This window comes from Saccopteryx leptura, chromosome 1 (assembly GCF_036850995.1).
Source record: "Saccopteryx leptura isolate mSacLep1 chromosome 1, mSacLep1_pri_phased_curated, whole genome shotgun sequence".
NCBI classification, from domain to species: domain Eukaryota; kingdom Metazoa; phylum Chordata; class Mammalia; order Chiroptera; family Emballonuridae; genus Saccopteryx; species Saccopteryx leptura.
Genome location: NC_089503.1, coordinates 313,765,117 through 313,826,211, shown reverse-complemented (window position 1 = coordinate 313,826,211; position 61,095 = coordinate 313,765,117). Strand labels below are relative to the sequence as shown.

The 61,095-nt window shown below is 45.8% G+C and overlaps 2 protein-coding genes across 5 annotated transcripts; both read right to left on the bottom strand.

Annotated features, from left to right (window-relative positions):
- Nucleotides 1–12,288: 12,288 nt before the first annotated feature.
- WBP2NL (WBP2 N-terminal like) lies at nucleotides 12,289–35,283 on the bottom strand. Its single transcript, XM_066360276.1, has 8 exons — nucleotides 35,222–35,283; nucleotides 27,577–27,685; nucleotides 27,169–27,310; nucleotides 26,864–26,956; nucleotides 23,014–23,124; nucleotides 15,649–15,704; nucleotides 15,390–15,542; nucleotides 12,289–12,294 (listed from the first exon to the last, which is right to left on the bottom strand). The coding sequence occupies exons 1-8, from the start codon at nucleotides 35,281–35,283 to the stop codon at nucleotides 12,289–12,291; spliced, it is 732 nt and encodes a 243-aa protein (XP_066216373.1).
- Nucleotides 35,284–37,506: 2,223 nt separating this feature from the next.
- SEPTIN3 (septin 3) lies at nucleotides 37,507–57,108 on the bottom strand. 4 transcript variants are annotated; one of them, XM_066358557.1, is made up of 11 exons: nucleotides 57,040–57,108; nucleotides 52,264–52,455; nucleotides 49,239–49,367; nucleotides 48,721–48,802; nucleotides 47,579–47,716; nucleotides 46,180–46,297; nucleotides 45,243–45,338; nucleotides 43,587–43,683; nucleotides 41,397–41,448; nucleotides 41,013–41,106; nucleotides 37,507–38,860 (listed from the first exon to the last, which is right to left on the bottom strand). In XM_066358557.1, exons 1-11 carry the CDS (start codon nucleotides 57,077–57,079, stop codon nucleotides 38,798–38,800), a joined length of 1,101 nt encoding a protein of 366 aa, XP_066214654.1. In that variant the 5' UTR covers nucleotides 57,080–57,108; the 3' UTR covers nucleotides 37,507–38,797. The 4 variants fall into 4 exon arrangements, with proteins under 4 accessions (XP_066214654.1, XP_066214653.1, XP_066214656.1 ...); XM_066358556.1 differs by having other exon boundaries at nucleotides 37,509–38,860; nucleotides 43,587–43,686; XM_066358559.1 differs by lacking the exon at nucleotides 57,040–57,108 and adding an exon at nucleotides 56,634–56,814 and having other exon boundaries at nucleotides 37,509–38,860.
- Nucleotides 57,109–61,095: the final 3,987 nt, after the last annotated feature.

The following is a 61,095-nucleotide window of genomic DNA, read 5'->3' as shown; positions in this document are numbered from 1 at the left end:
TACATTAGTATCCCTTTTTCACTAACCAAAAGCAATCCTAACAGGATTTTCACTTTTATGAAAAAGCTATTACCATAATAATATAGTTGTTTCATAAAAGCAAAGTGGCATAATGCAAACTTTCAGAAAGCAGGGGATACTCTTTGCTTTATGCAATTTTGGCTTACAAAAGGTTTCATGAGAATGCTCTACTTTCATATAGTGGGGAAAACCTGTGTAGCTAACACTACTGAAGTACACACTTAAAAATGGTTACACCCTGGCCAGATAGCTTGGTTGGTTAGAGCAGTGGTCCCCAACATTTTTTGGGCCACGGACCGGTTTAATGTCAGAAAATATTTTCACGGACCGGCCTTTAGGGTGGGATGGATAAATGCACAAAATAAAATTATGCGACCAGCGTAAAAACTGTGGTATTTTTAAATATAATTGTCGAACTTACGAGACAAGTGTCAAGAGTGAGTCTTAGATGGATGTAACAGAGGGAATCTGGTCATTTTTTTTAAATAAAACATCATTCAGACTTAAATATAAATAAAACAGAAATAATGTAAGTTATTTATTCTTTCTCTGCGGACCAGTACCAAATGGCCCACGGACCACTAACGGTCCGTGGCCCGGGGGTTGGGGACCACTGGGTTAGAGCACTATCCCAAAGTGTAGAGGTGCTGGTTTGATCCCCAGTCAGGGAACATACAGGAATAGCTTGATGTTCCTGTCTATCTCCCTCCCCCTCTCTCTCTTCCTTTCTCGCCAAAATCAATAAATTAAAAAAAATTTAATAGTTAAGAAATAAAGCCTGACCAGGTGATGGCGCAGTGGATAGAGCATCGGACTGGGATGTGGAAGGACCCAGGTTCGAGACCCCGAGGTCGCCGGCTTGAGCGCGGGCTCATCTGGCATGAGCAAAGAGCTCACCAGCTTGGACCCAAGGTCGCTGGCTCCAGCAGGGGGTTACTTGGTCTGCTGAAGGCCCACGGTCAAGGCATATGTGAGAAAGCAATCAATGAACAACTAAGAAGTCGCAACGTGCAAAGAGAAACTGTTGGTTGATGCTTCTCATCTCTCTCCGTTCCTGTCTGTCTGTCCCTGTCTATCTCTGCCTCTGTAAAAAAAAAAAAAAAAAAAAAAAAAAATTGTTAAGAAATAAAATTTATGTTGTGATTTTTACTACAATTAAAAATATATATATTTATTTATATATGTAATATATATATTTATCATATATAATAATATAATATAATATAAATACACACACACACACACACACATACCTAAGAGTGAACCAGAAGATGCCCAGCATTTTAGGTATAGTGGCCGTGGACAAACCCAGGTCAATCAAGTCCAACATGGCTAGAAAAGAGGACATGGGTTCACAGAGAATATGTTCAGGATCACAAAAAAGGACAACAGCATTCCTCAGGAATGCAGCAATATACACACAGAAAAAGGGAATCCAATCCAGAAGTGTGCATCTTCCAGCCCCTGAGATGCCCAAGAGGAGGAATGAAGAAGGATGGATCAGTGTCAACAGGAATGGATATGCTCCTGTCACTGTTGGTGACTATGCATATCAGAGTAGATGCTGAATTCCTGTTAAGGACTCTTGTTCTACTTCCTTCTTTTTCCAGTCTCCTAGTAAAATGCAAAATAACGTTATAATATTACAACAATTACAGATAGAGCAGGTGTTGAATTCTCCAACTCTAATATTGGATGTGTCTATTTCTCCTTGTAGTTCTCTGTTTCTGTCTCACATATTTTGGTTCTCTGTTGTTAGGTTCATAAGCATTAAGAATTGCTATGTCGGCCCTGGCCGGTTGGCTCAGTGGTAGAGCGTCGGCCTGGCATGCAGGAGTCGCGGGTTCGAGTCCCAGCCAGGGCACACAAGAGAAGCGCCCATCTGCTTCTCCACCCCTCCCTCTCTCCTTCCTCTCTGTTTCTCTCTTCCCCTCCTGCAGCCAAGGCTCCATTGGAGCAAAGTTGGCCCGGGCGCTGAAGATGGCTCTGTGGCCTCTGCCTCAGGTGCTAGAATGGCTCTGGTTGCAACAGATGGGCAGAGCATCACCCCCTGGTGGGCATGCCGGGTGGATCCCAGTCGGGCACATGCGGGAGTCTGTCTGACTGCCTCCCTGTTTCCAGCTTCAGAAAAATACAAAAAAAAAAAGAATTGCTATGTCTTCTTTGAGAATTAGCCCTTTAATCATTATATAATGCCCCCATATCGCCCTGGTAATTTTCTTTACTCTGAAGTCAGCTTTGTTTAAAATTAATACAGTTACTAGGCTTTCATTTGTGTTAGCAAAATATCTTTCTCCATCCCTTTACTCTTTTCCTTTTAAAAAACAAAACAAAACAGGTACAGCCTGACCAGGCAGTGGCACAGTGGATAGAGCATCAGAGTGGGATGCGAAGGGCCCAGGTTCGAGACCAGCTAGGGCACGGGTTCATCTGGTTTGAGCAAAGCTCACCAGCTTGAACCCAAGGTTGCTGGCTTGAGCAAGGGGTTACTTGGTCTGCTGTAGACCCACAGTCAAGGCACATATGAGAAAGCAATCAATGAACAACTAAAGTGCCACAACGGAAAAAAAATTTTTAAATAAAAAAAACTGGTACACATAAAATTTACCATCTTAACCATTTTTAAGTGTACAGTTCAGCAAAGTTCAGTATATTCACTGTTGTGCAGCCAAGCCCCCCCAGAACTTTTTCTATCACTTTCCTTTTAAATCATATGTGCTTTATGTTTAGAGTAGGTTTCATACAGACAATATATAGTTGGGTCTTATTTTTTTAGTCCACTCTGATAGTCCCTCTTTCAATTTTTGTATTTAGACCACTGGTATTTAAATTGATTATTGATATAGTTTGATTAATAGCTACCATATATTTTACTGTTTTCTATTCATTATTAGCATTCTTTTTCTTTTTTCTTTTTGCACTCTACTCTTTTTCTGCCTTCTCTGATTTTAATTAAGCATTTTATAGTATTCCATTTTCTCTCCTCTCTTACAATATTACTATTTTTCTTAACATTCTTTAGGGTTGCCATAATGTTTGCAATATACATTTACAGCTAATCCAAAGTCCACTTTCAAATAGCATTATACTGCTTCACAAATAGAGCAAGTACCTCGTAACATTACTTACAATTCCTTCATTCTCTTAAAAAGAATCGCTGTTATTTATTTCACTTATCCATAAGCTATATCATTGAATACACTATTGCTATTATTTTGAACAAACTATTATCTGTTAGATTTAAAGATTTTATTTTACCTTTATTCCTCCTCTAACACTCTCCTTTTTCTTCTTTTTATTTTTTAAAAGATTTTATTCATTGACTTTAGAGAGAGGACAGAGAGAGAGAGAAAGGGGGGAGGAGTGAGAAGCATCAACTAATACTAGTTGCTTCTTATATGTATGTGCCTTGACCAGGCAAGTCCAGGGTTTCAAACCAGCAATCTGAGCATGCCAGGCCCATGCTTTATCCACTGTGTCACCACAGGTCAGGCATACTACTCTCCTTTCTTTATGAAGATCAAGTTTCTGACGTATATAATTTTCTTTCTTTCTGAAGAACATCTATTGGTGACAAATTCTCTCAACTTTTGTTTGTCTGATAAAGTACTTCATTTTTGAAGGAAAATTTCATTGGATATAGAATACTACATTTCAAAAATAATTTAAATATTTAACTCCACTCTTTTCTTACCGGCATGTTTTCTAAAAAGAAGTCTGGTATAATTTTTATCCTTGTTCTTCTATAGATAAGATTTTTACCCTCTGGCTTCTTTCAAAGTTTTCTCTTTGTCTCTGACGCTTCTGCAGATTCAACATGATATGCCCAGTTGTAGATGTTTTAGTATTTATTCTGACATTCCTAAATCTGTGGTTTGGTATCTGTCATTAATTTAGGAAAATTTTCAGTCATTAATACTTAAAATATTTATTCTGTTATTTTCTTTTTTCTTCTCTGGTCATCCCATTATGTACACATATGCTCTGTGTATGTAAGCTACACATTTTTCCATTGTCCCACAGTTTTCTTTGTTTTTGTTCTTAGAGAAAGGAGAGAGAGAAGGGGGCTGGGGAAAGAAGCAGGAAGCATCAACTCGTAGTTGCTTCTCATATGTGCCTTGGCCAGGCAAGCCCAGGGTTTCGAACTGGCAACCTTAGCATTCCAGTTCCATGCTTTATCTACCAAGCCACCACTGGTCACCCCACAGTTCTTAGGAGGTTACTGTTGACATGTTCAAACTCATTGATTCTTTTGTTGACCATGTCCAATCTATTGATACTGCACCAAATGCATTCTTCACTCCTGTTAGTGTTGATTTCTAGTGTTTCCTTTTGATTGTTTCTTAGAGGTTCCATCTCTCTGCTTGCATTACCCATCTATTCTTGCATGCTTGCATGTTGTCTACTTTTTCCATTAGAGCCCTTATAGGCTGATACCCTAGTGGTGTCAGCCTGAATCAGTTGTTTTAAATTCCCAGTCTGATAATTCCAACATCTTTGCCATGTCCAAATCTTGTTCTGATGTTTGCTCCACTCAAGCTGTGCTGTCTTTCAGTATGCCTTGTCACTTCATGCTGAATGCCAGACACGACATACAGTGGTACCTTGAGATACGAGCAGACCAAAATACAATTTTTTTTTTTTAAGATACGAGTTGCGACTCTGTATTTTTGTTCCAGATCCGAGCAAAATTCCAAGATACTAGTCGTGATTTGGGAAGCTGCCGCTAGTTGGCGCATTGGCACACGGGTCCAGAATCGGCAGCACAACACCAGCATCTCGTTCTTTCTCACATGTTACCTGAAGAATCAAGTCGAATCTTGTGTGCTGTATTCGTTCATGCATCATTTTTGCATTTTTTACTAACTTTTTTTTGTGTGCTATCATGGGGCCGAAGAAAGTGAGTGTAAAGGACAGTGGTGAGAAGAAGAGAATGATGTCGATAGAAGTAAAGCAAGACATAATAGAAAAACATGAGTATGGTATACGAGTGATTGAACTGGCAAGGCTGTATGACCGTAATACATCTACAATTTGTACCATCCTTAAACAAAAGGATGCTATCAAAAGCGCAAATCCAGCAAAAGGAACTACAATTCTGTCCCAATTAAGGAAAAATATCCATGAAGAAATGGAGAAGCTTCTGCTGGTGTGGGTGAAAGAGAAAGAGCTGGCAGGAGATACAGTGACGGAGATTATAATATGCGAAAAGGCATGTATTATTTACGGCGACTTGAAGAAGAAAGAACCATCAATCTCAAAAGAGGCAGCAGAAGATACGTTTAAGGCAAGTCACAACTGGTCTGAAAATTTCAAGAAGAGATCTGGCATCCACTCGGTGGTGAGGCATGGTGAAGCTGCGAGTGCTGACTTTAAGGCAGCTGAGGAGTATATCGTAAGTTTTGCTGTGCTTATCGCAAGGGAAGGCTACATCCCCCAACAAGTGTTCAACTGTGATTGAAACAGGATTGTTTTGGAAAAAAATGCCCTGGAGGACTTTCATCACCGCAGAGGAGAAGAAGCTGCCAGGCCATAAACCCATGAATGACCATCTGACCCTTGCATTGTGTGCAAATGCTAGCGGTGACTAAAGTAATGCCACTGCTAGTGTATCATTCCGAAAATCCTCCAGCCTTTAAGACTCACAGATTCTTAAAAAAAACTGCAGGTTATGTGGTGCACCAATGCTAAGGCATGGGTTACGAGGCAGTTTTTTATTGAGTGGGAAAATCTTGTCTTTGGTCCTGCAGTGAAGAAATATCCTCAAGAAAATAAACTCCCAATGAAAGTATTACTAATCCTTGCCCTGGCCAGTTGGCTCAGTGGTAGAGTGTCGGCCTAGCGTGCGGAGGACCCGGGTTCGATTCCCGGCCAGGGCACACAGGAGAAGCGCCCATTTGCTTCTCCACCCCTCCGCCGCGCTTTCCTCTCTGTCTCTCTCTTCCCCTCCCGCAGCCAAGGCTCCATTGGAGCAAAGATGGCCCGGGCGCTGGGGATGGCTCTGTGGCCTTTGCCTCAGGCGCTAGAGTTGCTCTGGTCGCAACATGGCGACATCCAGGATGGGCAGAGCATCGCCCCCTGGTGGGCAGAGCGTTGCCCCATGGTGGGCGTGCCGGGTGGATCCCGGTCGGGCGCATGCGGGAGTCTGTCTGACTGTCTCTCCCTATTTCCAGCTTCAGAAAAATGAAAAAAAAAAAAAAAAAAAAAAGAAAGTATTACTAATCCTTAAAAATGCTCCAACCCACCCACCTGGTCTTGAAGATGACATTCTCAATGAGTTCAAATTCGTAAAAGTCCTCTACCTCCCACCCAACCCAACACGACTTCAATCTTGCAACCTATGGATCAGCAGGTAATTTCCAACTTTAAAAAGCTTTACACAAAGCACTTATTCCGCCACTGCTTTGAGGTGACTGAGAATACAAATCTAACCCTTTGAGAGTTTTGGAAAGATCACTACAACATCGTGGTATGTTTATGCTTTTTTTTTTTTTTTTACAGAGACAGAGAGTCAGAGAGAGGGATAGATAGGGACAGACAGACAGGAATGAAGAGAGATGAGAAGCATCAATCATTAGTTTTTCATTGTGATACCTTAGTTGGTCATTGATTGCTTTCTCATATGTGCCTTGACCGTGATCCTTCAGCAGACGGAGTAACCCCTTGCTCAAGCCAGCGACCTTGGGTCCAAGCTGGTGAGCTTTGCTTTGCTCAAACCAGATGAGCTCACGCTCAAGCTGGCAACCTCGGGGTTCGAACCTGGGTCCTCCACATCTCAGTCCAAGGCTCTATCCACTGCGCCACCGCCTAGTCAGGCTGTTTACACATTATTGACTTGGCATGGCAAGAGGTTACAAGAAGAACCTTGAACTCGGCATGGAAAAAGTTATGGCCTGATGTTGTTGCAGACAGGGACTTCGAAGGGTTTGAACCAGAGACCTAGACCAAGGTAGAAGCGTTGAAGTAGATTGTGTCCCTAGGAAAGTCAATGGCTCTGGAGGTAGATGAGGGTGATGTAAATGAGCTCGTCAAGGAACATGAGGAGGAACTCTCAACTGTGGAGTTGAAGGAGCTACAGATGATGCAACATAGGGAGCTTCTGCAAGAGATTAGTAGTGAGGAGGAGGTATATATATATAGTCAGAGGAAGTGATTTCTACAAGTAAAATTAAAGACATGCTGGCAATGTGGGAGAAGCTTTCAAGTTTCATTGAAAAGAAACACCCAGAAACAGTTTCAATGGTCGTGCTTCGGCACTTTTTAATGACACTTGTTTGTCACATTTCCGTAACATTTTAAAAGGCAGGCAAAAGCAAACCTCTTTGGATAGATTTTTATTCAAAAATCCTGCAAGTGAAAGTGCTGAAAGTGCAGCCAAAAAGGCAAAAACAGATGATGATTAAATGAAAAATGCGTAATATTAAGCTTAGGTTGAGTTTAAAGTTAAGAAAGTGCTTTTTTTTTTTTACAATTAAGTTTTTGTGGTTTCAATTTAAGTAAAGTAAGTGCAGTTTTAGTTTTGTTTAAAGTAAAGAAAATGCAGTTTTAGTTTACATTTAGTGTTAAGAAAGTGCAGTCTTAGTTTACGTGTGTCTACAGTGCCTGCATCCCTTTTTCCCTCCCTCCTCCTCCACCATTCACCTCGGTTAGCTGCACTCGTCTGTCTCCAAGGTAAGAATACAGTACTAAATAACACTTTTTTCTTTTATTTCATATATTTTGTTATGCATTGGTAAAGAATACATGTGTGTTTCTTAATTAAAAATGTCTTTTTTTCATAATTTAGGATGGTTTGGGGATGTTTCACAGGGCTGGAATGGATTAAATCTATTTCATTTATTTTAAATGGGAGAAATTTGATATACGAGTTGACTGACTTACGAGCTCAGTTACAGAAGAATTAAACTCGTATCTCAAGGCACCACTGTACTACTATATGTAAAAGGAACTGAGGTAAAGAGGCCATTAGTGTGAGGCTTTATGTTTATCTTGCCTGGAGTTAGGCTGTGTTTACTGACTGCTGTAGCTGTAGTGTTAGATGCTAAAATTTCTCCTGTGTTCTTGTTTTTGCTTCTTCTGCTGTCTTTGTATTTCCCTAAAGGCTTCTCAAATAAGGTCTGAGGTGTGCAGTTCTTTCCTTTGCAATCCCATTATAAGACAGGGTCCTGACTAACATGGCAGGAAGGGGTTAGAGAAGTGTTCAATAGTCTTATGATTAAGTATCAATTTTTTAGTGAGCCTCTGCTTCTCGGCTTTGACTTTCACTAGTGTTTCCCAGTTGTTGAGTCCCCCGCCACCACATACTCCTTAGTTGAGGCAGAAAGGCTGAATGAAGGGCTCTGGGCTTGAGTATTTCCCTTTGCCCACATGAAAGCTACAGTAGGCTGGAGTTGAGTATTTCCCTTCCTCAGGTCAGTTAGGCTCTGGTTGAACAGTTTCTCTTGGCCTGACCTCTGGTGGTGCAGTGGATAAAGTGTAGACCTGGAATGCCAAGGTTTGCCGGTTCAAGACCTGAGGCTTACCTGGTCAAGGCACATATGGGAGTTGATGCTTCCTGCTCCTTCCCCCTTCTCTCTCTCTCTCTCTCTCTCTCTCTCTCTCTCTCTTTCTCTCTCCTGTCTAAAAATGAATAAATAAAATCTGTAAAAAAAATAAATAGTTTCTCTTGAGGGTGGGCCATATTATAAGAGAACAGGATGCTTTGGGTCTATTTTTCAAAAGAGCTTCTAGTCCTTCCATTGCCCCTGCTAGAAGCACATGGGGATTTTTCTTTACTCTTTACTGTGGGGACCCAGTAAGGCAATTGGAAGTAAAAAAATTCCACACAAATGGTCTGACCTGTGGTGGCACAGTGGATGAAGTATAGACCTGGAATGCCGAGGTTACCACCTGTTCAAGGCCCTGGACTTGCCTGGTCAAGGCATGTATACAAAGCAACTACAAGTTGATGCTTCCCTCTCCTCCTCCTGCCCCTGCCTTTCTCTCTCTTTCTTCTTTCTAAAATCAATAAATAAAATCTTTTTTAAAAATCCACTAAAATGTTGGGCTCCTCCCTAAGACTGGGTCCCCCTGAAAATTTTAATTCTCAAGCCTGTCTACACAGAGCCTCCTCCCAATTTATCAATTACAGTTTAAGTTTTCCTACCCTCATACTGGCTCCATTGACGGGGCCCTTTCCTGAGCTTTTGCTTTTGGTGAGTTGTGATTCTCTATATATGCCTGCTCTCTCCAATTTTGCACGCAGCAGTTTATCTTATAATTTATTTTCTTTTTTTTTTACAGAGACAGAAAGAGTCAGAGAAAGGGATAGATAGGGATAGACAGACAGGAACAGAGAGAGATGAGAAGCACTAATCATCAGTTTTTCGTTGCGACACCTTAGTTGTTCATTGATTACTTTCTTATATGTGCCTTGACCGTGGGGCTTCAGCAGGCCGAGAAACCCCTTGCTTGAGCCAGTGACCTTGGGTCCAAGCTGGTGAGCTTTGCTCAAACCAGATGAGCCCGCGCTCAAGCTGGCAACCTTGGGGTCTCGAACCTGGGTCTTCTGCATCCCAGTCCGACGCTCCATCCACTGCGCCACTGCCTGGTCAGGCTATCCTATAATTTCTAATGGATCTAAAAAGAGTAACTGATTTTTTATTTATTCAGTTTTTTTTTTCTTGTGAAGATGGGAGTGTTGACTTCTAACCCCGTACATTCCAGAGCAGAAAACCTTAATCTCCTTGTTTAGGAACCAATCTTTGAAGGAAGCAGGAAGACTTACAGGCAAGGAATATTTGCACAAGGGGACAACCAGTCTCTTTACTAAGGCTAGACCATGTGGACAGACCAGTGGCCTTCCTGGTTGTGGCAGCTAAACAACACAGACATCTGCTTCTCCGGGAAGCTGGCAGGACCCCTCCTCTAAACTTTGTGCAGACCCTATCACTGCACTTTTGTGAGGAGCAAGGATTGTCACTCTCTCTTATTGGTCAGCAGGTAAAAGCCAGAATTCTAATACAAGAATTGAGTCCAAGGGAAAAGTCCAAGCTTGAGCATAAATGTTTCTAAAATCATTCCCAACTTGAAGTACTCAAAGGCCCAAACCGAGAGCTGAGGACCAGGAAAGTTAGGACCATCAGAGCAGGTCATCTTGATAATCTCTCCAGAGGGACCACGCAGAGAGTGAAATACCAACCTGCTCCCATCCTATATTTGGGGAGGGGGTGGGGGGTCCAGGATAGGGCAGATACTTCTAAAACATAATGAAATTGTCTATCTCTGCAGCAGTCTGTGTACTGCTTGAGACTAGGGTGTGTCGGATTCTTCAGAACACAGGGCTGGCACAGAGCAGACTCAGTACATACTTGACCTGAACTGATCCTTAGGAAGCCCAGAGCACAACATTGGGTAACACAACAAACAAGTAATCAGCTCACCAGCTCTCACATAGATGTATTCTGGCTCTCCTCTCCAGGTTTCCCCAACTTAGGCAAGTTCTCCATCAAGGGCACTTCAGCACTGAGAAGATCCAGGTCTCTCAAAATCAGATAATGAACAGTTGAAGTAGGATAAGTGCAAAGCCCAGCCAGAAAGCTGAGAGACTGGGCACATCCAAGCTGCCCTCCTGGGCATCCCAAGGGACCAGCAGCAGGCCGTGTATATCGCAGACGCCCTCAGAAACAGAGAGATCAAGGCCAGGACAGAGGTGTGCAACAGCAAGCAGACTTTAATCAAGGTTATAAAACCAGGCTGACCCAGCATCTTCGGTCACTTCAACTTCTTTTGTCCTCAGTTTGTAGGCAGGAAGGAGGTCTGTTCTCTAACATGGGCCCACAAATCAGTCTCCATCCTCAAGCTGTTTTATGTGGACTGGTTTGTAGCTCTCGCTCTGGTTGGCTTGCAATCTGTTTTCAAGTTTTTCCTTCCCTGAGAACAGGAGACCTCTCATATTCACCAATGTTTTGAGACACTGGGTGTAAGGGAAGGCACCTTAAAATTAAGCTGCCTTTACCCTAGCTATTCCTTATGCCTAGAACACTCTTCCCCAGGTCTGGATGGCTAGCTCCTCACCTCCCTTATACTTCAAACCTTGACTCAAATATGTATTACCTTCTCAACAGGCTCTGTGGCAAACTGCTCCCTCTGTCAAGCCCTCAGCACTCCTAATCTCCCTTACTTTGCTCTATATATACTGCTCACAAAAATTAGGGGATATTTAAAAATGGATATGAAGCTATAAAATATCCCCTAGTTTTTGTGAGCAGTATATATTTTAAATTTACTGATTGATATTTAGAGAGAGAGGAAGGGAAAGAGAGAGAGAGAGAATCGCTTATTGCCCCTCATATGCATTCATTGGTTGATTCTGCATGCCCTGACTGGGATCAAACCTGTAACCTTGGCACATTGGGGTCATGCTTCAAATAACAGCTACCAGGCCAGGGACAATCTGTATTTTTTATAGCCTTTATCCACATCTCTGTCTTTGCTTTTTCTACAGTTGAATATGATGTGCCTAGTTATATCATATATATATAATGACTGCATCTCAGTATTACTAGAATGTAAACTCCATAAGATCAGGAATTTTGTCTGTTTTGGTCATTGATCTCCCAAGAGCAGAAAAGGCACTCAATAATATATATTATCAGCATGTGAATGAAAAGGGACACCTTTGTTCAGGTCCTGCCCTGTCACTTACTAGCTAGTGATAGCTAGGCAACTGGCTTCTCTCCCAGCTCCAGTTTCTTCATCAGAGATTGAGGTCCAAGCACTCTCCTTGTTGAACTGTGCATGGAAAGTGCCTGGCAGGGTGCTCAACACAGTTAACAAATTGGCTGGCCAACTAACATAATTACTGCCCCTCTCAAAGTCTTCACCTTCCACCCATTATTAAGGTGGTGGAGCCTTCAGGCCTGGTGCTGTGAGGAAAGGATGAGGCCATGAGGCCATGAAACACTAAAAGATCTCAGTACTCTCTCTTTCCTGTGCCAGCTGAGCTGGGCCCAGCAACCCCACACTTCAGTAACAGAGCAGCAAAAGATCTACCCTGTTTCCTCAAAGATAAGACATCCCCGAAAATAAGACCTAGTGTAACATTTTTCAAGCTTAGAAATATAAGGCCTCCCCTGAAAATAAGACCTAGCGCATCTTTAGGAGCAAAAATTAATATAAGACACTGTCTTATTTTGGGGAAAACATGGTAGAAGAAATCTGATCTCCTGAGAAATCTGAGCCCTCCTTTGACACCATTGATTTTCAAGGCCCTATGACTACCAGAGATCAAGCCTGCAGCAGGAAAAGGGACTCAGAGCTCAGCAGGACCTCACAGAAGCATGGAGAGCATCAGGCTACTACACGCACAGGCAACTCCTCCAACTGCCTGGCAACTGTGGAATAAAAAGAAAATGTGAGGGAGCAGATTCCCCAGTCAGAGATTAGGGTCTCAGGTTCTGGGGCCAGCCTGAGTTCAAGTCCCGCCTCCATCACTTAATAATTGCAAATATAAGTTCTTCTGCTGGACCCCGGTAAAAGGGGGCATTCAGTCTTGTGGGGACCGAAAGCTAACAGGATCTTTGCAGTTTAGATTTTTTGGGGACAGAAGTGTGGAGAACTGGCAGTAAGCTGACAGTCTGCCCAACCCCAACCCCCCACCTCACTTGCTTAGTGAAGTTGCTAAAGGCAATTTTTTTCCACACCTTTACGTTAGCTATGGTGCTGGATTTTTTTTTTTTTTTTTTTTTTTTTTTTTTACAGAGACAGAGTCAGAGAAAGGGATAGATAGGGACAGAGAGACAGGAAAGGAGAGAGAGATGAGAAGCATCAATCATTAGTTTTTTGTTGTGACACCTTAGTGGTTCATTGACTGCCAGTGACCTTGGGTCCAAGCTGGTGAGCTTTGCTCAAACCAGATAAGCCCCTGCTCAAGCTGGCGACCTGGGGGTCTTGAACCTGGGTCCTCCACATCCCAGTCTGATGCTCTATCCACTGCGTCACTGCCTGGTCAGGCTATGGTGCTGGATTGTTTATACTCATCCTATCCCCCACCTCCCTCGGAAAGACTTGAGGCAAGTTTCTTTTTATCCTTTGTTTTGTGAAGTTAAGATGTTATGTATGGTGGGGGTTTTCTGCACTTGGGAGAATTTTTTGGATGCCTTGGAAATGTGACTTTGTTTTAATGATCTCTTTGATTTGCTAATGGCCTCACTTTGCCCTATAAGTAAAGCAGGTTGGGGGATGGAGGGTTGCTTTTTTGCAAGCTATCTCTTGCGTTATAAAGAGTTGTAAAGAAACGTCCTAAGCCCATCCTTTTTCTCTTTAAGACTATTTTCTTAATTCCATGCTGTTCCCATGTTCCCACTCAGGACCTGTAATTACTAGGCAGGCTGGTTCATGGCACAGCCTGATGGGATTGAAAATCTCTGTAGTAATACTCCCTAAAACTTGCTTTTCCCATTTAACAAGAAGACTTAGAAGTATTTGCACATGTAGCGTGGATGTATCACTTAATAGTTCATTTAAATATTTACTATTAATAAAGCTATAGGTTATTTCTAATTCTGTGCTGTTAGAAACAACGAATCTAATGAAAGCTTCCCAGTATATCTTGTGCACCCATGCAAGTACTTCTCAGGAACACATATTGAGAAGCCAAACCACTAAATCAAGAGTAGATACATTTTAACTTTTAAAGATGCTGCTGAATTTCTTTCTAAAAATGCATACCAACTTAATCTCCCTTCAGTAGTGTATAACAATAACCATTCCCTCACATCCTTCCCAACATTTGAGTTTTTCAATCTTTTTAATATTAAATCTTTGAAAATAAAGTGGTTTTTATTTCAAGTTGACTTCCCTAACACTAGTTGAGTTGAATGAACATCTTTTCAAATGTTTCTTGGCCAGCCACTCTATTGCCTCAGTTAATGGGGAATTTATATCTTTGGCCCTGGCCGGTCGGGTCAGTGGTAGAGTGTCAACCTAGCATGTGGAAGTCTCAGGTTCAATTCCTGGTCAGGGCACACAGAAGAAGCGACATTCTGCTTCTGCTTTGCCCTCTCCCTTTTCTACCCCACCCTCCTTCCTTCAGCCATGGATGGATTAATTTGGGTGCGTCAGCCTAGGCGCTGAGGCTAGCTCCATGGAGCCTCCGCCTCCAGTGCTAAAAATACCTAGATTGTAAACATGGCCTCAAACAGGCAGAGCATTGGCCCCAGACGGGGGTTGCAGGGTGGATCCCGGTTTGGGCGCATGTGGGAGTCTGTCTCTGTATCTCCCCTCCTCTCACTTAAAAATAAAAAATAGTGAATTTATATCTTTTGTCCATTTTTCTTTTGGGTTGACTTATAGCAGTTCATATATTCTACTAAAAGTTATTTGTTTGTTTATATATATATATGTTGGAAATTACCTTCTCCTAGTCCGTTGCCTATCTTTCAACTTTAGTCATATAGAACTTTTAAATTTCAAGAGTCAGATTTATACTTATTTTATTTATGTTTTCCTTTATTACTTCATTGGTTTTGGTCTTCTTAAAAAAGGCTTTCCTATAGCTAGGCATGATTTTCAGTGGTTGTATAATAGTCTACTGTAATGGATATACCATAATTTATAAAATTCTCTCTCACTATTAGAAATTTAGGTTACTACATTATTTCACTAATATAAAGAATGCTGCGAAAAATAACTAAGTGTTCAACTTGATATTTATAACACATATCTTAGGGCCTTGAAAACGGACTATAATAAATGTTTATTGGATGGGGAGGGGAGAAAGGCAGAAAGCTTTTTCCACAGTCACAGAGTCACATTCAAGTTATGTTAAAAACAAATTGCAGCCTGACCTGTGGTGGCGCAGTGGATAAAGCGTCGACCTGGAAATGCTGAGGTCACCGGTTTGAAACCCTGGGCTTGCCTGGTCAAGGCACGTATGGGAGTTGATGCTTCCAGCTCCTCCCCCCTTCTCTCTCTGTCTCTCCTCTCTCTCTCTCTGTCTCTCCCTCTCCTCTCTAAAAATGAATAAATAAATTTAAAAAATACTAACATAAAAATGTATTAAAAAAAAAACAACAAATTGCAACCCAACGTCAACCAAATTATTAGGGAATAAGCCCTACAAGCTTCTCCTTTAGCCCATTTGATCAAGAGTTGACTCTGTTCTAAAATCTAGGCATGAAAGTAAAGCTTCATTTTTCCCTTAAGACTGCCCTTCCAAAGGGTGGGGTAACTACTTAAGAAAGGCCTTTAAACACATACCTGAGTCCTCCTTCTTATCCTGACTTCTGTTTTAGGATGCCACTTTGCTTGGTAAGTCTTCAGGGTTTACTTCTGAGGAGGTGGTATATGGGCCTGAGAAGCTGAGGTGGAAGGAAGTGAAACCTCACATCCAGGAGGCTGGGCTGCCACAGAATCGTGAAGTCCAGTTCTATTTCTAGAAGGAGGAGCTTCATATCTCGGAGGTGGGAGTTCATTTCTAGCTGGTGGGGCTCCATATCCTGCAAGTGGGACTCCATATCCTGCAGGCGGGACTCCATATCCTGCAGGCAGGACTCCATTTGCTGGTTGGGGGGCTCCGTATCCCAAAGGCAGAGCTTCGTATCTGGGTGGTGGGGCTCTGTATTCTGCAGGCAGAGATCCATATACCCCTGGTGGGGCTCCATATCTCACAGGTTGGGACCCATAGACAACAACTGGGTGTGCTGGGATAGGAAGAAAAAAATCAGTTACTTATTTTTTAGAGTGAATAAGGAGTAAATGAGAAGGAGGAAGGCAAAAATGATGCTGAAGCAAACTAACACAGGAAGAGAATCAGGCAGAATAATGGTAAAGGCAGGTCCTTCAACCACCACCAGTTGAAGGCTTTCTCATTTCCTGTTGTAGAGGGATTCAAGTTAACAGGAAAACAACCCTACAGTGGATGAAGTGTAGATCTGGAACACTGAATTTGCTGACTTGAAACTCCAGGCTTGCCTGGTCAAGGCACATATGAGAAGCAACTACGAATTGATGCTTTCTGTTCCTCCCTCCCTCAACCCCGCCTTTCTCTCTCTCTCTCTCAAATCAATAAATAAAATCTTAAAAAAAAAAAAAAAAACATAACAAGAAACCAAAAATAAATTCTGGGGCTGAAAAGTACAAAAACTGAAATGGAAGGCAAGCAGAATAAACATTCCAAGAATAAGAGAGGGATGAGGAGCCTACAGTTGCCTGGGTCATCTTTCAGGACAGACAGAACACTTGCTAACCCTTTCCATAGTTATGGTGAATAATGCTGCTATAACATGGATGTATGAATACCTATCTCTTTGAGGCCCTGCTTTCAATTCTTTTGGATTTATACCCAAATGTGGGATTGCTGAGTCATATGCTAACTCTATTTTTAATTTTTTAAGAAGCCTCTATACTGTTTCCTACAGAGGCTGTACCATTTTACATTCCCACCAACAGTGCACGTGTTTCAATTTCTCCACATCTGTGCCAACATTTGTTGTTTTATTTTTTCTGACAGTAGCCATTCTAATAGGTGTGAGAAAGAAAAAGTTATGTTTATATATGCCCTGACCCGATAGCTTGGTTGGTTAAAGCACTGTCTCAACACGTAAAGGTTATAGGTTCAATCCCGAGTCAGAGCACATATAGAAACAGATGAATGTTTCTGTTGCTTTCTCTCTCCCTCTGAAATCAATAAGTAAAATATGTTTTTAAAACACTTATGTTTGGCCCTGGCCGGTTGGCTCAGTGGTAGAGCGTCGGCCTGGTGTGCAGGGGACCCGGGTTCGATTCCGGGCCAGGGCACATAGGAGAAGCGCCCATTTGCTTCTCTACCCCCACCCCCTCCTTCCTCTCTGTCTCTCTCTTTTTCTCCCGCAGCCAAGGCTCCATTGGAGCAAAGATGGCCCGGGCGCTGAGGATGGCTCCTTGGCCTCTGCCCCAGGCGCCAGAGTGGCTCTGGTCCCCGCAGAGCGACGCCCCGGAGGGGCAGAGCATCGCCCCCTGGTGGGCAGAGCGTCGCCCCCTGGTGGGCAGAGCGTCGCCCCTGGTGGGCGTGCTGGGTGGATCCCGGTCGGGCGCATGCAGGAGTCTGTCTGACTGTCTCTCCCCATTTCCAGCTTCAGAAAAGTACAAAAAAAAACAAAAAAAAACTTATGTTCATACAAAAAGTTTACAGCAACTTTATTCATAATAACCAAAATCTGGAAGCAACCTAAATATCCTTAAATTTTTGAATGGTTAAACAAATTGTTATACATGTATTAACAGGAAATATTAAACAATAAAAATTTTTTTTGATATCCACAACAACCTAGATGAATCTCAAGAGACTTATGCTGAGTAAAAAAAAAAAACAAAAAAAACCTATCCCCAAAACTTAATATACTGTATGATTCAATTTATGTGGCATTCTTGAAATGGCAAAATTATAGAAATGACGAACTATTTGTTGCTGCCATGGACTAAGGAGGAGGAGGGTGTCAGGGAAGTAGGTAGATGTAGCTCAAAAAGGAAAATGAGGGATCCTTATAATGATGAAAGTGCTCTGCAATTTCATTGTACCAATGTCAATATTCTGTTTGTGATATCATACTATATAGTTCTGCAAGATGTTACCAATGGAAGAAACTAAGTAAAAGGTATAGAAGATCTCTCTGTATTATTTCTTAAAACTATACGTAAATCTACAATTATCTCAAGATAAAAAGTTTAACTTAAAAACCATACTTCCAGCCTGACCAGGCAGTGGCGCAGTGGCCAGAGCGTCAGACTGGGATGCAGAGGACCCAGGTTCGAGACCCCGAGGTCGCCAGCTTGAGCGTGGGCTCATCTAGTTTGAGCAAAAGCCCACCAGCTTGAACCCAAGGTCACTGGCTCCAGCAAGAGGTTACTCAGTCTGCTGAAGGCTTGCGGTCAGTCAAGGCACATATGAGAAAGCAATCAATGAACAACTAAGGAGTTGCAATGCGCAACAAAAAACTAATGATTGATACTTCTCATCTCTCTCCGTCCCTGTCTATCCCTCTCTCTGACTCACTGTCTCTGTAAAAATAAATAAATAAATTAAAAAAAACAACCAAACAAACAAAAAAATCCCATAGTTTCAGCAATAAACAATTCAAAAAGGAAATTAAGAAAACAATTCCATTTACAATTGCATCCAAAAGAATAAGATACCTACCAATAAATATAACCAAGGAGGTAAAAGACTTGTCCACTGAAAACTATAAAAATTTACTGAAAGAAATTTAAAAAACCTAAATGGAAAGACTTCCTGCTTTCATGGATTGGAAGTCTTAATATTAAGATAGCAATTCCCTACAAAGTGACCTACAAATTCAATGCAATCTCTATCAAAATTCCAAAGGCCATTTTTACAGAAATAGAAAAGCTAATTCTCAAATTCATATGGAACTGCAAGGGCGCATAGAGAGTCAAAACAATACTGAAAAATATATTCAAAATAGGAAGATTCATACTTCCCTATTTCAAAACTTACTACAAAGCTAGAGTCATCAAAACAATATGGTACTAGTATAAAAAAAGACATATACCAATGGAATAGAATCGGGAGTCCAGAAATAAACCTAAACCTATGACCAATTGATTTTCAACAATGATGCCAGACCATTCAATTGGGAAATAATAGTCTCTTCAACAAATGATGCTGGGGCAATGGAATTACCACATGCAGAAGAATAAAGCTGGACCCTCACTCACTCCATATACAAAAATTAACTCATAATGAATTGATAACCTAAATTTAAGAACCAAAATTAAAAAGCTCTTGAAAGTGTAGGGGTAGATCTTCATGACATTGGACTTGGCAACAGATTCCTGAATTTGATATTAAAAGCACAAGCAACAAGAGAAAAAATAGATTAAGTTTAAATAAAATTTAAATAAAACAAAAAAATTTAAATAATCAAAATTAAAAAATAAAAATGTTTAAATAAAAATTTTAAACTTTTGTACATCAAAGGATATTATCAAGAATGTGAAAGAATGAAAAAACATATTTGCAAATCCCACATATGATAAGGGATTAATATCCAGAATATATAAAGAACTCTTACAATTCAATAAAAAGATAAACTACCAGAATAAAAAATGAAAAAAGGACTTGGATAGATGTATCTCCAAAGAATATATATAAATGGCCAACAAGCACATGAAAAGATGTTCAACATCATTGGTCATTAAAGAAATGCAAATTAGCCTGACCAGGTGGCGGCGCAGTGGATAGAGCATCGGACTGGGATGCGGAAGGACCCAGGTTCGAGACCCCGAGGTCGCCGGCTTGAGCGCAGGCTCATCTGGCTTGAGCAAAAAGCTCACCAGCTTGGACCCAAGGTCGCTGGCTCCAACGAGGGGTTACTCGGTCTGCTGAAGGCCCACGGTCAAGGCACATGTGAGAAAGCAATCAATGAACAACTAAGAAGTCGCAACGCGCAACGAGAAACTGATGATTGATGCTTCTCATCTCTCTCCGTTCCTGTCTGTCTGTCCCTGTCTATCTCTGCCTCTGTTAAAAAAAAAAGAAATGCAAATTAAAACCACAATGAGATACCACCTTACATTCACTAGGTGGCTTTAATATAAGCAACAACAAAAACAAAACGGCAGCCTGACTAGGCAGTGGCAGAATGAATAGACTTGAACTGGGATGCAGAGGAACCAGGTTTGAAACCAAGGTCACCAGCTTGAGCGTGGGCTCATCCACCTTGAGTGCAGGCTCACCAACTTGAGCGTGGGGTCACGGGATCAAGCGTGGGATCATAGACATGACCTCATGGTCGCTGGCTTGAGCCCAGAGGTTGCTGGCTTAAAGCCCAAGGTCACTGGCTTGAGCCCAAGGTTGCTGGCTTAAGCAAAGTGTCACTCGCTCTGCTGTGGCCCCCGGGTCAAGGTACAGTACATATAAGAAAGCAATCAATGAACAATGAAGATGATGCAACGAAGAATTGATGCTTCTCATCTCTCTCCCTTTCTGTCTGTCCTGATCTCTCTCTCTGTCTCTGCTACCAAAAAAAAAAAAAAAAAAAAAGAACAAAAAGGCAAATAACAAGTGTTGGCAAGGATATGGAGAATGCAGGTGGGAATACAAACTGATACAGTTGCTGTGGAAAACAGTGTGGTGGTTTCTCAAAAAGTTAAACACTGAATTACTATATATCCCAGTAATTTTTTTTAATTTATTGATTTCAGAGAGAAAGGAAAGGGGAAGAAGACAAACAGAAACATCAATCTGTTTCCATGCACTCTGACAAGGGATCAAACCAATAACCTTTGCATATTGGTATGATGCTCTAACCAACCAAGCTATCTGACCAGGGCTAGCTCAGTAATTTATTTTCTTTTTTAAATTTTATTTATTAATTTGAGACACACACACACACACACATACACACACACACACACAGAAAAGCAGGGGAGGAGCGGGAAGCATCAACTTGGAGTAGTTGCTTCTCTCATGTGCTTTGACCAGGCAAGCCTGTGGTTTCAAACTGTTGACTCAGTGTTCCAAGTCGACGTCCTATCCACTGCGTCACCACAGGTCAGACTAGTCCAGTAATTTCAATTCTATGAAAACACCCAAGAGAAATGAAAATATATGTCCACACAGAAACCTATATACACATGTTTATAGCAGCTACTATTCATAATAGCGAAAAGATGGAAACAAGTGAAATGTCCATTAATGGATAAATGGATGAACAGATTGTGGTACACACATACAGTGAAATATTATTCATCCTCAAAAAAAATACAGTACTGATACATGCTACAACTTGGATGAACCTTGAAAACATTATGCTAAGTGAGATAAGCCAAGCACAAAAGATCACATGCTGTATGATTCCTTTTATGTGATATATTTGGAATAAGCAAATCCATAGAGACAAATAACAGAGTATACCAAGAGATGCTGGGAGAGGAAAATAGGAAATTATTACTTAGTGAGGAATTATGGGGTGTTTCATGGGATGATGTAAAAAATATTTGAAACTAGAGAGAGCTGATGCACCACATTGTGAATATACTAAATACCACTGAATTGTGTGTTTTTTTAATGAGAGAGACAGATAAACAGAAAGGGAGAGATAGTAAGAATCAGCTTGTGGTTGCAGCACTTCAGTTGTTCATTGATTACTTCTCATACCTGCCTTGACAAAGTGGCGGGGGCCCTCCAGCCGAGCCAGTGACCCCTTACTCAAGCCAGTGACCTTGGGCTTCAAGCCAGTGACCATGGGATCATGTCGATGATCCCATGCTGAAGCTGGCAACCCCAAACTCAAGCCAGCAACCTTGAGACTTCAGCTGCACCACTAGTCAGGCCTAAATGGTACATTTGTAAATGGTTATATGTTATGTGAATTTCAACTCAATAAAAAAAGTTTTTATAAAACATTAGCAACACGTACTTTTAGATTTTGAGTATTAAAGTGTAATACCTCTGGCCCTAGCCGATTGACTCAGTGGATAGAGCGTCAGCCTGGCGTATAGACATCCCAGGTTTGATTCCCAGTCAGGGCACACAAGAGAAGTGACCATGTGCTTCTCTCTCCCTTCCTCTTCCCTTTGTCTCTCTCTTCTCCCCTTGCAGCGAGTAGTTTGAGTAGTGGCCCCAGGTGCTGAGGATAACTTGGTTGGTACAAGCATGTCAGCCTCAGGTGCTAAAAATAGCTCAGTTGGCCCTGGCCGGTTGGCTCAGTGGTAGAGCGTCGGCCTGGTGTGCAGGAGTCCTGGGTTCGATTCCCGGCCAGGGCACACAGGAAAAGCGCCCATCTGCTTCTCCACCCCTCCCCCTCTCCTTCCTCTCTGTCTCTCTCTTCCCCTCCTGCAGCCAAGGCTCCATTGGAGCAAAGATGGCCCCGGGCGCTGAGGATGGCTCTATGGCTTCTGCCTCAGGCGCCAGAGTGGCTCTGGTTGCAGCAGAGCAACACCCCAGATGGGCGGAGAATCGCCCCCTTGTGGGCATGCCAGGTGGATCCCTGTCGGACACATGCGAGAGTCTTGTCTGACTGCCTCCCAGTTTTCAACTTCAGAAAAATAAAAAAATAAAAAAGATAGCTCAGTTGATTCAAGCATTGCCCCAAGCAACAGTTGCCAGGGGGATCCCCATCTGGTCAGGGTGCTTGCAGGAGTCTGTCTCACTATCTCCCCTCCTCTCACTTAAAAAAAAAAGAGAATATAATAAGCCCAGGCATTGAGGTAAGTATTAAGGTTACAAATAAGTATCCTTCAGTTGTATACAAAACTAAAAGCCAATGGACATCAGTCATGCTCCAAGAAGAACCCAAGAAAAGGGCCCATATTTTGGGGTCAGTTGGAAGCCTATTAGAAGACCCTTTGTGGCCTACAAATAGGCATTGGACAACATTTGAAAATCAATACTCTATCACCTCCCAGAAACATGACTCAGCAGCTGTGGACAGGCACAACTGTTAAAAAGGCACAGGGAATATGGCCAGATAGCTTGGCTGGTTAGACTAGAGAATCATCTGGAAACACAAAAGTTACAGGTTTGAACCCTGGTCAGGGCACATATAGGAACAGATTGATGATTCTGTCTCTCTCTCTTACTTCTTCTCTATATATAATCAATAAATAAAAATTTTTAAAAAGAAAAAAAAGGGCACAAGGCATAAAGCTCAGGGCTGGAGTCATTAGTGAGGTTGAAGGGCATGGTTCAAGCTTGATGGCTATGCTTGTGTGAAATGGGAAGGGTGAAGTGAGTAAAAGCACATTTTCTGTTCAGGCTGGAAGCAGGAGGTGACTGTTTCCACCAATGGGAGTTGCCCAACTATGTTTCGTATTTGTATATTGCAATTAAAAATAAGCCCGAAAGTTGCTAATTTGCCATTGGTTTCAGTCTGGAAATGAAGTCATGGATTCAACTATTTTCCAAGCTCCAAACCTCTGAGGCTGAAGGCAAGTTAGAAGTGAATGGGTCTTTGGGCCCCGGGGGGTACTTTTCCACCTCCCAGTAAGAACCTCCTTGCCATTCCTTACCTGCACAAGGCATCCTTTGGTTGCACACCATGCTCCCCTGCCCAGTAATGATAAACAATCCTGGAGCACCGAACCAGTCATTTATACTTCCAAGTGGAACTCCATGGGCAGCTGAGAAGACAAATTTGGCAAAATAGGAACTCTAAGTCTTTTAAAGTCAGATGCATAGCAGCTATCAACCAAATAATGAACAGAATATTAACTATCACTTTACTTGAGTATCCAACAAAGTTCCCAGGATACAAGATAAAAAATATACACCATGTTGTCCTGAACCCTACCGCTTCTTGAGGGCAGAGACTGGCTTATTTGCCTGTGCTTATTCAGATCTTGTATAACACCAATCATGATAGGTATTCAGAAAGAGTTTCCAAGTGAGAAATTCTATCAAGTTGGCAAGATACATCCATTGAAGACCAATTTAATTGCTGTGTAGTACAGTAGAAAGCCCTTCTGTTTGTCTTCCTCTGCATCTCTTTTGAGGACACTTGTGATGGCATTAGGGGCCCACCTAGCTAATCAAAGGTAATCTCATCTCAAGATCCTTAAATTAATTACATCTGCAAAGACTTCTTTTTACAAATAAGGTTAACATTCACAGGTTCTGAGGATTAGGACATGAATATATCTTTAGGAGTCATTATCAGTCTACCACACTAATTTCTGGTCATATGGCATACAAAGAGAAGTAACGTACACCACCTCCAGGCTTGGTACGTGAAAACTGCCCAGGTAAGATCTCCTCTCTTCCCACTCTGCTGACTATCCAACCTATCCAACAGGCCATGGAATTCAGGTATCAGGGATGGCAGAGATACTATTACCCTGGGTCCCTGAAGGGCTATGTGGAACAGATTCCCCTTTTAGCCCTACTGATTGGCTTTTTTTTTTTTTTTTTTTGACAGAGACAGAGAGAGACAGAGAAAGGGACAGATAGGGACAGACAGAGGAAAGGAGAGAGATGAGAAGCATCAATTCTTTGTTGTGGCTCCTTAGTTGTTCATTGATTGCTTTCTCTTATGTGCCTTGATGGGGGGCTACAGCAGAGTGAGTGACCCCTTGTGCAAGCCAGCGACCCTGGGCTCAAGCCAGCAACCATAGGGTCATGTCTATGATCCCACGCTCAAGCCAGCAACCCTGCACTCAAGCTGGTGAGCCCATGCTCAAGCTGGTGAGCCCATGTTCATGCCAGTGAGCCCTTACTCAAGCTGGTGAGCCCTTGCTCAAGTCAGATGAGCCCGCACTCAAGCTGACAACCTCGGAGTTTTGAATCTGGTCCTCTGTGTCCCAGTCTGACGCTCTAGCCACTGCACCACCTGGTCAGGCTTAAAAATTTTTTTCTTAAAGATTTTATTTATTCATTTTGGGAGAGAGAGAGAGAAAAGGAGGGGAGGAGCAGAAAGCATCAACTCGCACATGCGCCTTGACCAGGTAAGCCCAGGGTTTCAAACCGGCGACCTCAACATTCCAGGTTGACACTTTATCCACTGTGCCACCCAGGTCAGGTGCTGACTGGCCTTTATATAAGCAGTAATATCTACTATCTTAAGTCATTAATAATTTGAGTTTTATCTGATTCAATAACTAGAATCATTTTAAGTAATTCACTATAAATCTAAAGTTGTCCTCCTTACCCCTATAAGTCTCCTTTTCAATATCCTACTTGTAACCCTTCCCAGAAGAAGTAATTATTTTATTCACTTACATATTTGCTTATTTTATATATCACTCTCACTAGACTAAGTTTAACAAAGGCAGGGACCATGTATGATTTGTTCACTGTTGTGTTCCCAATTGTCTCACCTAGTGTTTAGCACAAAATAGGTATTCAATATACATTTTTGTTTTGTTTTATTTTTTTATTAAGTGAGAGGCAGAGGGGCAGAGAGACAGACTCCCACATGCAGACCGGGATTTACCCGGCAAGCCCCCTATGGGGCCATGCTCTGCCCATCTGGGGCTGCTGTTCCATTACTCGGCAACTGAACTATTTTAGCTCCTGAGGTGAGGCAATGGAGGCATTCTCAACACCCGGGGACAACTTGCTTGAACGAGCCATGGATGCAGGGGGTTGGGGGGAGAGAAGGGAGATGGGGAGGGGTGGAGAAGCAGATTGTTGCTTCTCCTGTATGCCCTGACCAGAATCGAACCCAGGACTTCCACACATTGGGCCAACGTGCTACTACTGAGACAACCAGCCAGGGACACAATGGGAAAAAAAAGATAAAGAAAATGTGGGAAGTGTTAATAGGTGAATCTAGATAAAGAGTCCATGAGAGCTCATTGTAATATTCTTGTAATTTTTCTATACATTAAAAAAAAATAAAATGTTTAATAAGAGAGAAAGAGTAGTTTAAGGTTCAAAGTCCAGCTCCAGTGCTTACTAACTGTGTAGCCTTGGGAAATCATGTAACGTATCACTGACTCAGTTTCCCCAGCTATAAGCTGGGGATAATGACAGTACCTACATCATAAGGTTTTTGTGAGAATTAAATAAATTTACACAAGTAAAGGGCTTAGAACACTCCAGTTCATGGTAAGCATTCAATGAATAGTAGGTAGTATTATTAGATCTAAAATTAAACGCATTTCCTCTCTAATTTACACTGTCCCTTATTTTCTTTTCTTTTCTTTTTTTTTTTTTTTTTGTGTGACAAAGATAGAGAGAGAGAGTCAAAGAGAGGAACAGATAGGAACAGACAGACAGGAAGGGAGAGAAATGAAAAGCATCAATTCTTCATTGCAGCACCTTAGTTGTTCATTGATTGCTTTCCCACATGTGCCTTGACCAGGGGGCTACGGCAGACCGAGTGACCCCTTGCTCAAACCAGCAACCTGGGGCTCAAGCTGGTGAGCCTTGCTCAAACCAGATGAGCCTGTGTTCAAGCTGGTGACCTCGGGGTTTCAAACCTGGGTCCTCCGCATCCCAGTTCAACATTCTATCTACTACGCCACCTCCTGGTCAGGCTGTCCTTTATTTTCTTGACCATGGTATATAGCATCATGATCCAGCCAATATTCTAAGCTGGAAATTTCACTCCATCCCTCTGGGTGTCCCAGCACTTTGTCCATGACTCTGTGACAGCGCAAACCATAAGACAGGACCACATATGTCTGTCTCCACTAGACTGTGTTCATCTCAGCTAGACTGAGGTTGGGAATGGAAGGCAAGGGAGAAAGAGAAAGAGATTCCCAGATACAACAAACATCACAATGGCTCAGCAATAAGAGAACAAGGCACAAAGAAATCCAGTTGGTTGGAGCACAAAAGGTGAGAGAGTAAAGAGCATGGAGTGAAGCTGGACTGAAAAATAAACCATAAAAAAATTATTTGTATTCAAAGTTTGAAAGAGTTCTCTGGTATATCCAGTTGAGGAGTGCTATATGGCTTGACAGTACCTCTTCCTTCCTCTCATTGAAGATGGGGACTAAGCCTAAGAGAGACAAAGGCAAAGCCAGAGAAAAGAGATGACAAAAAAGGCATGTCATGGGAACAGGAGCTAAGGCAGCTCCCAGACATGAAAAAGAGACTAGTCAGTGATATCTGAGACCAGCATTTAGATGGATGAAAGACTGTCAAGTACAATTCAGGTGTCTGATTATAAGCCCCCACTAAATTGCAAACTCATTCCAGACAGAGAGGGACTGTATAATCTTTGTGTTCTCAGCATGTATTATTGTACTCGGCACATAGTAGGCAGGCTTAGGACATGCCTGCTGAATACATGGGCAACTACCGAGTGCCCAATCACAGAGGCCAGAGATTTCTGACTGGGTAACAGTCCTACTTCAATCCCACAAGCCTAAACATCCCGAAGTGCTTATAGCTAGCTTCAGCATTATTGCTCACCAGCAGAGGCAGCTTTCATCATCAACTCGAAAAACACAATGGCACCTCCTCTTCTGAAGGCTAATTTAAAAGTAGCCTGTCCTTCCCAGCCACCTGGGGGAAGAAATGGTACCAAGTAAGAGGCAGGCTGGCATAGCTGGTAACTGAAGGACTGCCACAAACACTGCGAGAAGCATTACCCAAAGAAGCAGGGCAGCTTTCTTTCATTTGAATTCCAACATAAGCCAAGTTTGAATCTTAAAACCTTCTGGAAGCTTTTAAGATAAAAAAAACCAAACACACCAATTCTGAGTGTAAACACTTACCATCTGGATCTGCCTGAATGGTTCCTTTAATGTAGTTGGGGGCAAAGACTGGTTGTTCAACAGTGCAGTTCCTCATCAGATCAAATGGCATCATAAAAGAAAGCATGGGATCACTGATTGAGTGGGAAGTCACATAGATCACCTAAGAGAAGAAAGAATCTTTGGAAAAGGAATGCAATTTGTCCATGAATGGAGACATATAAAAGCAATTCTAAGGTCAAGGTTGCTTTGACATCCTGGCCTAACTGAGAAGTATCACCCATTTTCTTCCATTGTTCTTCAACATGGAAAATCTCAAAGTGCACATGTTTTAAAACACTTCGAAACTCAATGGTTAACCTCTCTCTGTTTTAAGGAAAACAAATGTAGAGTTAATCAGATCAAAGTAGGAGTAGAAATAGAAATTACCCGGTATGAAGTGAGAAACAACATTCCCCTCTTTGTGCCGCTAAAGAGATTGGATCCCTCTGGCTGCTGCAGGAAAGAGAGGTCCACATCAGGACACTGCTTCAAGACACTGCCGAACAGAAAGGGCGACAGCACACAATTTAGAAGAGTGACAAACATAAAGCCCTTAGCACAGTTCCTAGTCTGCAGCAAACACTAAATAAATTGTAGTTGCTGCTACTACTTCCATCTTTATTAACATAAATGGAATTTAAATGATTTTATTATCGGATAATTCATACTTATTCTTCTCCCTCTTTTTCTTTGGATTCTTTATCTTATCAAAGCAACTTGTATTCTTACTGTTTATTAATCCTTATACTTCTTGTGTAGTAACTTTCAGGCACTGTGCTAATGGAAAATTCAAAGGTAAGGCATGCAGAGTTCTCAAGAATGCTCTGACATGTTGCTCCTTCTGCCTTCCATGTTATTCCTTCACTCTTAACTGGAAAAAAACTTGGATTCATTCTATTCTCACTCATAGAATCTTACTAGGCTTTTTTTCTTTCTTAGTTACCACTACATGTGTTGATTTGTTCAATGTCTTTCCTAATGATATTAGAGACGATATCTGCCTTCTTTGCCACTATCATCTTAGTACAGGTGGATGCAACTAAATATTTTTGAAAGAATGAGAAAATGAAAACATGAACACAGTAATAACACAAGCAATATATGACATACAATAAATGGCAACTAAATGGAATGAGAGATTAGTTTCGGTAGAAGTAATTAGGAATGACTTTATAGGCCCTGGCCGGTTGGCTCGGCAGTAGAATGTCAGCCCAGTGTATGGATGTTCCAGGTTCAATTCCTAGGCAGGGCACACAGGAGAAGTGATCATCTGCTTCTCTACCTCTCCCCTTCTCCTTTCTTTCTTTCTTTCTTCTCTCTCTCTCTCTCTCTCTCTCCCTCTCTCTCTCTTCCTCTCTTTTCCTCCTGCAGCCATGGCTCGGTTGGAGCAAGCTGGCTCCAGGTTCTGAGGATAACTCTATGGCTTCGCCTCAGGCACTAAAATAGTTCAGTTGCCTAGCAATGGAGCAACAGCCCCAGATGGACAGAGCATTGCCAGGTAGGGGGCTTGCCAGGTAGATCCCAATTGGGGTGCATGTGGGAGTCTGTCTCTCTGCCTCCCTGCTTCTCACTTTAAGAAAAAAAAAAGAAATGACTTTATAGAAAGGTTGAAATAATGAGCTGCTTCTTAAGGGGTGAATACTGTTTCAGTAGACAGAGGTGAAGATAGGGGACAATCCTGATGGGAGCCAAAAAAGCATGAATGGAGGTGCAGGAGCAGCATTAGTAGACGTATGCAATAGAAAGCAAACTATATACTTGGGAACAGCTCACTTATGTGGATTATCAAAACCATGTAGAAGTAAGATTAGAAGGAGTAGTGAGATGAAGCTGGAAAGCCATGCTGGAAGTAGAACTTGGAGATATCATTTGATAGGCAAAGGCTGTCTCCACAGGGTAGTCACATGATCAAGGAGGTGGTGGTATATCCAGCGACTAGTTTAAGAGTTCCTAAAATAGTACTGATGTGAGAAAATAAGAACTGCAACTAGAGCAGGTGAGTGGGCTTTAAAAAGTCTTTTTTAATGACTATGAAAATATAGGGTGTCAGCAAAAATAAAGGAATAGGGAACTCTAAAAGTCAGTCCAGAACTCTTAAATCAAAAGCTTACAGCAACTAGGAAGATGTTTAATCAAGAAAAAGTCATAGGTCAATATCCCTAAAAAATCCTGATGCAAAAATCCTCAACAAAATACTAGTCAACTGAATATAACGGCACACCAAAAGGATTCTATACCACAACCAAGTGGGATTTCTTCCTGGAATGCAAGGCTGCGTCAACACATGAAAATCAATTAATGGCCTGACCTGTGGTGGCGCAGTGAGTGAAGCATCAACCTGTAATGCTGAGGTTGCCGGTTCGGAACCCTGGACTTACCAGTCAAGGCACATTCAACAAGCAACCAATGAACAGCTAGAGTGAAGCAACTACTTCTCATCTGCCCCCCCCCACCATCAAATCAATAAATAAAATCTTTAAAAAAAAAAAGGAAGGAAAGAAGGGAGGGAGAGGGAGGGAAGAAGAAAGAAAGGAAGGAAGAAAGGGAGTAAGGAAGGAAATATAATAAAAATAAAACTACAGTTCTGACCAGATGACTCAGTTGGTAGGTAGGAGCATCCTCCTGATTTGCTGGTTTGATCTCATCAGGACACACACAGAAACAGATCGATGTTTCTCTCTCTCTCTCTCTCTCTCATCTCCTACCTCTCTCTCTAAAATCAATAAATAAATTTTAAAAGATAGAACTACAATATGATTCAGCAATCCCACTTCTGGGTATATATTCAAAGGAAATGAAAAACAGGATATGAAAGAGATTTCTGCATTGCTATGTTCATTGCAACATTACTTACAATAGCCAAAATACAAAAATAAAAAACAAAACTGTCAATGAATGAATAAATAAAAAAGATGTCATACGTATACCATCTTTTTTGCTCCATAAGACGCACTTTTTTCCCCCAAAAGTGGAGGGGAAAATGTCTGTGCATCTTATGGAGTGAAAAATACGGTATTTTATTAAATATTTCAACACACCATTTGGTTCAGAATATTTTTTTTCTTATTTTCCTCCTTAAAACACTAGGTGTGTCTTATGGTCAGGTGCATCTTATGGAACGAAAAATATGGTATATATTACATATATAAATATGTATATAGATATTACATATATATACAGTGTGTCCGTAAAGTCATGGTGCACTTTTGACCGGTCACAGGAAAGCAACAGAAGATGATAGAAATGTGAAATCTGCACCAAATAAAAGGAAAACTCTCCCAGTTTCATGCCTGTTCACTGCAGTTTGATGTGGGCTCACGCACAGATTTTTTAGGGCTCCTTAGGTAGCTATCCCGTATAGCCTCTACAGACTCATCACTGACTGATGGCCTACCAGAACGGGGTTTCTCCACCAAACTGCCGGTTTCCTCCAACTGCTTATCCCACCGAGTAATGTTATTCCTATGTGGTGGCGCTTCGTTATAAACGCGCCGATATTCATGTTGCACTTTGGTCACAGATTCTAATTTAGTGAGCCAAAGAACACACTGAACTTTCCTCTGTACCATCCACATCTCGACTGGCATGGCCGTGGGCTGCTCCGCCGTATACACGATGTTACATCATCATCTGTGCATGCGCACATGCTGCCACATCATCCTACAGAAACTGGGAGGGTTTTCCTTTTATTTGGTGCAGATTTCACATTTCTATCGTCTTTTGTTGCTTTCCTTTAACTGGTCAAAAGTGCACCATGACTTTACAGACACACTGTATAAAGGAATACTATTCAGCCATGAGAAAGAAGGAAATCCCATCACATGCTACCACATAGATACATAGATGAATGAAGAAAGAGAAAGACAAATACTGTATGATCTCACTTATATGTGAACTCTAAAAAGAAAAACGAAAAAGTCAAATGCATAGCAGCAGAGAGTAGAACAGTAATTACCAGGGCTTCAGGGGTTGGGGGAATGGAGAGATGTTGGCCAAAACATACAAATCTGTAGTTATGTAGGACAAATAAGTTTAGAGACCTAATATACAGACATGATGACTATACTTAGTAATATTGTATTGAACACTGGAAATACACTAAGAGAATAGATTTCAGGTGCACTCATCACATAGAAAATGGCAACTAAATGAGAAATATCTTGACTGTAGTGAGCATTTCCCTATGTATATGTAATATCAAACCATGTTGCACACCTTAAAGATTTACGTTTTATTTTTTAATGATAAAAAAGATAAATTTTCTGTTGTTTTCAAACTTAGTAAAAATGGAGAAAATTTATGAACTAGGAAAATTTGCCAAGGACATATATGTAGCCAATAACCACAGAAAAAAGTAAGTTCACTAGCAATAAAAAATGTTTAAAGATTCCATTATTCACATGTTGGACTAGCAGATACCAAAGATTAACACCAGGTGTCGGCAGGGGTGTGGTGAAATGGGTACTCAGAGTATTGAGAAGAATGTAAATTAATAAAATTCTGTAGGGTGATTTTGCAAAAAAAAAAATATTTCTATAAATATTTATGTATTTTGACAGAAATTTTTATATTTTAAATATGTATCTTAAATATTTTTAAAAATTTTAAGGGTATTTTTTATTGGTTGGTTTTAGAGAGAGGAGAGAGAGAGAGAGAGATAAGGGGTGAGTAGAAAGCATCAACTTGTAGTAGTTGCTTTTCATATGTGCCTTGACCAGGCAAGCCCAGGGTTTTGAACCCGAGACCTCAGCATTTAAATATTTTTTTAAAAGTCTGTGTCCTTGGTCTGGCCTGTGGTGGTGCAGTGGATAGAGTGTTTACCTGGAATGCTGAGGTTGCCAGTCTGAAACCCTGGGCTTGCTGGGTCAAGGCACATATGACAAGGAATCAATCAATGAACAACTAAAGTGAAGCAACTATGAGTTGATACTTCTCATTTCTGTTTCCTTTCTCTTCTCTCTGTAAAAATCAATAAATAAAATCTTTAATAATAATTTTAAAAGCATAGAATTTTTTAAGTCTATATCCTCTGATCCCAATTCCATTTTCAGGAATATATTCCAAAGAAACATTTTGACAGGTGTACAAAGGGAAGTTTTCAGAAATGTCCTTTAAAGCAATATTTAGGTAATGATAAATTAAAACTAGAATACCTTAGATAGGGGCTTGAGCAAAAATTTATATCAGTCATTGAAAATAATAACATATATATAGATATTAGAAAGCACTCTCAATATATTTGGTAAATGAGAAAACAAGTTACAAAGCAGTGGGGGGGGGGGGTTGTATTTTTTCCATAGAGGAAAGTACAAAAGGATATATAACAAAATGTAAACAGCACTGGATGTTGGAATCTGGGGTAATTTAAGTTTTTTTCTTATTTTTCTACAGTAAATAGTATGGTTTTAACTGCACAAGTATTAGAATATGTGTTGTTGTTTTTTTAATTTAAAAAAAACCCTCAGTGACTTCCCTTTTTACAAGTAGAGTCTGGCTATTACATTTGTGACTTCTCAGCTGGGACCGGAAAAACACCTCCACCAAACAGCCAATCTGATGAAGTTCTCAATTGTGCACTGTGAATAGGCAGGAGAAGTCAAAATATAACCAACCTTCTCCCTCTCAAGGTATTTCTTTAAAGTACATAGTTTCTATCCCGGAAGCCACAGCCCCCACAGGGCCTTCTTTGATACGGAGAAAGCAGAGCAGCTTTGTGAGGGACAGCGGGAATAGGGGCGTTAACTCACAATGCCTATGGTGAAACCCAATGACAGCTCATGCACTAGGCACTGACCCTGTAATGTGGGGCAAATGACGTTTCTTTGTTTCAGTTTCTCGCCTGTGAAATGAGGGTACTACTAATCCTTATTGTGTACACAGCCGTTTTAAGTATAAAACTCTTAAAACAGGGGCCTGACCTGTGGTGGCGCAGTGGATCAAGCCTTGACACGGAATGCTGAGTTCGCCCGTTCAACAACCTGGGCTTTCCCCGTCAAGACACATATGGGAGTTGATGCTTCCTGCTCCCCCCCCCCCATTCTCCCTCCCTCCCTCCCTCCCTCCCTCCCTCCCTCTCTCTCTCTCTCTCTCTCTCTTTCTGTCTCTTTTCTCTAAAATGAATAAAAATAACTTTAAAAAAACCCTCTTAAAACAGGGTTTGGGTATGATTAAGAATTCAAGAGCATGGCCTGACTAGGTGGTGGCGCAGTGGATAGTGTCGGACTGGGATGCAGAGGACCCAGGTTCCAGACCCCAAGGTCGCCAGCTTGAGCCTGGGCTCATCTGGTTTGAGCAATGCTCACCAGCTTGGACCCAAGGTCACTGGCTCCAGCAGGGGGTTACTCAGTCTGCTGCAGCCCCACGGTCAAGGCACATATGAGACAGCAATCAATGAACTAAGGTGTTGCAACGAAAAACTGATGATTGATGCTTCTCATCTCTCTCCGTTCCTGTCTGTCTGTCCCTATCTATCCCTCCGACTCTCTGTCTCTATAAAAAAAAAAAATCAAGAACATGGATTGGACCCCAATTCGAAGGACCATAAAATTGGTTATTAAAAAAAAAAAAAAAAGCTTTGTCCCCTGCCTCCAATGGACAAACAGAAAAGCAGAGAAACACTGGTAGGTAGACTGAATGAGAAGTCATCCAAACGCCGGATGAGAAGTGCTTCGTGGCAGAGTCACAGGCACACAGGACAAAGTGCTCTGGGCCAGTGTACACGAGGGCATCGCGTCAAAGAGCGAGCAATCATCTTTTACTACAAAAATGAAGAAAGCGCCCTGACCGGTTGGCTCAGTGGTAGAGCGTCGGCCTGGCATGCAGAAGTCCTGGGTTCGATTCCCAGCCAGGGCACACCGGAGAAGCGCCCATCTGCTTCTCCACCCCTCCCCCTCTCCTTCCTCTCTGTCTCTCTCTTCCCCTCCCGCAGCGAGGCTCCATTGGAGCAAAGATGGCCTGGGCGCTGGGGAGGGCTCCTTGGCCTCTGCCCCAGGCCGTAGAGGGGCTCTGGTCGCGACAGAGCGACCCCCCAAGAGGGGCAGAGCATCGCCCCCTGGTGGGCAGAGCGTTGCCCCCTGGTGGGCGTACCGGGTGGATCCCGGTCGGGCGCATGTGGGAGTCTGTCCTACTGTCTCTCCCGTTTCCAGCTTCAGAAAAATACAAAAAAAAAAAAAAAAATGAAGAAAGCAGCGGAGGTCCTTCAGGAGCAAGGGAGGAGACACAGCCGTGGCTAGCCCCGTATATCTATCTGTCAAGGAAATAGTTGGGGGAAGGAAGCATCCAGAAAAGATCTGGACACCAGCAGTTGGAGCTGTCTTGATGATCTTTCCGACAAACACTTTCCTAGAGACAGCCTCAGTCTCACCTGAGCGCAGCACCGGGGATCGGGGCCACACTGCTAGGCGACCGCAAAGGAAAACGGGGGGAGGGGGACAATCGGAGCAGAGAGGAGCTTGGCGGTGAGATAAGGACTCTGAGAAGCTGGGGACAGGGGAGTTAATGAGGGGAGTCGAGGCTTGAAGTGAGAAGATGCAAACCCACTCCCTCCGGATTAAGCCTGCTGGCGGCCAGAGGGGCGAGCAGCGACACTGCCGGCATCGCGCAAAGCACCCTGCGAGGCCTCCTGAGCGCCGTCCTTCTCAGGCGGCTCTTCTTTCTTTCGGTCCCGATCTTTTCCATAAAGATCAGGCTTCTCCCCCTTGGCTGGGGCCAAGCAGAAAGGGGGCTTTGGGAAGTTCTCAAGAGTAAGAGAGGCCCCTGACAGTTCGGGATCTTTCTAGAACGATCCACACACATGCCTCTTCCGTCTCCCCACCCGCCCCACGTGCAAGGCCAAACGCTGCTTCCCGTGCCACCTCCACATCCAGTAACACCCGTGAGGCGGCGCACACGCACTAACGTCGGAGGCGGAGCTAAGCGTGAAGCGCTGGAAAAGGCGGGAAAGCCTTTGATTTGCTGAGAGTTGCAAGCCTCCAGCTCTACCCAGTCGGTCTCCTCCCTCCTCTGGCAGCATCCCGGGCTTCCCTTCAGGCACCTTTCGCCGTAAGGAATGACAACCCCTCGGCGGTTTTCAGTGTGGTTCTGGTTCACCGCCATCTTGCTCCGGGCCCTTCCTGCTGCCCCTCAGATGGGAAGGGGCGGGGCCTGCGCCAAGCTGTGGGGCGGGGCTCTAAAGCGGAGGGCGGAGATTATGGCGCAAAGTCAAAATGAGTGGGCGAGGCCACTGGCCACGTTGGCCAGAGGACCAGGTGGCGTCAGGGTTGAGACAGTGCCTGACCAGGAAGGGGACGAGTCCAGGGAATTGACTCCACCACCAGGGCCCAGAGCGGTGAGTGATAGGTGAGTGGCCTTCTTGAGCCACACCTGCCAGATTGGTCACTGCATTATCAGCATGAATTTGAACTGGTTCTATCTGAAATCAAAGTTAAAAGCAGGAGTCCTCCTTGGCCCGGGTCAGGAAGCTCCTAGCCTTAGGAGAAAGAATTCAAAATGATTTCTCCCGTCTAAGATGAAATCTTTTTCCCACCAGAGAAAGCCTGGACTCTGAGCCTGTTTCTTATGAGGTGGCATACAGAACAGGATGTGTGAGCTGGGTCAGGAAGTCAAAGAGGAGTCTGTGCCTGCTCCAAGGTGGAGAGAGCCTGTCCACTGTGCCTACCCTGCCACCTCCAAAGGGTGATTGTGAGCATCCAGTGGGATACATCATACCAGAATTGCCTTGAAGACTAATATGTTGTACATACTCTTATTTCCTTTAAAATTCACAAATAGCACCAGAGGATTTCAAAGAGAAAGGACGTTAACATCTCCTTAAATATGTAGTTCATCCTATTTAAGATGCTGTCAGTTATAAGATGCAGCACTTTTAAATGTCCACTATGAAAAAAAGCTGCCAAATAAACTGACATGTCATCAGTTGCAAGCTGGATCCTCATATTCATATACAAGACACTTAAAACAAATGAAGTACAATAGGAATGGTGTGAAGCAGTTGTGTGAGCCACTTTTGCATTGGTGTGAGTACTCATCTTGCGTTGTTACCTAAGTGCAACTTCAAGCAACATGATCATGCTTTCTGGACTTCAGTTTCCATATGTGTATGAAGGCATTGGTCAAGAACTCAGGTTTCTTCTAGGGATATTTTTCTTTTTCTTTTTGAAATTTTAAGTGAGAGGAGGGGAGATAGACTCCCACATGTGCCCCAACTGAGATCCACCTGGCAACCCCCATCTGGGGCCGATGCCTTGCCCATCTGGGGCCCATGTTTGCAACTGAGCTATTTTTTAGCACCTGAGGCAGGGGGAGCCATCCTCAATGCCTGGGTCCAATGCATTCCAATCAATCAAGCCATGGCTGCAGGAGAGGTAGAGAGAGAAAGAGAAAGAGGAGGGGAGGAGAAGCAGATGGTCATTTCTTCTGTGTGCCCTGATGGGGAATCGAACCCAGGACTTCCACACTCTGGGTTGACACTCGACTACTGAGCCAACTGGCCAGGGCCATATCTTAAGTTCAAAAAAACTGCTCTATCACTCAAATCACACTTCTCTCTATCCGGGTGTGGTGTTGCACTCCTAACTTGTCTTCCTCCAGTCTTGACCCCTTACCATTTATCTATACCTTGCACTCACCCTACAGAATATTGAGGCCCTAAACACAATTACATATATGGTCATAATGTTCAAATTTAAAGAATGTACCAGTGATAACAGAACTAAATGACAAGATAACCTGGAAATGTTTTCTTTGAATGTATGTACCCTGATTTATTGATGTCACCCCATTAAAATAAAAACTTATTTATAAAAAAAAATAAAATAAAAATTGGAAAATACAAAAAAAAAAAAAAAAGAATGTACCAGTGAGAGTTGTGTTACTTGCTGGCTACAGAAGGCAGTATGAAACTCAAAGCAAGGCAGGATTAGTTTAACTTGAAAAAGACAAGAGACAAGCTAGTGCTTTAAATTTAAATTCTTAACCAAAAGCATTTATTATAAAGTAGGCAGGTGTCTAGGCAAGATAGATTCACTCTTTGATAGACTTAGTTTTAATGCCTTCAGGATAAAAAAAGGACAAAAGCTTGAAAAATTAGCTGAAGGGGAAAAAAAAATAAAAATAAAGAAAATAAACATTTTCACTCATTTTGGATAAAAAAGTCCCAGAGAATAATGATGGGTCCAACCTCATGACAACTAAAGATAAGCTGACCTCACAAAATGTATCCTATCTTTAATGTCTGTAGCTCCTCCTACAAAGACAGTCCCTGTCTCACCCTCCACACATGGGTGAGATGATGTAATGTCTATTTGGCCAAGGAGTGAGGAACACAAATAAGACACAGGCCAAGCAGTTATTGTTCAAACAGCAATGTTTAGTTGTACAACACATAAAGTCTAGCAACATTTACACGACCAGTTTGAGTGTTGTTGGCTTGTTTTCAATTGGGAAACTGAACCATAATTTCACCAAAAGGTTGGCTGAGACTGGTAACATTTAAGAAATGGGTCTTTCTTGCATCCCCTAGGCTTGGGCCTCTTGCTCCATCAAGACTTGGTTGTAGATGTATGGCCCACAGGTCACCAGCCTTTGAGCAAATTGTGTCCAGGTGGAGATGGGGAGAGGCAGGCAGGGGGAGATTCCATAAAGACACAGTGTGTGGGGCAGTGGCAGCCGACATTCGCAAACATTCATGCATCTGATCAGGACCTTCGCCCTTTATTGGGTATTCCCCACTAGCCCACAGTGACCAGTTGTGGCCAGGCTAACTCATTACTCACATTAACAGGGTAGAGGTGGAGGATGGGAATAGGGTAGGTGGGAAAAGATCCCTCTTATTGCTAAGTAGATAGATGGGTGGGGTTTTTTCTTCCTAGAGTTCATATTTCATGGGGTTCTGGAGGTTTTTTTGGTGTTTTGTTTTTTTGTTTTTGTCTGTGTTTAATTTTTTAAGATTGAGGATAAGGAAGTCAACTCAAGAAATGTCTCTTTGGGGAAACCACTCTTCCTAAGTGGCTGCATTATGGGGTGGGGAGGATGTGTAACCACACTCTGGGCCAGCCACAAGTGGTGATTTTTAAAGGAGAGATCCTAGCCCTTGCTCCCCTGCATATGTAGTGACCCATCCTTATAAATAAGCTTTAAGCAATGAAGGAGACACCCTTGTCCCACATGGGGCTCACACAGTTAATGTCAACGAGTCTGACAAGCAAAAAAGTGGCTTTCTTAAATCTTTAAGGAAGCCAAGAGAAGCTCATGCAGATGGACAGGGAGCGATGCCACTTCCCTTCAAGATGGTTACAAGTAGCTGGCATGGGTTTGCAAGGGCAGAAGCTCTTGATGAGTTCTTTCACCCCACCCTACAGATGAGCTGGGACCAGCTGACACAGATGATGGAGGGCAGTGCTGGGGAGAACTCCATTCACTGGGGGAGAGGTGTTTGGGTAAAGGGAGAAAGGCGACTATACTAAAGCAGCTGGACTCTCTCACCTGCTAAGGGTCAGAGAGAGAGGGGCTGTGGAGGTGGGCTGAAGAAACACAGCCCTAAAAAGGTCATGGCCCTGCAGCAATTAACAGCTGAGAGGAATGGAGGGAGAAGCAGCACTTGCAATGGCCTTCATTCAGCAGTGGGGCAGGGGATGGCTGGCACTGGTGGAAGGACAGAGCTCAGGCCTTCTTCCTGCAGGGGGGTTGAGAATTGTTGAGGGCGTGGACACCAGACATAAAAACAGCTCCTCCAGGGAGGCTGAGATCATGGGTTAGGGGCACCAAACATCATTCTCCTACTCAGCCATTCCAATGCCCACCACCACCACCCCTAGATCTTCCCTGCTAGTCCTAGAGGTCTAATCCTGCATCTCCATATTGGACTGCTCATTGTATAAGCCAGGGATCCCTCTTCTGTTGAAATGTAGCAACCTCTGGGCTGTAACCCTACTGCTGTTCTATCCTGACAAGTGCCGATCCTGCAGGCATGGGAGGGTGTGGGTTGAATTGGTAAAGAGGCTCCAGAAAAGATTGAGACTATAGGGTTTAGGATCACTGGTGACCTATCACCCACCTCTTCCACCTGGTGCACTGAATCATGGTCTTAATTAAGTCTTTGTGTTTTCCTAGCACCTGAGTGAAAAGGGACTATAAATGCTGGATTTACAGAGGACCTGACAACACCTAGGGGTGGATCAGGACATGGAACAGGAAGGAGGCTGGATAAGGTCACTGTAAACTGTGTCCCTTGGTGTTTTCCCTTGCCTAAAGCTAAATTGTTTCCCCAGCTCCCAATTTTAGCTACCTCACTGACTAAAGGAGAAAGAGTAACCTGTTTGTAAGTAAATCAGATATCTATGCATTAATAAATACAAGGCTGACCAGAAAAGCAAAAAAAAAAGGCTAAATGCATGGCATGGGTGTTGCTGGAAGTGTTTACAGGTATCAGGAGGGGGACAGGGAAAAGCAGCTGAGAAAGACAGACCAACACACAATTGGCTTCAGCACAAAAGCGAGAGAGAACAGAAGAGGAGGAAAGCAGGATGCGGTGTCAAGTATATATGAAAAGAAGGAAGCAACAGAGAAGCCAGCTTGAAGGAGGAAGAATCCTAAAGGAGAGAAAGGAGGTGTCGTTTAAAATCTGGCTCTGAAGCCAAACCACAAGAAAGACAAATATTGTTTAGTGTTCTTGATACTTCTTTAGAGTCAATTCTCCTAGAACTGAATGCCTAAAAAAGGGTGTCTTTCTTACTTGACCAGCCTGCGTGCTTCTTTAAGCAGACCCTGGGAAGCACGGTACCAGCTGTGTCTCCTCCTCTGGCCAGGCTGCCCACCAGCTCAGGGCCAGGCTCAACGCAACATGGCACACATGATGCTTTCCCATTCCTCTCTCTGGATCTGATTTCTTGTAATCCCAGTCTGTACTGTCCCATGCCTTTAGCTATGATTTTATTTTAAGGTGGCCTAACATCATTTTTGGAAGTAGACTGGGCATAAATTCTAAATATAGAAATGTAGCTAAAGTGGATTAGTCTAAAAGAAAGTGAAAGAAGTGAGGGAAGGACAGGGAAGAAATGAGGGGAAAAGAGATAGTGGGAGCCATGGTAAGTGTGACATGTGGAAAACAGCAGTTTGTGACGCAGATAGGAAGTAGCTTTTGGACAGTGAATGCAACACAGACCAAAGAGTGGAGCTCTAGTCTCCACTTCTAGGCACTAATTCTTCCTGCAGGTGCCCAGCTTGGCCTACTTCTCTGCTGTCACCTGACCTCCCTTTTCCCAGGAAGCCTTGGCCACCCCAGACCACCCAAGCTTCCAGGGAGGGTTATGTCCGCACTCCTCACCCCCTCCCAGGCGTCGCTCTGCAGCCCATCCTTGGAGAATCTCTGCAGTTGCAGTGTGCAGGCAGGTTCAGAGATAAGAAAGAGTTACCTGTGGCTCACCTGCACCCTCATTTCTAAATGAAACCTCCCCAGACTTCTTGAGTGAGGCAAACGGCTTTGTTCTGGGACACAGGAAAGGAGACAGATAATGGACAGCCATGGAGAACCAAACTTACAAGGGACTTTCCAGGGAGGGTAGTGAAAATACCTCACCCTTGAACACACAAGCAGCACACACTCCAGGCGCGCGCGCGCACACACACACACACACACACACACACACACACACTCTAGACAAGATGCTCCATAAATACCAGACAGGCCCGTGGGACAGAGTAGAGAGGAAGAATGTAGTTGGTGGTGGTATTTGGGATGTGTGTGTGGAGAAGTGGGTATGTGTGATGATATAGAGAAGGGGTCATCATGGGTTACTGTCGTGGCTTTCCTCTGTGTCCACGCTCACCGGAGGGAGGCCTCCATTGTCATTGAGCCGCTTGGCCCTGTAGGTCTCATAGTGGATATTGTGTGTCACTTCCTTGAGGTCTTGGAGGTGGGTCCTGAGGAACACAGGTAAAAAGAAGAATACGATTAGGGGTGGGAGGAGGAAGAGGGGACCTACAGCCAAGGTTAACATTTCACTTCCATAGCCTGGACCCAGCGGGACTGACCCCTGAGAGCCAATGCTCTCAGATCCACTTTCCTCAGTCCTTGTGCTTCAGAATGGGAGCTGGAACTGGGGCAGCAAGCTCATCAGAAAGACCTGCAGACTGAGGAAGTGGATCTGAACAGATGGCCTCCTGATCCCAAATCATGAAGCCTGCCATCTGAGGGCAAGGGCACATCTTACCTGATGACAAAGTCTCGAAGCAGGGCAAACTCACAGTGGCTGAGGTTTTCCACTGCAAACAAAACAAAGTGAAACAAAAGAGTGTCATCTCACTAATGCAGCAATACCGAGCAGGTGCACCTCTATTCATGACATGGACGCATTTAAAAAGAGCCACAGGGCCCTGGCTGGTTGGCTCAGCGGTAGAGCGTCGGCCTGGCGTGCGGGGGACCCGGGTTCGATTCCCAGCCAGGGCACATAGGAGAGGCGCCCATTTGCTTCTCCACCCCGCACCCTCCTTCCTCTCTGTCTCTCTCTTCCCCTCCCGCAGCCAAGGCTCCATTGGAGCAAAGATGGCCTGGGCGCTGGGGATGGCTCCTTGGCCTCTGCTCCAGGCACTAGAGTGGCTCTGGTCGCGGCAGAGCGACGCCCCGGAGGGGCAGAGCATCGCCCCCTGGTGGGCAGAGCATCGCCCCTGGTGGGCGTGCCGGGTGGATCCCGGTCGGGCGCATGCAGGAGTCTGTCTGACTGTCTCTCCCTGTTTCCAGCTTCAGAAAAATACAAAAAAAAAAAAAAAAAGTAAAAAGAGCCACAGGCTACTGTAACCAACCCAGAGGTTCAGTGCGCTGAATTTTATTTACTGAACAAACATTTATTAAAGCAGCTACAATGGCACAATACTGTTCTAGACTCTGTGAAATAACAGCTTATAGGGACTATTATATTTCCCATTTTATAGAAAAGGAAATGAATATACATAGAGTCTGAGAAACTTGCCCAAGGCCTAAGACACAATTCCTATCCTTAAGGAGCTTATAATCAGATTGGAAGACCATAAAACATAGAAAATAACAATCGAGCCACGTGTGTGTGTGTATGTGTGTGTGTATGTGTGTGTGTGTATGACAGAGACAGAGAGAGGAACAGACAGGAAGAGGGGAGAACTGAGAAGCATCAATTCTTTGTTGTAGCTCCTTAGTTGTTCATTGATTGCTTTCTCATATGTGCCTTGACTGGGGGGCTACAGTAGAGTGAATGACCCCTTGCTCAAGCCAGAAACATTGGACTCAAGCCAGGGACCTTGGGCTTCAAGCTGGTGAGCCCGTGCTCAAGCTGGCGACCTCGGGGTTTCAAACCTGGGTTCTCTGCATCCCAGTCTGATGCTCTACCCACTGTACCACCGCCTGGTTAGGTGACAATTGAGCCATCTTTAAAAAGGCCAAGCACACTCTGGCCAGATAGCTCAGCTGGTTAGTGTTATCCTGATATGCCAAGGTTGTGGGTTTGATTCCTGGTTAGGACACATACAAGAATCAGCCAATGAATGCATAAATAAGTGGAACAACAAATTGATGTTTCTCTCTCACTAAAATTAAATTTTTGAAAATTTAAACAAAAGGCCATGTACCGCATGATAAATCTAATTCAATATAGATTGAGTGCCTACTATTTGCAAATCACCTGCCAAGGACTGTGGAAGCAGAAGAGGATTAAGACATGAACCATTTTGTCTCACAATCTAATGGGTAGGACAGGCACTCTTATAAAGAATTCCAATTCAAGGCAGATGATATTTTAAAAAATCCCAACAAAATGTTATAGGTAAATGAGAGATACAATGGGATGGACTTAATTTTGGAATCAAAATATCCAGCTCTAAAATCTAAGTTTCACCACTAACGAGTCAAGGGATTTGGGCAAGACACTTAACCTGTCTGAGATTCAAGAGCCTGGGCAGCCAGTGCTCTGAAAGTCACACCCACACTGCTTCCCTCAGAGGGTTACTATAATGAGATCGTTGAAGTGATTCTTTGAAAACTTTCAGAATCGTTATGACGTTCTCAAGGTCACATCCATTTATAATAAAGCAAAAACAGCAACATCTGAGCAACCCTTCAGCAGTTTGTCAGATCACATCCTCTTTCATGTGAAAAGCTTTCTCTGGCGTTTCCAGTCCTTATTAATCTCTCCATGTTCTGAAGACCCTTGACATTTGAGTCAGTGCCTCCCAGACAGGTGCTAAATCGGTCTTTTATTGCTTCCTGCCTCGTGAGTCTCATTTCTCAATTAGACTGTAAGCTCCTTCTGGCGGGGTCTTCTGGGCACTCTTCTTGTATTTTACATCCTAGGACAGTGCCTTGACCTAGACATGCTTAAAAAATAAGCATAATTGGCCAGCAGCCAGTTCTTCAAAAGGACGCATTGAATTACCTTCAATGATCCCCCAAGGAGTTTTTCTGCCAAGGACCCGCTTGCCATTCACTTGGTATTCCTTGTCACTTCCAACCACAGCAAAGGGCATGCTTTCCTGCTGACAAACCAGACACGTGCATGTCATTCTCTACACCCTGGGCCTCCAAGGGCAGGCTGGTATATGGTCCTGGGCCCCCAACCTTGATCTGCACATTTCTGAGGTTTGTTCAGTGATCCCACTGATGGCAAGGGCAAGGCTCTTGTCGTTTAAAAAGAGCACTGGCCTGGGAGCCCCAAGTCCTGACTATACCCCTGCCTCACTGGTCAGCCTCAATAAGTCAGCTTTCCTTCAACAGAAAAATGCTTAGGACTTTTCATAGCACTTCACATGCTTGGTTTGATCTGGAACAACTCTGTGAGCTAGCTAGGATGCACAGACCTCTCTTATATGATACCCACCCAGCTGACAGCCAAAGTAACATGCTTTACACCATCTCCCATGAAACCTAAGGGCAGAGGCCCATCTCTGCTGACCTGTCAGAGCCTGAAGGCATAGTACTCTCTGCTCCACCACATGGGTTGTACATTCACTGAGAGCTAACTCTTTGTTCCCAGATGGATTTGCCTGATGTGTGCTTGTTGTCATAATTGGATAAATTAACTACTATATAAGCTGAGGACATATGAGTATAGAGAGCTGTTTCTCTGAAAATTAAGTTGAATGTTTCAGAAAAACTCAATCAAGGTGAGTCATTGTTGCATGAAGTGTGAACTTAATCTCAAAGAAGAGGCATTGTCACTACATGAAAAGCACTTTCAATGAATGTGACATGCTTGGTTTAAGTTATTTTAACTATATAATTTAATAAAATAATTATTTTAAAACACTTAGGATTTGTATATATCATTTTTAAATGATTTCTTCAATTAACTGACCAACTTCCTGACTATTGCCTGGGATGATGAGATTAGATTACCCACACTTGCCGGAGGAGGAGACTCAAAACCAAAGAGAGTGAGTGACATGTCCCACGTGACAATGGGTTAGTAGAAAAGCCCAGACTAGAACTCAAGATTCTGGGGTAGAATCCCAGCATTGTAGAAGTTTAGAATTGAGGGGGACCTTAAAAATCACATAGATTGATGGTTTTCTCCAGGGCCTATGTGGCCATGTCACTTAGCCAAAGCAGTTCTATTTTTATGTTTTATATATTGGAGTTCGGTCTGACATTTAACTTCTTTAAAGGGTTCTTCTAGGTTAAAAAAAACACCCCAAAACTATAAGCCACTCACCTAGTCTGACTCTGCCTTTTACAGAGGGGAAACTGAGGCAGAGCTCTGATGGAGCATAGATGCCTTGCACCCTGGCTTAATGTTTTTCCTGCCTGTGCCCTTCCAACACCCTACACCCTAGCTTTGCCAAGCCCTGTGGGAAGAAGAGGCTTTTGTGTGGTCTGGGGATGGATGGGAGCATTGGCTATGAGTGCAGGGTTCACAGTCCTGGCCAGGGCCCCTAGTTCTCATCCTCTCCAACATCACTTCTGGTCTGGGTCAGGCAGGGTGAGGAAGCGGGTAAGGAAGGGGAAAGCAAGTGGGAAGCCAGAGCAGGACGTGATACACACCCCACAGGTACCAAGGGGGGCATCGGTGATGGACGGAGCCTCATGCACCCACCCGAATTTTGTCATTCTCTGTCTTGTCCTCCAAATCCTCATCAAATTCCTTCTGGGGGTAGAATTCAATGCCATTTACTTCAAGCTCCTTGCGAACCTAGAGGTGAGGAAAAGAAGCAAGGTAGCCAAGTGTCAGGATAATGGGAGGTGAGTGTGTGTGTGGTGTGTGGTGTCATGTGTGCTTAAGTCAGAGGAATGAACACAGCCTTGAGAGCCCACAGACACCTCCAGACTCTGAGGCCCCGGGCAGCAGGATGATCCTGAGTCAGTGTGATCCCCAGCCTGAGAAGAGGAGTAGTCTGGAGTTGCAGCTTGTTCATCTCAAGGTCTGTTAGGTTCAGATTTGACAAGCAGCACCTCTGAGTAGATTTCACATGGGCAGTGCACATGCCACTACGTGTCACATTCCTGTTTGCAGGGAAGAGAGGTGAGTCCCCCCACCCCATGCCTCTGTTTGCCCCCTTTAAAAGCGTGGCTTTAGTCTCATCTCTTCCAGGAAGCTATCCAGGACCTCTTCAATGTTTTACATGAAGGCAGCAACTGCCCTTATACCTCTCTCACATCCCCCCCATCCCCATCCCTACCTGGATGCTTTGAGTAGAGGAGTTTATAGAAGACACCAATAAGCACTAAAGGGCTTTAATTAATTAGGCTAGTCCTTCAAGCATGCTAACATTGAGGAGTGGTTTCTCATGTTCATGGTGATTTATGTATTCAGTGGCCTTTAGAAATCAGTTTGGAGGGTGGGAAGGAGGCAGCCTGAAGACACACTAACTTCTCATCACCAGTGATCCCCAAACACTGCCAGCCCAGTCTCTTCAATGGTTATGTAAGAGCTACGTGGGAAGGGGTGGAACATAATAATGAATGATAGGAGAATCTTGGACCAGAGGAGGGGAAGTGGGGACAGGGACAGAGAGAGGAGGGGGCCTTCTCACCCTTTGCTTGAACTCAGACTTCTCCTCTAGGGTCATGGTGTCAGCCTTAGCAATGACGGGGATGATGTTCACAACTTTGCTGAGGTGTTTCATGAACTCCAGATCGAGAGGTCGTAGGCTGGGGCCCAGAAAAAGCGGAATGTCAGAGCCACCTTGTCCTCCCACATTCAGCCATGGCCACCACTGCAGGGCCAGCCTTGGGACAAGAGGACTGAGCTGGGAACCTGGCTGAGACCAAGAGGCTGCTCTCTCTCCTGACATATACCCACCGTCTCATCACCTGCAGAACAGGCCCCAACTCTGCCCATGCACGGCCCACCATCTCCCCTTCTCTTCAAATCCTGCCCACTCTAGGCCCCATTCAGACCACTCCCTCCCAGCATCTTTCTGACCTGTAAACAGCTCTCTGTCCCCCACTCTGTCCTGGTGTCAGGTTGCTTGTGTGTATCTTGTTGTGACAGACTCCCTCCCCCCACCATGCAGTCCTGCAGGAGCCCAACTGCGGCCTCTGCCCCACCCTATCTGAGGGCCCAGCTTCCCCCAGGCTCTGGGACTCCAATCTGGCTCCAGTTTGTAGTCCAGGGGACTTATTAAGTCAGGCAGTCTGCTGCCTTGCAGATACTGAATCCAGGTTCTAGGCAGGGATAAAGCTAACCATTTTACCGAGCTCCTGGGCCCCACCATTGAACACCTGCTGAGTACCCGATTCCTCCAAAATTTGGGGCCTGCCTTGCTTGTGCTAACCTCTCAAGGACTGAACTCTGGTTCAGCAACTGGGCTTAGTAATAAGCTGAGACCTCTGCCAGCAGGAAGTTGGCTGCTTGCCCACGTGAATCTCTTCCCTCCTCTGCCAGCTCTCCCTTCCAGGCAGCCCCACCTGCTACTCACAACCAGAGTTCCCAGCATGCCCTGCTTATTGCCAGCCTTCATTTCTAGACACCTAGCACTAGGCTAGCCATCCTCCAAATATTGATACCTACAGCGGGGCCCCACAGCCCACCCAAAACACCAGCCCAAATCCAGTAGCTCTGTCCCCCCACAACCGCCATTTCACCCTTTTTGCTGTCACCACCCCAGCCTGTGCAAAGCAGGTATCTACTGAATAAATAAGAAGTCCTCTGCTCACATATACCCACTTCTTTCTACAGGCATAACCATGCTTTGCTTTGGTGCCAGAACACCAGTGGGCAGCGTGGGGGAGGATGCTGGTGAGCTTTACTCTCCGGGCGAGGAAGTAGACTCTCTTGGGGAAAGTCTGGGGACTCACAGGGCCATGAATGTATTGGGGCCCGGCTGCCCCTCCTCAGCTGAGTCTAGGTATTGGTCAGCAACTACAGAACTGGCACAGATGGTGTGAAGCAGAGCCAGGCCCCAGGGTGGGGGTGGGCCTAGTACGTACGAGTGTCCCGTGGGGGAGATGAAGTAGAGGCAGCAGTGGACACGAGTGTCAGGGATGCGTTTCTTCCTGGCAATGTTCACCTCCTCCTTCAGGAACTTCTCATACTGTTCATTGATGTACTTCTCAATGGGCTCCCAGCTTTGGGGGAGGGGGAGAAAGCAGATGAAGGTCTCAGAAGGACAGGACCTGGGAGTGCATCTTAGGCATAGTCCTCTCACACCCATCTCATTTCCTATTTCCCCTGGGGGTCTAGGGTACCTGCTGACTTTTCTTCCTCAGCTCCCCATGGATGGCTTTCCTTGTGGGCAAGGCTAGAATTTCTGTGAGGACCCAGCCCTCTCACCGGCCTCTGGAAGCCTGCAGAACCCCACCACACTGCAGAAAGCAACTCAACACCTTCCCCAGCTCCCTTACTTATTAGCTGGGAGGCTCTGAAGAAGGCTCTGCCCCTTTCAGAGGCTCAGTGGTCTCATGAGTAAATGGGAGTGATAGCAGGTGACCAGTGGGATGCACGTAGGCTCAGATAGAACAGACAGATGTTCGGTACTTAACATAGCAACGGCACACAGAACGAGCTCAGTCACAGCAACGATTCACTACCATGACTATTCTCATTGTCGTTACTACTTTTCTTTATCAAGGAGCGTGTGTATAGCCAGAAAAGAGGCACTTAGTCACTTCCATAAGATTGTTCTAAGTTGTCTTGTTCGGTGGCCCTGCCTGTCAGTGGCAGATCCCAGCTCCTTCACAGAAGTACTGTGGCCTCCATCTCTATCTGAAAGCAGACGTCTACATTCCAGGAAGCACATTCTCCCCTTTCGTGGCTGTTCGCTGACTCTAGCTTTGCTCTGTGGTTTCCCAGGGGCTGTCACCTCATGGCATCTTCCCTCCCTCCTGTTTCTCACTCGTCCTCTCTGTCCAGGCCAAGCCCTCTGCCGCAGTCTCCAGTCAGCCTGGATTTGCACCTCCCCTGGCCCGTTGCCATCTCCAGGCAATTCCTTGGCCAGAATTCCCTCTGCACTGTCTCCTCCACCTGCATGTCCAGCCCTCGTCTCCTTACACGTGGTTCACAACGTGAATGAATCTGCCTGCAGTCAGTACTTTCAGTCTTTGGGGCAGAAAGCTCACAGGCAGACACATACCAGTTTTCATTGTTGATCTGGTCTCCAAAGCCAGGGGTGTCAATGACAGTCAGCTTCATTTTGACACCGCCTTCCTCTATCACTGGGGGAGAGGATGGGGAGTAAACAGAAAAGGCACCAGGGAGGTGACTCTTCCAGCTGATGCCAGGTAGCCTGCCGCCTACCAGCCCAGGGCGACCCAGGTTTCTCCCTTGTTCTGGATCAATTATCGGAAAAGTCAAGTTCAGGGTCTTTCCCACCTCAATACCTTTGTTCATGCTTCCCCTCCACCTGGAATGACCTCCCTGCTTCCCACCCAGGCTTATTATCCAGCTCAAACCCCATTTCTTTCCTTTCTAATCCTTCTTCCTCCCATTCAGGACTTGCAGTCTAAGGAGTTGGCTCCATAGAGTTTAGAGCTTAATTCTATTCTGTATTGAAGTTGCCTTTCACTTCCTTCCCCAATAAGCCCCATTCTTCCCCCTTTCTGGCAAAGGTCCCTCTGGCCAAAGCCCATGGGGTCCCCGCCTCATCCTCACCATGCCCAATAGCCTTGATCTCCACTGTCTTGGGGATCTTCTCCTCCCGGTTCCAGCTGGAGGCCTTGCGGCTCACTTGGGATTTGAAGAGCGTGTTGACCAGCGTTGACTTGCCCAGTCCACTCTGACCTGAGAAAGACAGGAGGGTGAGAAGGCAGGGAGACCTCACATCTACATCTTGCGTCCAGTTCTCTCCCAGGAGCTTAAAGAATTCTAGAGCTGGCCACGTCCTTTCTGACTACTCACTAGAGAGGGAGGGGCTGAACAGGGCCTGCAAGCAGGTGGGGATGGTTTCCTGTGTGATGAAGAAGCCTGGGCCAACCTGTTAGATTCCACATTCTCTCCTTCCTGGAGCCTCAGGACCATTGGGAAAGGGGACAACCTCTGCATTTGCCTAGTGTAGTGATTTTTTGTTTTGTTTTTGCTTAAGTTTTTAGTCTTCAATAATACTAAAAGTCATGACAGAATTACTTTGCATTCTGATATGGTCTCAGTGTGTATGCACTTCCAACTGTTAGCAAAATGTGCCTTCTCTCAGCCCTGCAAATCCCACAGCAGAGCTATCTTTAATCCCCGTGTAAGGGGTCCCAGAGAGATTAATCCCCACCTAATGTAAAATATGCGTAAGGTAACATAGCTTACAAATGCAAGGCCAGGACAGGAACCCAGGGAACCTCACAGCCCCATATCCACTCTTTATCTTAGTGTAGCAGTTAGTGTCTTGCGGAGATAAATGCCAGAGAGGACCCTGTGGGAGGAAGAGGAAGCTGAGTGGGGAGAACCAGCCCCTTACCTCCGCTTCCTTCACCATGGTGCTCTTTTGGACAGTTTTACACACACAGGTCCACAGATTTCATTCCAAGGAGTAAATAAAAAGATGCTCCACAACCAAATGGCATTTGAAACCACTGGTCTGAACAGTGCTTCTCAAACTTTAATGTGCACAAGAATCACAGCGGCCCTGGCCAGGGAGCTCAGTTGGTTAGAGCGTCATCCCAGCATGCCAAGGTGGGCTTTGATCCCCAGTCAGGGCACATACAAGAGTCAACCTATAACAGCATGATTAAGCGGAACAACAAATTGATCTCTCTCTCTCTCTCTCTCTCTCTCTCTCTCTCTCCCTTCCTCTCTCTCTAAAAATCAATCAATAAAAAATTTTTAAAAACAAATCCCAGCAAGCTTTGCCACCTGTGAGTGGCATCAGCATCACCTGGAGCCCCACCCAGCCCTAGCATTCATAATCTGCATTTTAATGCGACTTCCAGATGACTCAGATGGACAGTGAAGTCAGAAGTGCTGGTCTGGAGCATTTCTGTGGTGGATTAGAACAAGGTCCAGTGGCAACAGTTTGAGGTTCCAGACCTAATTGTGCTGTTTCTCCGAACACCTACAAATGGCCCTGTTTGACAGTCTAGTTTCTTGACTAATAACATGACGGGAAGGAAGGGACTGAATGAGACCAGAGATGGCAAATAAGGTATATTTCTCATTCCAACTGATCAGTTGGTAGTAGCCACCTGGACCAATATGTTACAGAGGCTATACCTGGGCTCAGACTGGATATGCGCCAGGACTCAGCAGCAGCATCTGCCTCAGGTGCTGCTGAGGAAAGAGGTGGCCCCCTTGTCTCGTATTTGCCATTCTCAGCTGGATGTTTTCTAAGGTCATTTGTTTATCCAGTGTTCTGGAGTGCCAAGTGCTGTGCTAGAAATGGAGGTTGAGTGCTGAGATATCATCCTTACCGTCAAGGACCCATTTCGTGTGACAGAAACCAGAACAGGAGCAGACAATTACAACATGTTGCCATAACCACTATGAAAGGTATCGCCAGAGGATGTTCCAAAAGCTTACTGGAGGAATCCAATCCAGTTTCTCGGGATCAAGGGGGACTTCCAGGAAGAAGCACTAACTGAGCTGAACACTGAAGAGTGACTTTGAATGAGCCATGAGAAGCCAGAAGGGGCTTCTAGACTGAGGAAACAGCACGTGCAAAGGCTCAGAGGTAGGAAAGAGCATGGCAAGAGCATCCAGGAGAGCTGCTCCTTGTGAGCAGAACGCTACACGGGAGGTGGTAAGAGATGCGCAGAGAGGTAGTACCAGACCAGGCTAGCAGCTTAGACCCTTACACTTATTATGTGTGGCTGGGTGAGTTTTGCAGGTTGGAAAATTATTTGGACACTGGTGGAAAATGGAATGAAGAGGAAAGGATACAGAAGAAGGGTCAGTACCACTCAAAGTATGGCCTGTGGCCAGGGTCCATGAACCATCTGTTACTGAGAAGTTTGCACCAGAAAGTAAGTGCACTAAGTCACTAAGTACACTGTTTGGCCAAGCCAATGTTTATTATAGCAAGATTTCCCAGATGGTTTGCAGTCTGGCCCAACTCCTTTAATTTGAGCAGCATGGAGTCAGGTGGCTGTGGCTGCCCAGGTGAGAGGCCTGGCTCAGCCTAGGGGGGGTAGTAGTAATGGAGATGGAAAGAAGCAGATAGATGAGAGATATTTACAAGTAAAATTGACAGGACTTCATTGATTGGATCAGAATATAAAGAAGGATGATCCCCAGGTCCCTGTTTCAGAAATAGAGTGACTATCTCACTGAGACCATTCTGTGACCTGGTGACATGACTTAGTTACTGATCCATGTTATAAAATTTTCCCCTAAGCTTTACAGCACTACTAAAGGTCAGAAATAAGACCACCCCCTATCCGATCTTCCCCCATGGGGAAGGACACCGATGATTCCCCCATGCCACACATCTGAAAGCAGGCTGAGCTAAAGGCTGCCTATGGACACCCAGCTAGTGATGGACTGGGCTCCCCATCCACCCACAGCTCTAACCCCTGAATCAGCGACCCTTGAGGGGAGGAGGGGGACAGGCCCTTGTGATCAGCACAGTGAAAGCTTCCCTCCTAGAAAGAGCTTATCCTAGAGAAGCCAGGGCTGAAGTTATCCTTGGGAGAGAAACTGGACCCTCAGTGCTGCCTGCTGCCAAGGCCTCCGGTGCCTTCATGGCATTCCATACCAACGACCATGATGTTGAAGTCAAACCCAGTCTTCATAGTCTTCTTACGCATCTGTTCGATGATGGTGTCAATGCCAATGTAGCCCAGCAGGTTGGAGTTGATGCTGACGGGCTTCATGGGCACTGCCGGCTTAGGCCTGGGCTCAGGCACTAGCTCTGACATGGCTGCGTCCGTCCTGGTCTCTGGGAGCCCTGCAAAGCCAAGGTGGGAGGGGTGGGCTGCAGAGGTCACATGGAAGCCACAGTGTTATTCTCTTGATACAGAATCATACAGAGTTGGAACTGGAAGGGACCTGTCATCCAGTACAGGCCCCTCATTTCACAGAGGAAGAGACTGAGGCCTGGAGGAAAGGACTTGTCTAAGAACACAGAGCGAGTCAGATGCAAAATCTGGACCAGAACTAGTTCTCTGTAGCTGGGGCCACTTCAAATGTACTCACTGCTCCAATGCACCACATCTGGGTGCCTAACCAGGAGTTTCTCCCCTGGCACTAATGACATTCTGGGTGGAATAATTATTGTGGAGACTGTTCTGTGCACTATAGAATGATCAGTGGCATCCCAGGCCTCAACTAGATGCTTCCCCTTGTAGTGACAACCCAAAATATCTTTAGACAGTGCCAAATGCCCTCTGAGGAACCACAGTTTAAGGATGTCTGGGGTTATTTCAACCTGAGTCCTGCCTCCCCAAATAAGAGGCAAAGACCACTTAGAATTCTGAACCTAACATCTATTGCCTGTTTGTCACTGACCTCAGTTGCTTTCTCTTTTAGAAGTAAATGGGGCTACCCCAACCCCTGCAGAATAAGCATCACTACTGTGTCCCAGCCTCAGTGTCGTCTCTGTTCCATGAGCACTGATGCAAAGTAGGGGTGTCTGTGCCCTGAGGAGCCGCTGGCACCCTCCTAGCCATAGTTTTGAATCTATGGAAGAAATAAGTCTCCCCTTTTGACCGCAGGGAGAGGACTGCTCGAGGTGGGAGCAGTCACTTGCATGAGATGACACAGTGTATTCTTGGGATGGAAGGTGCTAGAGGAAAGGCAAGGCTGAGGAACAGCCCTGCTCCACAAGGAAAGGCACACATCCCCCTGGGTCTGGCAGGTCACAGGTATATCCATACACGAAAGAAATCTAGGCCTTTCCCCATCAGGCCACTGTCCACCAGGTTAGGTTTCAGCCGCATTTCCCATCCAAAAAACAAGGTGTGTGGGGGGAAGTGGGAAGAGCCTGGCTCCACCACTTGCAAGCTCTGTGGACTTGGATGAAGCACCTCCACCCAGGAGCCCGCTTCTTCATCTGTAAACGGTTTAGGATCATGATTAAGACTGTGGCAAGCGTTACATGAAATATGACGCCTAGAAGCCCCCACACAGCAGGCCACAGTTCCAGCTACTCTTGCTCCCACCCCTTTCAAGTTCACTGAGTTGTCAGAGGGGGAGATGAAGCCGTATGGTGCATGTGAAAGCACTTGTCAAAGGAAGGCGCCCAGATGCTGATTACACTGCCCAATTATTGGACTCTACACTCTCTCGAGCACCCCTTCCAGTCTGCGATTCTAGAATCCTATGTATGGGTCATGGTCCCCACCCTGCAGTCTCAAGTTTACAGGAGGGCTGATGGAACAGCCAGTGGGCGAGAGGGCAAGGGGATGGGAGCATTGCCCTCTCCCACCCCCAAACCCAGCGAGGAGTCAATTCTCATACCCCACCACCTGGTCCTTCCACGGGTCCTGGCAACACTTTCTCCCAATGGGAAAATGTTCTTTCCTTGTCACCCTCAGACACAGCCAAATCTGACAGAGCCTCAGGACCTCCCCAGGGCCTCGCTGGGCTCCTTTCTGCTTCCCAGGAAGCTGCTGCTAGCCAGGAGGCTGGCAGAGAGGCTGGCAGAGAGACTGGCGCAGCCCGCGGCAGCTGACTCTCACAGCCGGGCCTGCTCCCCCACTCTCCGCACATGGCATCCTGGCCCACTCAGCTCACCTGCACCGGAGCCAATGGCCCATTTTCCCTGCCCAGATGCTCTTATGCAGGCCCTTCCCATTTCCCTTGTGCTTCTAAAGCTGAGCCCATTTGGTCTCCACAATCTGTGTTGTAAGATAGATCTATCTGTGAGTGTGAGTGTGTGTAGGGGTAACCCCATTTTACACACCTGGAAAGTGCATCTTGTACTTATTTATGGGAGTTTTTCTAAGTATTCTTATAAAGTGGGTACCCTCACCATGGCCTGTTCAGCCCTGGCCCATCAACTGCAGCTCCCCTAAAGACCATTCCCAAAAGACAGATGCTGGCTGCAAGAAGGGACCTGCCTACCAGACTCCAAGGCAACTCCTAGGGGCTATGGCAGGCCTGCTGCAAGTCCGGTCCTGAGCAAACATCACCTTCCTTCTCCCAGCAAGCACCTATTAACACCCACTGTGCACACCATAAGGAGCACCTTCTGGCAAGTCATCCCCAACTACACACACCAGTTACAGACCAGTGACATGCTAACAACCACCAGCCACAAGTACTGCAAATGTCGGGCAGGTCACTGTGTCACCACCTTTGCTGGAAGACCCTTGCCCACTCTAGCCCCGGCCATTCTTCTTTCACCATTGGCTCAAGGGCTACCCCTCAGGAAAGCCTCTGCGTTCCCATCTGGTATAGATGCCCTCTGTGCTGCTTCGGATCCTGAGACCCTGGTATTCATTCATTCACTTATTCCATCCATCCCTGTCAGGCCATTTCATGTACTGTCAAATGGGAGCCTACTCCAGCCAAACCTATACTAAATGCCAAGGACTCTGTTGTACCCCAGACAAGGTCATTGTGACCTAGGATCTACTCTCTGGTGAGGTGCCTGACAAGTACACAGAGACCTCCAGGGCACAGGACAAATACTGCTCTGGAGCTCCATCCTTTCCCCCTACCCATGCCTGTCCCACCCGCCAACCCCAGATGAGGAGCCCAGACTTGATTCCCAGCTGGGTGGTCCCTAGGAGCCTCACTGTTCTACTCAGGAAAATGAAGATAGTACCCACTTTGCTGGGTCACTATGAAGGTTATACAAAAGCATGGACATAAATTACCTGTCACTGAACATATGCTAGTTTTTACCCTTCTTCAGGGCGAGGACCATGCCTGAGTGATCTCTGTGCCCCAACGTACCGACTATAGCACAGGCACTCAGCAATGAATGGTGAATGAATGAATGCCTCACTGGAAGCATTCTTTTCTCCTCCCTCAGAAGCTCCTCTAGCAGAGCAGCTGACCCCCTGCCGCAAATGGCTCTTGTATGTAGGCCACAGTCAAGGGGGCTTACACAGACTGTTAAGAAAGACCTGCTTCTTCCCCCACAACAGGAATTGAAAGGGGGTTGGCTCCCCAAGGGTAAGGAAGAGCTCAGGGGTCACAGTAGGACTTAGCTCAAGTATGCCATCCTGCCTAAATGATCCTTGGAGCCCTTCATAGGCTCCCATCTCTCCTAGGGCCCTGAATGGGAGGGTAATCAGTCTGCAGCACCCCATGCCAGGAGCCACCTGCCCCATCAGTGCTCAAGGAAGAGTCACTGTCCACCTGACTCAGTTCTGGCTGAGTCCCCCACAGAAATAGCACCTTGGCAAGCACCTCAGTCACCATGCTAAGCAAGGACTCCGGTGCTTTCTTTCACAGGCAAATGAATGGCTTTGTCTTTGTTTGGCCCAGGGACCCCACCCCTTAGCTGGGAAGGTGGTAGCAGAGGGAGGAGACCTTTCCAGAATAGCACCTGCATTATTGGCTTAGTGGGGTGAGGGCTAGGGAGGCTCTTCCTTCCTTCCTGAGCTGAAGATCTTCCCCAAACCCCAACCTCCACTCGCAGAGGCAATTCCAGTCCACCCCAGCTCTCAGAGAAAGAATCACAAAAGATATCTTAGTCCTTTCCTATTTGCAGAAGCAAAGGGCCCTGGGACACCTCCCCACATCCCTGTTCTGGGGAGGACAACGAGTTCCCTAGGAGACCACCAGCTGGTGCCTGTCTATGTGTGGGGGAAGGGGTCTGTCTATGTGTCAGCGCGTATGTCTTGTATCTGGTGGCAGATGGCCCTGATACCTGTGCGTGGTGTGCATGTGTGTGCGTGGCTTGGTATGCTCCTGCCCCAGTGTGGGGCTTTCTGTGCGCATCTGGGGCACACCAAGTTGTGTGTCTGTATTTCTTCATGTTCCTGTGGGTGAATTTCTCTGGGCATGTATATCCTGGGGGGTGTGCAGCCGTGTGTGCGTATGTCCGTGCATATGTCACCGCGCGTGGGCTCCTCCGCGCAGCACCCCTCTCCCTGGTAGCACCTCCAGCGGGGCTTTTCGGGGCCGCAGCCTCCTCCCGGAGGGTACCAGTGGCCCGGCCCGCCGCCCTACCTTTGGACATGAATCCTCCTTTGTCTCCGTTCCTCCCGGGAGATGCTCAGGGCGCGGGGCTGCAAGGCTGAGCCGGGCGCGGGCTCCTCCCGGGCCGAGCGGCCCCTGCAGCCGGGCCTCGCCCCTCCTCGCTCTCCGCCCACCCGCCCGGCCCGCCGCCCGGCCGCGCCGCCCTGAGCCCCACGCCGCCGCACCCGCCCGGGTCCTCGCCTCCGCTCTCTCGGCGCCGCGCTGCCCCTGCCCGCGCGCACCGATGCCGCCGCCGCCGCTGCCACCCGCACCACGTGACCCGCGCGCCCGCCGGCCCCACCAAGAGCCCCTCCCCCTCCCACGGTACCCGCGCGTCCGCACGCGGGAGCAGGCACCCAGCTGCGGGCGGCCTGGGAGGCACGCGGGGGTGCTGTACCTGCAGGCTCGGGATGCCCGGCCGCGGATGGCGCCCGCATCCCAGCCCTGGTCCCTTCCCCGGGATCCAAGTCTGGCCTCTTACTCTCTAGGCTGGGGCAGGGCGGGGGGCTCAGGGGACCGGTGGCAGCAGCGGGTGGCTGTGCTCGCGCGTGAGTCACGCCGTGGTTAGGATATTGCTCTAGCTCAGCGCGGTTCTGCCAGGGCGCGGGCGCCTATGGAGTCCAGAGTCAGGGGCCCAAGTTTCAGGCCCAGCTCCGAGATGATGGGCCCTTTGACCTTGAGCTGCTCAGGAACGTTCCTGAGCCTTAATTTATTAATCAGAAAAACCTGTCAATAATTCGGTCAACATTAATGGACAACACGTTGCCAGGCCCTGAAAGAACAGGGATGAGAATGACTGTCCCTGTCCTTAAAGGACTCTGAATTTGGTAGGGGAGACAGAAAGTTGGGCTGTCCTAATGCACAGCATGGGGTATGCTCAGGGTACTGTGGGGGCATGGAGGTGGGCACCTAGAGGAGGGGGCTTGTGGAGGATTTCATGGAGGCAGAAAGGGCCTAGATGAAAAGGCAAAAGGAGGTAGAAGGGAAGAAGGAAGGGTACTCTGTGGAGAGGGAACAGCAGGGGCGAATAACCCAGAGGTGAGAGCTGCAGAGTGTTGATGGACAACAACCCGGTGCTCCTGGGCGCAGCCAAAGCAGGGAAAATTCCAGACAGGGATAGGCCGCTAAGAAGCTGGAGAAGTTCAAAGCCTTGGCAGCCAGGTTAAGGGGCTGGACTTTAAGGGAAGATAATGGTGAGTCACCAACAGCTGTTAAGCTGAAAGTGCTGCCATCATATATGGGAGTCCCTGTGGCAGCTGTGTGGAGGAAGGAGCTCCCTGCAGGGAGGGGGCTGTGGTATTGCAGGGCCGAGGGATGCAGAGGAGGGGACCAGCAGTTGAAGTAAATCAATAGAGTTGGAAATAGACTGGATGAGATGGAGGAGAGTGGGAACGGAGGAGGGTACTTAGGTTTCTGCAGCTGAGACAGACTCAAGACGGCAGGAGTCAGTTCAGGAAGAAAGGGGTTGCCTCTGGACATGACCAAGAGCCATCCAGGTAAAGGGGTCCAGCAGGCCTCTGGCTGTCCACACCTCCATTTTGGGAGAGAGGGATGGGCTGAAGAGGGAGAGAGTGCTGAGGTCGCAGAGGGAGGCGTGGAGTCCAGAGCTGGGGTGAGCTCCCACAGCCCAAGTGTACAGTATGATAGGAAGGGGTCTGGCAACCAGTGAGGCCGTTTGACCGGGTGCCTTCCAAGCATCTGCCAAAATCCAGACTCTCTGAGCCTTGGAAATGTTGGGAATGAGATGGCCCAAAGTAAAATTCCAAGATCAAGGTTTCCATTAGCTCACTGCTACCAGCCAGCTATAGAACTTTAAACATGTCACAGACTCTCTGAGACCAAATGAATGTCCAGCCCTTGTGTTGACCTATTTATAGTTCTGTGTAGGACTTCCATATATACAGGTTTCCAGCTCACTTTTCAGGACTAAAGGGATGGGAGTGGGGGACCAAGAAAGAAAATTCCAGGTGAGGCACCTCTTTAGCAACAGATATCTTTTTTTTTTTTTTTTTTGTATTTTTCCAAAGCTGGAAACGGGGAGGCAGTCAGACAGACTCCTGCATGCGCCCGACCGGGATCCACCCGGCATGCCCACCAGGGGGTGATGCTCTGCCCATCTTGGGGCGTGGCTCTGCCGCAATCAGAGCCATTCTAGCGCCTGAGGCAGAGGCCACAGAGCAATCAGAGCCATTCTAGCACCTGAGGCAGAGGTCACAGAGCCATCCTCAGCGCCTAGGCAAACTTTGCTCCAGTGGAGCCTTGGCTGCGGGAGGGGAAGAGAGAGACAGAGAGGAAGGAGAGGGGGAGGGGTGGAGAAGCAGATGGGCGCTTCTCCTGTGTGCCCTGGCCGGGAATCGAACCAGGGACTCCTGCACGCCAGGCCGACACTCTACCACTGAGCCAACCAGCCAGGGCCAACAGATATCTTCTTGAAAGGCTGAGTGTGAAGGACTGAGGTTTCAGGTGAAGCCAGAATCACATCTAGAGGAATGCAGCAGCAACAACTGTCAGACAAACCACCACTCACTGAAGTGCCAGTCTGTTTTCAAGTAGGTGGCTTGCTTCAAAGCTGGACCCCCTATAAATCACTTGATGATCCTAGCGCTTCAGGAAACACAGAAGCAGCCACGGAAGATGCTAAAGGAAGGACTTGGCATAATGACTTCTCCACAAGTTACCGCTGTAAACCTCCCTTCTGGTGACTTCCCTCAGCCTGATTCTAGCCAGCAGGTTGGGTCCCAGCTCATGGTGCATCCCTGTGTTCTGCTAGGGGGAACCCTGTTCCCTTGCCCTCTAGCATGTTCGATTCTGACCTGAGAGTCCCCCTTCCCTTTCCAAACTATCCAAGTATAATCCATCTCCAGGCCCTTCCACCGCCCCTCTGCCCCACCCCTCACCCCCAGCAGCCCAGTGAATCACCAGCTAAGTTCTTTGCATTTACCTTTGGTTTCTCCAGGCAGGCCTGCAGCAGCATCTGCTGTAGAATGGTCCAGGGCTGGGTCTGTACTTCTGCTTGACATTAGTGGGTAGGTGGCAATGTCTGATGTGGTCAGGTTAATGGCACTGTCCAGTGTAGTCTCCCCAGTGGCTGGGTTTAGGGTGACCGGCACAACTGAACCCATGGCTATGCCCAGTCTGCTTGTGTCCAAAGCAAAAGAATCTGTAGTTCTATTCAACCTGGCCCCATCTGTTCTATCCAAAGCCAGGACTCTTTCCAGCCTGGCTGCGCCCAACTTGACTGGGTCTGGGGCTGCCGAATCCAGGGCTGTGGCCCCTGGAGTTGTATATAGTTTGGCTGTGCCTGCTGAACCTATGGCTTCGCTCAGCTTATCTGGGTCTGGGGTTACCAGGTTCGTGACGAGGCCCTGCTTAGCTGTACCTGCTGTAGTAAATTCTGAGGCTGTGCCCAGTTTGGCATCCAGAGCAGGGAACTCTGTGCCTATGTCCAATCTGGATGTGTTTGGTGTGGCTAAGTTGACAGCCAAACTAGGTTTATTGGTGGCCATTGTGGCTAAATATTTGACTGTGCCTAGCCTCGTTGTGTCCAGAGTCACCAAATCTATGGTCATTGCAGGTCCCATGGTAGGGTTGGCCCTTTGGAGATGCAGCTGTGGTCTTGGTATCCCCCTGGACCTGGACTTGCCTCTTCCTGGGGGTGCTCTGGTAGGCACGTGGGCAGTCATTGGGACAGGGTGCCTCTGACCCACCAAGCCTGGCTCTGCAGGGCCTTGTGGATTCCGGGCTAGCCGGGATTGGAAACGAAGGGCCAGGTAGGAACTCACTAGTGGCTTCTCCACTATGGGCATCCTGCTGGGTTTGGCCAGACCTGGCTTCCCTAGCACCTCAGAGTGGACCCTGCCTTCTGGCACTCGGGTCACAGATGGTGAGTGTGAAGTGGGCAGCCTCCCTCTCCCATTGGTGGCAGTCTCCCTGTCTGGGGTGGGCACCTTTTCCCAGTGAGAAGGCAGGGGGCCCAGGAGCTGTGCCTGGCTGTTATGCTGGAGTGTTAAGGAGATGGAGCTGAGCTTCCTGGGCACGAGGCTGTTGCCAGTCTCCTGTGGGGGCACAGTCCGGGCCTTGGCTCCAAGGCCCATTCGACCAGAAGCCTGTGGGATGTGGCTTTGTGGGAAGGCATCAAGACGGATGGTCTTTCTGAGGACAGGGGTGAGAGGGGACACCCTTCCAGGAAGCCTTGATGGGCAGGCAGGGTGCCCCAGCAGGTGACTTCGGGGGTAGGAAGTTCCAGGCCTTGGGGCTCCGTGTGGCTGCATCTCAAGGTCGTGGTCCATCCAGGTCTTCTGTCTTCCCTGAGGCAATCAACAGAGAGAGACCAAGTAGCAGAGAGATGCTCAGCATGGAGGTGCCCGCCCTTCCCTTCCTGACCAGGACTGAAGGGGCCTTGGTGTGGGGCTGTCAAGTCCTCATTTGTACACATGTCCCTTCTTCCAGTCCT

Coding starts and splice junctions, on each gene's coding strand:
- SEPTIN3 (XM_066358556.1), bottom strand. CDS start 57,079: ATGCGGGCGCCATCCGCGGCCGGGCATCCCGAGCCTGCAG. Junction 45,339..46,179: donor AGTCTGAGTTCAAGCAAAGG/GTGAGAAGGCCC, acceptor CCTCACCTCTAG/GTTCGCAAGGAGCTTGAAGT. Junction 43,687..45,242: donor CAGAGAATGACAAAATTCGG/GTGGGTGCATGA, acceptor CTGGTTTGTCAG/CAGGAAAGCATGCCCTTTGC.
- WBP2NL (XM_066360276.1), bottom strand. CDS start 35,283: ATGGCGGTGAACCAGAACCACACTGAAAACCGCCGAGGGGTTGTCATT. Junction 27,311..27,576: donor TGTTTCTCACTTCATACCGG/GTAATTTCTATT, acceptor TTCTTCTCTTAG/GTGATCTATGTGACTTCCCA. Junction 15,543..15,648: donor GATATGGAGCCCCACCAGGG/GTATATGGATCT, acceptor TCCTGCCTGCAG/GATATGGAGTCCCGCCTGCA.